Source organism: Amblyomma maculatum, chromosome 6 (assembly GCF_055883805.1).
Source record: "Amblyomma maculatum isolate TAMU_Amacu chromosome 6, ASM5588380v1, whole genome shotgun sequence".
Classification (NCBI taxonomy): Eukaryota; Metazoa; Arthropoda; class Arachnida; order Ixodida; family Ixodidae; genus Amblyomma; species Amblyomma maculatum.
This window is the reverse complement of record NC_139349.1, coordinates 39,212,096-39,273,043: the sequence shown is the minus strand read 5'-3', so window position 1 is coordinate 39,273,043 and position 60,948 is coordinate 39,212,096. Positions and strand designations below refer to the sequence as shown.

At 45.4% G+C, this 60,948-nt stretch overlaps 1 protein-coding gene across 1 annotated transcript; it reads left to right on the top strand.

Moving 5' to 3' along the window:
- Window positions 1-373: 373 nt before the first annotated feature.
- LOC146185584 (acetylcholinesterase-1-like) lies at window positions 374-50,540 on the top strand. Its single transcript, XM_084605560.1, has 3 exons — window positions 374-448; window positions 34,554-36,489; window positions 50,359-50,540. The coding sequence occupies exons 2-3, from the start codon at window positions 34,574-34,576 to the stop codon at window positions 50,504-50,506; spliced, it is 2,064 nt and encodes a 687-aa protein (XP_084461686.1). The 5' UTR covers window positions 374-448; window positions 34,554-34,573; the 3' UTR covers window positions 50,507-50,540.
- The last annotated feature ends 10,408 nt before the right edge of the window (window positions 50,541-60,948 follow it).

The window sequence follows — 60,948 nt, the reverse complement described above, 5'->3', positions numbered from 1 at the left end:
CGTGCTTTCCCGCCGGGCTTGTCGGAAGGAGAAAGGAGTGCGACGCGCCATCCTTCCGCCGCGGCGCTAAGGAAGGAAGGAAGGGACGGAGCAAAGGAGGAAGGCGAAAACGGCTTTGTTCCGTTCGGGCCACGTGCTCCTCTCGGCAGCCACCGTCTCCCGCGAAAGGCCACCGCGCGTTTCTTTGTTTTCTTTACAGACGGCTCACCGCAGCCGAGAACGTTCCCTTTCTTTTGTGCCTACACGCTGCTCTCTCCTCTCTCCCCGGCGAGTAGAGTAGTTGGGGGTCAGCCAATGAACGGCCCGTGCCGGGCATACGTAACGCGAATGTCGCCGGCGCGGATTCCAGCGTGAAAGCCGCCGCCGAGATACGATCCCGCAAATCGCGGCAGCGAGCCTTGCGTCGCCACACACACCGTTCCGTTCTGCACAGTGCCTCAACGCTCCGGTGAGTTTTGCTTTCCGTCTTGAACCCACGTGCTTCGGCACTCGCTTACTAACACTGCACCACGGCAGAGCGGCCGGTGGCTGCTGAAGCGGCGTTCAGACACACAGTATCCGGGTTGGATGATACGGGGATTGTCGCGTATCAGAGAAATGATGTAATCGAAGGAGGAATCTTTTTGTCATCAATATGTAAGAACCTGACGTGGAACCCATAGCATTCGGAGTAGTCCATTCTTAAAATACAGGGATGTTCTGTGCTGGAGCCCTGATATTTCGGTTGTTGCTACCTGTACGTTACGGCGCTTGTCTCTTCTCCCTGCTCGTCAGTTTTCGTTTTTAGCTTATAGGTAATTGCGCCATGTTATTTTGACCGATTTCATTGAGCGTGACAGTTCGGGTCTTGTAAGTTCCAGAATCTGCATCTATATGTTTGTAAGGAGTCAACTACTCAATCTCCCCGTTGAAGTGGAGTGGTGCAGTGTCCTCTTATTTGTCTGTCTTTTTTTTTTTTTTAACCACTTCATCGGCCGCAAAAATCATGCCACATCGTGTCAGACTTGTCCTATCGCCCCCCGTTCTAGATCATTGCACAAAATAAAATACTCACCACCCGCGGTGAAAAGGGACGCGACGCCTGTCTTGTCCTCTTATTCAACCAGGTCGATGCTACGTTAGACGCAGGTCGCGCGTGATCTAGTACTGCTGCCCTAGCTTTACGTATCGCTGAATAAAGGTGGAAAGCAGATAGTAAGAGGAATGGGTTTTAACAGGGTAAGTCACGTGTTGTGCCGAATGGGGCTAGCTAGTCTTGCCTGTGGTGGTAACACGCAGGCACTCTCTTCTCTCGGCAGAGTAAGTGTATGCTGTTAGGGTTTTGCGGGTTAGCACAGAAAACATCCACTTCCTTACATCGGCGATGTTTGTTACAACAACAACAAAAAGATCGCTTTTCTCCTGGTGGTTTCGTAGCACCTGCTTAGCTTTTCATTCCCACGTGCATGTCACTAGCATTATCATTGGTGTTGGAGATTCGCATTCGGAGCTTACTACGACTGAAACTCTGATGCATTTTAATCTTCCTCGGGATCTTCGCCCGCGCTCCTTAGCACTCGTATCTCCTCGGTTACATAAAAGAGTAGCTCCATCGTGCACATGTGTATGAAAATAAAAACAACAGAACAGGAAAATAAAACCCCGTCACAAGTGATATGAAAGTGCGCTTGTCCAGTAATATTTGTTGCCCTTCATTTGCATCCAAATGTCGCCGCAAGATCACTCCGTTCTGGCCGTTCATTGCACATGCATATATATGTTTCTTATTTAACAAACTCTGACTGGCTTCCCAGCAAGACATTCCAGTCATTGATACTTTGACTTGTTACGTCGTGACCAAGAACTTGTGCCAAGTTTTGATAGAGCTTAGTCTAAGTTTTGTACTATATAGCCAGCATGGGCGGCAGTGCTAAAGGTAATGCTGTGAAGCTTACTCTTAGTGAAGAATGACTTACTCTATGAGCTCTGCGAATACGTGCATCTAAATGTCTCGAGATAAAGTACTTTGTCTTGAATAAAAAATAAATACAGTCGTTCTCCTTTTTCGCATTCTTCGATAGATTTACTTCGGTGCTCCGTTTGTTATTTTCATACCATGACGAATCCACGCGATGAGCTAAGCGTATTTTACCCTAGCCATTGCAGCCAATAAGGGAATCGAAATTTTCAAGCTCCTCTAATGCGTAGCGCTGGCGCACGGTCCGTGTAAACTTCGGTACACATTCTTCCTAATCCAAGAAGTAGTCGCAGCCACACCTTTGACTAAGGGCAAAGTAATGGACAGGTCTCTACTGAGGTGGCATTTTATTAAACATGGTGTTACCTAGCACGGAGATACATCGTGGGGAAGGAAGCGAATGCACAATGAGCTTATTTTCTGAAGTAAGCAACAAGCGCCAAGGCTACTTTCCAGCTTGTTGTGTGTCACAAAAGGACTGATTTTTTTTTATGCACAAAACGTTTACTGTTCTTGGCTGTTCACTTTAAATTTTGCGAAGCACTGCTATTATTTAAAGTTTTTTTTTTTTATGATAAGTCAAATTTAGCCGTGTGGACAAAGGAATCAATCCATTGAAAATAGTGATGACGATTTTGAAACCTCCATTGGGTCAATAGCAACGCAATAGAGAGAGAGAGAGAGAGAGAGAGAGAGAGAGAGAGAGAGCTTTTGACAGTTATTTTAGTGTCAAGCCTGCGTATTGAGAATGCCTTGTCCCTTTGGTGGCGGGCAAGATCCTCCTCCTCCTTCAGGTGACTCGGACAGCCCGCACCATCCCAGGTTATCGCGTTTATCATACGATGACGGATAAATATCGCTCGCGTACATTTATCTATGCAGTGGCGTACTTGTCGAGCCTCTTGAGGTCCCGTCCATTCAGAACGTATGAGCTTGCGCCTTGCGACCACAAAAAACGAACGCCGTCTTCAGTCCCTTATCGAACTGCACGCGGCAGTTACCGTGCCCCAAGGTCGTTAAGCAAATTTTACAACGCAACACGGTTTAGACACGTGCTACTAGTGTTTGGTTGAACTTTGACGTTTTATTTGTTTATTAGCTCTGAATGAGGTGGTTTCTAATAAGAAAGGTTGGCGTACAAAATATTCGGGGACATTGACTAATTTCGTTGTTATAGGGATAAAAAAAAAAGTGGGCAAGGGTTAATCCTGCCTGGCAAAACTTTATTCGGCGAGCTTTTTAACGTTCGAGTTGCTGTGTGTTACGCTTGAACAAAACACGATCGGCTACGAAATGCGCGACCAAGACGAGGGGGAAGTGTTGCGTAATGCGTACGGAGGGCCTGGCGAGCAAAGCGGTCAAGGCAAAGGAAGCGCAGTGTACGGGAAGGCTTGTTGGGGCCGTTGCACGCAATAACTTCGGGATTACATGCACGTATGCGCGCGCAAGACAACGAAATAAGCACTGCATACTGATAAATTCTTGCATGGCTGATTCAAGGCAATTATTTTCTGACTTGAACCAGTGATGAAAAACCAAGCAGAAGTAAGTGTTATATGCAGAAAGCAGAGAGATTTCGGAACGATTGAAACGGTTTCAGGTAATACGTCTTTTTTTTTTTTTTTTTTTTTTTTTTTTTACCATCTCATCGACTAGGGGATGGGACATATAATTAGAATTCTCAGAAAGTTGTTCTTATAAACATTTCTGGCTCAGTACAATTATTCGCGGATTTGTTAAATATAAGCGGTGTTGTAAACCGAAACGTAAGCTACATCCAGTTACTGTCTAAAGCGTCAGCGGTAATACTACACAAAAAGACCCCAAGTAAAAGTGTTGGACACTTAAATTAGCCGTTATTCGCACAGTAACAATACTTTTTTCCATTTCCGCGTCTCCTGCCATTTTGAATGTGCTGCTCCTCACAGTTTTTTTATCTTTTTGCCCCTAAATAGAAGCTGCCAGTTAGCGCCAGTGAACTGGGAGCCTAATTCGTAACATATATATTCTCGTTTCGCAACTCTGGTTGATTCTAATTTGACTGACTTATTAGCCTGCACTTTCGCTGATGTAAAGTACTGTTGCGATTTAGAAGTTTCGACAACTCGAGCCGTGAATGGCTGGTGAAAGCAGGCGTTCCCACTCAGGTCCACAAATTGGGAGATGAATCTAAGCAGACCATGAAACTTGAATAACACATTGCAGGATAGTTGGTTGATCGTCACAAGGTAAAACACAGCGCAAAAACCACACACAGGGCGCAGAAAGGGGAGACGAACACAGGCGCCTGGGTTCGTCTCACCTTTCTGCGTTCTGTGTGTGGTTTTTGCGCTGTTTTACCTTGTGATGACCATGATACGTCCGAGCAGGTCTGCCTGCGCCTTCATTATGACGCTTTGAAATTTTTCCTGTGAATTACATCGTTGACGAGGCACATGTCTTATCAGCAATAAGCTACGGCCCCTCTTCCCTCAATCCGCCCACCTCCAGCTTCTTCTCTATGTGCCCCATCCTCTTCATGACTGATGATGCGAGTAGCTGGCACCAAGCGACTCCGCTTTTAGAACGGCATTTTGAGCCTGGCGTAAAGCAGAAGTATCCACTTTCTTTCCGCGTTTCCACAGTAAGCTGTACAAATTATAACAACAACAACAACAACAACAACAACTACAAAAAAAAAACACACATTTACTGCAACGAGTCGTGGAAAAAGGTCGCTCAGCAACGTATGCGACTGGTTGTCTGCACACGTAAATCTTTTATAATGGTGGAGGCCACAATAGGAATATCTGCACAAAACACATCCAATATGCGCTAAGATTTTCTATGAATGTTTTCAGGCAAGGTTTTAACATAGAAGCATTAGTGTGTTTAGAAAAACTTGCTACTACAAAACATTTAGCAAGACTACTGATATTTAAGGTCGACGGGTGAATAGCTAAGGAGAACTTGTCATCCTCATAAGCCCAAACACGGAACTATACGAGGAGAACCGTCCAATTTCCTCATCTCTTCATTGGTGAAATAACGAAACCCCTAATCTGTGAAGTGAATTAGCAGTGACCGCTATAGTACTCCTTCTACCCAATGAGTGCATTTCGAGAGCCTTCAGATGGCACGGTGAGGTGAGGTGATGCTGGGGAACGCCAGAGATTTCAGCTTCGAGGAATCGCACCCAACGAACAACCCTATCAGCGCTTCCTCCCGAATTTTAAAACAGAAGCTCTGATCCCATTTACGTTATGAACCTCCACGCAGCCAATCCCAACAGCACCATGTGACACATTTTTCGGCATTGAAAAACGCTTTTTATTTGTTTTGTTTTGCGGGGCTTAACGTCCCAAAGCGACTCAGGCTATGCGAGACGCCGTAGTGGAGGACTCCGTAAACTTCAGCCACCAGGGGTTCTTTAATGTGTACTGACATCGCACAGCACACGAAACGTCTTGCTTTTCGCCTCCATTGAAAAGCAACCGCCGCGGCCGGGATTCGATCCCGCATCCTTGGACACAGAGGTCGAGTACCTTACCCACTGCACCACCGCGGCGGGTAAATGCTTTTTTAAAGAAACACGACAATTAAGCGTACCAAAACGGCGAGGAAGTGTGGTTGCTATTATGTGCTGGTTAAGGCGAGACACGACTCACTCAGCTCTGTTACCCTGCTATTTCCCGAGAGGAAACGCCGGAATCTTACCGGACAGCGTCGCGAAAACACGTCACGTAGACAAAAGAAACAAAACTTACTGACAACGTGTCACGGATGTAGCTCACGCGCGTCGCCGACTGGAGCTTCAAGAGGTCGAGCACGTGTCTGAAGTCGCTTACCAGTGTATCATAAGCGGAAATTTGCTATTTCTTTTTTCATGCACCGAGGAGAAAGAGCCAGATGCCGCACACAAGCAAGAGATAATGCCCTTTTAGACGCCCACGTCGCGTAACAACGGATGGCTAAACTGTCTCTGCACGGTCTTTCCGCGTGCCGAAACGGAGCAGCACAAGAAAGTAACGGCATGACTCTCACGTGCGACTCATAGTAGTAGCTTGCAAAAGCATACATTCTGACAGAGGATGTTATTTGCTTCTTATGAAGATTTTTTTCAAGGGTAACTAGAGGTGGCATACTATAATTTAACTGGTCTTTCATGACGATGCGTGTTAGCGAACGGCCATACTATTCATAGTGCTTCCGGTTCACATGATACGTGATCACGTGATAAAAGCTGGGGTGACCAGGGAGGTGCGATGTATGCTACATGTGTGTTACTCGACGTTAATGACAACAATACTAACACGAATGAGATTGCTGTCAGTTACCAAAATTGCTCTTTTTTGAGTCGTGCGTGTTGCAATTATCGACATTTAGTAGTCAACTGGGAACCCTTTCTTGAAAATTGTGCCCAATTCATCGTTTTATTGGATATATTCCGCAGAGAAATTCCAACCCTTATTAGGCCATTATTACCAGGTCAATCGATACAAGATCGCCACTAAAACAACTCCGAAACCATTTGATATTCTCAGTTGTTGCATATATTGATGGGCGCGAGATTACAGGCGCTCTTGAAGGTTAAAACCGGGTGCATGGCTCTGGAGGGTGTAGATAATGTGAATTGATAGTGGCGGTGGGTGATGGGGGGGGGGGGGGGGGGGGGGGGATGTGTCACTTACATGAAACGCCCTCCATAAGCCTAAGCAGACTGAAAATTCGTTCGGAATCGACGGGATTGAGCTAAACGGAACCTTTTCGTTTCATTTTTATTTTCTCAAAAGACAGGTATTCAGGTTCATTATATAAGGGGTGAATACAATTTTACACGGAGAACTTAATAGTCATGTGTTATAATGATCATATATAACTGTTGGCTCTGCGCGCGAAATTTACAGCACAAATAACCGTTACAATGAAGTCAGGACATTCCTTTATAATGCAGTTCATGTCACATGCACCAAAAACGCTAGTTAGAGTAAAGCGAACGGTCTGAAATAAGCGCGTTAATATTCACGAGAGCTGAGGCACAACAGTGGTCACAGTGGTTTGTTTGAATTATTAAAAAAAAAAAGAACAAATTATTTTAAGCCTGCCAACTACGCACCAACCAATCACGAAATGCATAAAACAAAAGCTGCTCTTTCAGGACCAATCGGATAGTCGATTGCGCTTCCGTTTCCTGCCCGTCAAATGCACCGAAAGCAAAGCAAATAGTTAAAAGGTATTTAAGCTCCTTTACCAACGTAAGGGTATATGAAAGCCGTTCAGTGTAATCATTCCCTCCCGTATTGTTGCAACGAGGCCGAACTCCATTCATGTTCTTGCGCAATGCCTCGCCTCTGTGTTTGGAGCCCCTATAGGTGCTATTCTTGGCCCATGCGAAGGTCACGGCGAAGGACAGGGTCTAGAAGGGACTCGGGAACGCCGGTGAAGAACGAAAGCAAAGCAAACGGAAAAGCACAACAACGAGCGTTGCTTACAAGCGCACATTTGACTCTCAGCGGCTCGCGCTCCCAGCCCGCGAAGCGGTTGCCGAGTAGATAATGGTACACGCGGTCGGAGACGGCGTCGTAATAGCTCGCGCTCGCCTGAACCAGCGCATGATATTGTGACGTAGGCAGGCGCCTCCGACCCAAAAAGACGCTGGCGCGGAGCAACGGAAACGAATAACAAATGCAGGGAAAAAGAAATAGGAAGGCTTATAGCAGCGCAAGTGAAAGCATACACGGAAAGCGCATAACATGTTTCGGGAGAAAAGAGACCTGTTCGCGTCGGGTCAATTGACCGTGGCAACAACACGCGCGTGCGCGCGCGCTCTGAGCCGTTGAGTGTGTCTCACGGACACGATGCTTTCGAGGCCTCGCCCTCCTACGGCCGGTAATGGATATAACGTCCTCCCCGGGACATGCGCGAGAAGGTGGGGAAGGGAGGCGGCTGAATGCCTGCATGCGGAAGCTACTTCCGGGTGCGGGCCGCGCGTCGCGCTTGAACAGGGATTGTGGAACGCGAACAGGTAAGCGGGCGGCAAACAAACAGACTATGGTTGGCCGGCTGACCGGCTTTTTTACAGCCGCCAAACGGAGAGGGTGTTGAGATCTATCTGTAAGGGTAAAATAGCACGCACATGGTTCACACCAACATAAAAATGCACCTCGGAACTTGAGATGCACGACACAGTAGGACGTGCGCGTATAGCCTACACCCGGTTATGCTTCTGATTTCCAGCTTTCTTTTTTTCCCCCCTTTCTGAACATCTGCGATGGAAAGTTACCCAGTACAGAAGGATACGAAGTCACTCAGTTAGTAGGCAAAATAATTTCTTTTAAGAACACACGAGCTCCTCCTCTGTCATTACCTTCTTTTAAGGGTGTATGCCTGGGAAGCGAGATCCATTGTGGTTTCCGCTGTTGATTAGCGTTAATTACAGAGACATTTGTATGCGCTAATCTTCTGAAGCAAATAGCTTAGCTGCAGTACATGAATGATATGTAGCACACCACAAAGCGATGACAGTGAACAAAGGCAGGAGACGCACTTGCACTATTTACTAGCTTCTTGTACAAAATTAAAAACTGACTGACTGCATTCTTTCAATATTTCTTTCAAATCTTTGAATATCGAAAAATGCAGATTGCTCGCCCGCGTCAGTTATGACTGTTTATGTGCTGCTTTTAAATGCAGTGCTTCACCTTTTTGTTTCATTTTTACTTCCCTCCCGATGATTTTTGTAGTGTTGATGTAGTGAAAGCTACACTACGCTACCCTTGAGGATTTGCCGGTGCCTGAAAGAGCACCAACTCGGGCCTCACCTTTCATGTGGGAGGGTGACATTAGAATCAGCCTGCTATGACTGACTGTTTCTAATTCACGTTACCCCTATGCCACACAGGCACGTTCATATGGCTTAGTTAAAGTGGGGCTTTTATGTGGGCTGGTAGCCTATGCTATCGCGTCTAAGTGAAGTGGAACCATAACTTTGTAGCGAAAGTTGCACTACGCTACCCTTGAGTATTTTGCCAGTACCTGAAAGAGCGCCCCGTTGCCTAGCAACTGGTTTCGACGCTGTTGCAGAGGAACAACAACAAGAAGAAGAATATAAAGAAACCGCTGGTGATAACAACTCGGTAGTTACCACCGCGCTTGCCCGCTTTTGCGAACTTTGATGCGCTCAGCTAAACGCTGGTTGTGTTCGTTAACAACAACAAAATCAAAGCATAGTGTATACGACATAATAGATCACAGATGAAGTGGAGACATTTTTTGCATTGCTCTAAGATCCTATAAAGGACTCCTTAAGGTGGAAGAAGAAAAATACTCTATTTCCTTGTTCAAGGAAAAAAAAAAAAAAAAAAACGGATTCAATGCCCTAACGTTCCTGCTCGGAGCCCTGCTTTGAGCTAGTGACTTTTTTTGTTTATTTGTTTTTCTTTAATACCGACGTTAGCATGGGACAGGTACAAAATGTAATGGTAAAACACTTAAGCAACACATTTACTTAAAAAAATTTAAACTTATCTTGTTTGTTCTCATGATCAAGAGTTAGAAGCGAAAGTAGTAATGAAGTCAATGCAGCCGTGATTCCGTTGTCATTATAAAATCTAGGCTCACCCAGCCTCTGTTGCCATCATGTGGAAGGTTACACTACTTTTCAACCTGTAAATCAGACCGTCACGCAGATCACACTTAAAATTAGACTTACAAAATGCGCAAAGAACACATAGTTCGATCGAACTTGGTTAGCCACGATGTGTATCCAAACAAGGCTGAAGCAGAAAAGCTTTCAAATGTGGTATCCTGGGCAAGTTAGAGCTGAAAACCTAAAATCTCAAAAGGGGTACTCAAGCGGTGATACGCATGTTATCTCACCAGGTTCATGCGCTACATTAATGTGTTACAGTCTCGAATTTTCTACCCTGTTGAAGCGCATTCTGAACTGCAGTTCAATTGGGAAGGTTAATAATGAAACATTGGAAAGTTAGGTCTAAGTGTATGCTCGACCCACTAAGCTTGGAACGTTTTTCTGGAGACAGGGCATGTCCTGAATTGAGCTGCGGCAGTAGCAATCGCACGTAGCCCAACCGTCGCCATAATGTGCGCTTGCCCTCAATGCAATTAATTTTAATCACGCATCAAGTATACTTACGGCCACTGCTTCCTGATTCCCTCTAATGGGGCATTAAAAGAAACCGGGGCGAACTCAGAGCCAATACCAGGTTCGCCCGTGCCGTAAACCATACGAAACAAAGCACACCGTTAAATATGGGGCAGTAAATAAACAAACAAAAAGAACGCGAAGGCCTCTTCGCCTTCTTGGCATAGCGCTGCGCCAAGTGAACCGTCTCCTTCGCGCCGAGACCCCATTGTCTCCATTGTTTAGTGTGGACGGGTAGCGGCACTGTTATATAAAAGCGCTTGATCCCACGCGTAACGGCTGGCACCGCGGGCGGCGTTTGAGGGAGTGGCTCCGGCCAGCCTGTATCACACGGTGTCCCGTCGCACGTATTACACGTGGGTGCGTGCGTGTAGCTGACCGGGTTTGAAGATGAAGGGGAGAGTACCACTAATCCTCAGACCAGGAAGTGTTTTTGTACACTGCGCGTACTGTCTCGCACGCAGAAAAGACGCACGCACAAATACCGCCCGTGAAGCGGGGAAGTACGCTGTGTTGTCGGCCAACGGACGGCCGCGGCAGTGAACGGACGAGGGGACAGTTCACATGGTGTGAACACCGCTGCTGCCCTCTGCTCATATGTCGCCGTGTCGCCATCGAGAGAGAAAGTAGTGTGTTAGGGGCGTATATGTATGTTTGTGTGTGTGTTTGTGTGTATGTGTGGCGGGGGAGGGGGGGGGGGGGTAGCTAGATGACGCGGAGGTGTTTACGGGGTTTCCACTTGTTAAATTTTGTCTTGCGGATTGCATGGCTTCGATGAACGCTAGCCGCCTCGTATTGTGTGACCTTTGAAAGAGAATGAAATTAACGGCTGTGTGAATTATTGCGCAAACGAGCAGATTTTTTTTCGTTCGTCTTACGTTCAGAACGAGAAGACAAACACTCACCCGTGTTTCAGTGCATTTCGTTTAGTTTTAGTTGTGCAATTCCATTAGCGAAAGTCATGAAAGCGTTGTGGGGCTCATCAGCAATAAAACTCGCTACGTTCAAGATAAGCACCCAACAGAAACTTGACGTCCCTGCTACCTGCCCTGACACGCGTGAATTCCATAAGCCGCACAACACATGGAATAAATTAAATAAAACGTGTCATGAAATCCAGATTAAACACCGCCGCATGTCTGAAACGATTTAACTTTAGAAAGCAAATCATTTGCCCAAAGAAATGTTTTCGGTTGCGGGCGGCACTCGAACTCACGACATTTGAATGGCGATCTAGCCATTTCGCCAACTAGGCCTCAAAGTCCCGACTTCTTTTTTTTTTTTTATTGCATGGGAAAACACCGAAAAGGATAAACACGAACAGCACAAAGTACGCTGTACCGCATGCGAATGGGCGTGGGTTTATATTGTGTCGGGTGGAGAATAAACATTACAGCAAAACTAACGGTGACTCGTTAGTGATTTCGCATTCACAGCACGTAAGTAGACCTGTGTGTCCTCCGCAAATTTTGTTTTTCCCACCCCTTTTTTTCTTTCTTTCTTTCTTTTTTTTTTTTTTTGCTGTCTTTTCCTGTTTCAGTGCACTTAGAAAAGTTCAGCTTTTACGGCCAGTAAAATGATTCTCGAGGTCGGAAAGATTAGTACGTGCACAAGCGCATCGCACAGTGGTACAGAAGTGACATAAATCTGATTTTTTTTAACCTCCCTCACGCTTTTTGTTTTTTTATTCAGCACCACTCCTAACTAAAAAGTGTGTCGCATGGTCGTTTTTTTCAGATGAAAAGAAAAATGCGGAGTAGAAAACGTTTGGACTGATTGTATCTCTGAAACCCGAGACAAACTGAAGAAACAAACGCATTTATTTCACTGGAAAATAACAAGCCTAAAAGGCAGTGAGGACGCTGGTGGTATTTAGATGTCCTTAGCGGACGTGCAGATCGATTCATGGACTTTATAAATGCAAATTATGCTGTCATCATGTAAACGCAGCTTTCTAGTGAAACCAGTATCGGTGAAGGAATTTAGTACTGCAGTTGCAGATTGTCGGTATTATTTGTGTTTGAGACTTCAACGACCATTGCAAAACAAGACGCGAAAAACGACACTGATCACAGGATGGGTACCTTCGTCGACGGTGCCTGTCCTGTTTGCAATATTTCATTCTTGGCGTCTTACTTCGTGCCGGTAGCTGAAGTTATAAACTAACTCGGGCAAAGCCGAAATTTCGCTCATTATTTTACTGTAGAGTAATAAAACATCGCAATCAAAGAGCCCTTAGATCTATTCTATACTAATTATTTTCGACCTGCGTCACTGCCTCAAGCTCTCCCATATCCACGCCATTGTTCGGATATGTATATAATACCGCTCAGAATAAAAGGAAATGGACTCGGCGTATTATACTTGCCAGAAAGGGACTTTGGTGCATTTTTTTCTTTATACTTTCTAGCGGCGCGCATTAACCTCCTACAGTGCTAAAATGAGACGTGGCATGTACAGTCTTTGCCAAAAGTGTAGAGCCCAAGGGGGTCTGCTTCTGAGCCGCTTCGTGCGCTTTGTAATGCATGTTCAGTGTTCTGAATCTCTCGATGGTAAGAAGATTTTTTTGTCCTACCCTCTCCAATGGGAAGGACCTCCACTAACGCTAGATTAGCGCCGCTATTTGGCTCAAAAGCAGACCCCCCGGGCTCTACACTTTGATAAAGACTGTACCCTAGTTGTCCCTCCAGCACCGATATAACTGCGGTCCAAAGGTAGGTAACGTATTACTGTACAAAATGTATTATTATGATTTTTATGGGGATATCCTGGCCAGAACTTTACACACGACACCATAGGGCCAGTCTTCCAAACTCGCGGGAACCGGCGGTTACGCAAGACCACAAAAGTGCTAACTTCGGCGCGGTCACGCTTCGTCACGAACCTCGGACGCCTGCAAGTGAAACACTAGTTAGTTTGGGCTTTGTAAAATAAATTACCCAGCCCGCACCGTCTTGCGATACAACTGGCTCAAACTAATAAAAAGAAATAATAAAAAATATATAAAAAAGGGTAATCTCGCTTTGCAGAAAAAATAAGCAGATAAAAAAAAGAGGGGGGGGGGGGGGGGGGGGGGGCGCTACACTATCAGCGAAACCGCAGCCGCACACACGATCGCCGGCGGATTTCAGTTCATCATGCGTGAATTTAACGAACCGAGCAACCCACGGAAGACACTTAACGTTCCGCCATCCTATTTTACCACCGGTACAAGCTGGAGGAGAAAAACGCCAGGCATTTCGTCGTAAATAAAAGCCTTATCTTGATGCGACAGTAGATGCTCCAAGTTTAGAACTCCCTCACAGTTCTCAGTAAAACCACACGCCTATGATACCTATTCCCCACGCTGGAGATGTTTCAACAATACCGGAAGCTCACCGCGGCATTCCTGAATACTCCATCTTAACTCTAAAATCTCTGGCTCTCTCGCAAGTAGTAGATGCTCCACTATGCCTACCTGTACCGTGCATCAGGCGAACAGACAACATGAATTACTTTGCAACTTCTCTTTGTGTCTTCCGTTTCTACTATTGTTGACGAATGAAACTGGTAGTGGTGGAAAATCTGCAGAAAAAGAAAGAGGTGGCGTTGGAGGCTATCAACCGCACCTCAAGCATGAGAAGAGGTAGTAAATGACTTCAGGTCCGTACGCAATGCTCTTCCCTTTTTTTTTCCTTTGTGAGCTATATCTTGTGCACAGGTGTGCGAGGAATATGTGTGAAGAGGTCGAAGAGCCCTGATCTTCTCGGTAGCATGAAAGCACGGTCTTTACATCTTTGTTCTCACGCACACGGCATTTTGCTGCCTCGTTAGAGGCCGATAAAGTACAGGGGGTGGTCATGACACCCGTGACTTCACCGCCTTATCCGCCAACACCACACCTGTGCGTTCAGCGAAGCCCAAGAACTGCAAATTTAGCATCTGGTGATGATCACGGTGCTCTGAAAGCCGAAAGGAAGAATATTGAAATATAATAAAGAAAGTGAAAGCGATGAGCCGCCATAAATCTGCCAGAATCTTTCGCGTTGTTTTCCTTTTTTTTTTTTTGCTTTTCTTTTTTACGAGCTCAAGGTTCACGCCCTCCGACACTTCTCGCTCCTAACCTGAGCAGAATGTCGACTTCCTGTTGCGAACAAAGACGAAGAATGCATCTGCGCAAACACTCATTGCAAAGCGCAACCGGGCCTTTTGCTCCCAGCATCCTTCACACCAAACACGCATACAAATGTGCACGGCGTTACACAACTTCATTCACTTGCACGCACCACGAGACTCCTTGTACCTTGTTCTCAAGAAAGCTCCCACCAAGGGGGAAGAACGGGTCACTTTCGGGCGGTCCCTTTAAGGTCACTGGATCAGGAAGCGAAGCCCAGTTCCGTAGCTCGGCTGAACGGACCGGACACGCCATCCGGCTCGTTCGCCGACGTCACGGGCCACTGTGCACCCGCGGAAACGCTTCACCCGCATGCAAGCCCACTGTTACGAAGACGGCCCTCAGCACCACATTATGGTTATTTGCTTTGCGAGATAAAAAGTTGAACTCGGCATTTTCAAGAGGCGTCGCGCCGTGAAGAAAATAAGCACGCGGCTGTTCTACGGAAAAAAGTCTCTCCGAAGTGGAAGAGGTCTCTATGCGCTAGGAGAGAGGAAGAATAAAGGGAGATAAGTTTCGCGCGCGCTGATTCTCTCTTAAAACGGTCGACCTTTCCTCAACCGATAACCAGATTGGCCGCGGTCGACTTTCGGAAGCAGTGGGCAAACCAACTTCTGAAGTTGGGTCGGATCAGAGAGGGAGGTTTTAAAACTAGACTGCGCATAGAGAGCAGCTTGTGGTCGACGTCGCTACGCTACAAGCGCTTCCTACCGTCGGATAGAAAGGTGCTCTCGGTTTGTGCGACTGCCTTTTGCGAATCTGACGTTTGTGTAGAACACTCCTACAGCCGCAGTAAAGTAGTTGAGTTGAAAGTTGAACTGCACTTATGAGCTGGAGAATCAGCAGGTTTATTTCAGATACCGGCAACGTGCTGTGCCGACTGCAACCGTGCATATTTTTGGTCCTTTATTCGAGCTAACGCAGAGGAGTCGTCGTTTCATGTGCTCGTTCCGCCACTCTTGTTGACATGATCGAGATGGACGAACGTACTGTGGCTCTCAAGGGTAAGTTTAAATAGTTCATGTTTTCTTCTTATGTATTTGTGCACTGAGTAACTCCAGTATTGCGCCATTGCATCACCACTAGCGTCTATGTTGCAGCCAATTTCACTGACGAAAAAGTCCTTGCCCCGTAGTTTTCAGCAGAAGTATTAAGTTTTTGAATGCATCAATGTTATAGCTTTCACACATGACCAATAAAAATATTTCTGCTGGTAAGTGGTCACTATGTTTTTTGTCGCCAATGAAGAGGCTGCGGTGTAGACGATAGTGATGATGCAAGTGATGATGGGGCATCGGATGCTTCAGATGAACAAAACCTGTCCAGAGTGCGGTGTCCCCTAATCATCCATCTGTCACAATTGGCCAGATAGTAAAGTGGAGAGAATGAAATCTTTCAGTTACCTTGTAAGGAAAAGGAGAGAAAGTGAGGTCGGAAGGTGGATGCTACGGCAAGAACCCAGGAGAGGTCGGAGGATGTTATCTGCACTCTGGACGGAGGAGGTGCTGAAACGCGCGGAGGGATGCGCAACCTGACGGTGGTTAGCAAGCGAACAACCCGGAGGACAGCTACCTTGGAAGGGGAAGAGTGATGAGGAAAGTTAACTGAGAAGAAGAGCGAATATATCAAAGCGGCGTGTGCGCGTCAAAGTCACTATTCCATTGAGTGATTGATTATGATCTTCGCTTTATGGTTTACCGACGCTGTGCGGTGCTTGTGAATGGATTTCATGGAGCTGAGGCCTTTAAAGAGCGAGGTAATAAGAGTCAAAGAAGCGAGCTGAGCCGAACAACAACACCCTCAGAGGGCGCATGCACTTCAGACGGGAGATCTTACTTTAAGGAGGGAAGGATGCCAGTGACCACATAGGTGAATAAGTACCAAAGGCTAGGTGTGCGATGAAGGTATGTCGCAATTGGGGTAATAAAGTCTAGTGCTATATCTTGTCTTCGGATCGCTCCGCTCACCACCTGTAAATTATCTTTTTACTCATGCGGCTTCATCAATCAAAGGAACAAATCTGACGTAGATGAAATGAACTCTGCGGTGAGGAAATTGCTCGTGCATTTTCGGAGAACCCATGAAGTCCAGAATGCAGCTGTCCATCAGTTGGCAAGTAGGGCTGTGACACTGAATCAAGCTGTAGTGTGAAGCCAGAACAACTACATGAAAGCCAGGAAGGAATCTAGTAGGATATATTGAGCACTCGTAACGGGTGATGGTGTAAAGTTAGTGCTAAACGTATAAGGGGAGCAGCAGTGAGAAATGAAACTCGCCTTTGATTTGAAAAAAATGCTACTGGTTATAAAGATTATGTGCTGTTAACAGTCTCATACACGAATATAGAACCATGCAACTATGAGAACAAAAACATTGCGAGTATCGTCCCTTATTTAGACAGAAATTTCCGTTATCATATCTCGTCATCTTCGGGGGGTAATCTCTAAACGAAAAAAGCACATCTCATTCACGTGATCACATCACGTGTGATACGGCATGCAGGCAACTCAGAAGCGACAAACTCTGTCTATGATGTTTTTCCCGCTCACGCGCGACCTTTCCTGGTTATATCGAGAGGAACAGCGCATGACACGACCTGCATCCTCCGCCACTTCCACGTTGCCGCGACGCGCATATCCGAAGAGCGCGGCTACTAAGCATACGCCACTTTCTCTCGTCGACGGACACATGCTTCTTCTCTTCGGCGGCGAAAGCACTGGAGTCCGTCGTACTTCCTGATAGCGGGAGGTCAGGTAGCGAGAAACCAGGGGCGGAACGAAAACCGGACGAAGAAAAACGACGACGATCAACGTCCGGTCATCGCCAACCCGGAAGTAGGCGGTGGCGCGAGGGATAGTGGAAACGAGCAGCCCTCTCACCGCGAGCTGCTCCACTTGACGTCTTCGCGATTACGTGAGCGCGATGGCGGCATAACTCGCTCGCGTAACGTCCACGTAATAGCCGCGGCCGGCGTCGATTATGCTGAGAAGGGAAATGGAGGAGCGAGAGTGAATAAGCTGCAGACCCCCCCCCCCCCCCCCCCCTCCCTGTCCTGTTGGCTTCGCAGGTCCACCAGGAAAAGCGTAGCGGTGAGTAGGTTTGTAGAGAGAGAGAGAGAGAGAGAAAGGAGGTCTGGTGCTTTTGGTCGCTGTTGGGAAATGAAAAACAAGAAAGAGAAGCCGGCGGACCCGCGAGTCAAGATCATGGCGAAAGGAAGGAAGTGCGCCGGCAGCACGCGGACAATGAGCGCTACTCCGATGCGGCGGCGCCGGCCCAACACCTTGAACTTGAGCGGCGCCCGGAATGCAGTTGCCGCGCTGGTCGTTGTTGTCCGACTCGGTGTTGCAAGTTGCAATCACAATGATGGATTCCGCCGAAATCACTGCTGCCTCGCAATATTTGTATTGTCCTTTCTGCTATAGAAAGAGCGACACAAAATGATATACGGCTATGACGCGGTTTTATCATAAACGGGTGTTCGCTGTTGCGGTGATTGCCACGAGCTTCCGCAGCAAAGTGAATAAATAAATAAATAGCACGCAATCCATGCTAAACATAAATTAGCTCACTTTAAGAATACACGCATGTTGTTCTAAGTTAAGGTGCTATATGCGCAAGGAATGGCACGAAGACGGCTGTCACTGTTTTTTGCACCTTTGTGCAGTCTTTGGGGACTGTTTTACGACGAAAGCCTTTAATGGCTCGTCATTAACGTGAATCAGACGAGACAGATCCAAAGCCAATGCAACACAGTCAACATAACAAGTCAGATCAGAATCCAGCCCATAATCAAGCAGTCCACAATACTATCCATAATCCATAGTCCATAACACAATCCAGACAAGAGTCAATAACCCAATCCAAAGCCAACCCAGTAAATTCATTAACATATAAGAAAAGAATCGTCCTCCACGCGAGTCGAAGCCCTCCTCCGAGCACCAGCCGAGCGTGCTAACCGACTACGCCACGCCGAGCTTTTCTTTATTGCGCTCAAAATATACAATATTTTATATACAAATATACAAAATATACAATGTCTTTAATGTTTCAACGTGCGGGAGCTAGTAATGCAAGTGAGAAATGCATCTTCCTTCTCCTTGTCTATATTTCCTGCCGTCTCTCAACGTCGGGAGGGTGCCAAATCAACACTACAATAGAACATAGCTCCAAACGCTGTCGCCTTACCGCTCTTGAGGGATTTTAAATGCCTCCCAGAATTTTGCGAAAGCAATACTACGCCAGGTTTCGGCCCGTCGCGTAGTCGGTGGCCGCAGTCACGAATGACCATGAACAGCCGCGAAGAAGACGAAGAAGAAGAAGAAGAAGAACGCTCGGTCTCCCGCAGCTAATGCTTTCGCTCCATATTCCGTTCAGCAGCGTTTAAACTCTTCTCTTTTTTTTTTATGTCACTACGTCACCGGTAAGCACACACTTGACAGCAGCGATGACGTAGGGTGTACCACATAGAACCCTCGCCCTCTAATGGCGACTCGGAAGGATTTGTTTTTATTCCTTTTACTACCCGATTGTGTCAAGTGTTCCAGGTGATATAGGTAAATGCGCCTAATGCAAGCAATGTAGATGCCGTAGCGTTGGCAAAGATCTACTTAGAAACATTTTGTGCGCACGAAGGCCGCCCAGATAAGCAAAACCAATCGCTCACCAAGAAAACAAACGATTTCACAGCAAGCACATGTCAGCGTGGACAGAAACACACGTCAGGCAGGCTCGAATATGTAAGGTCAACCCAGAAGCCAAAATGAAAGAACTTATTACAATATTTTAGAGCTTTTCTGTGAAAGCACTAGGATTAGAAAACGAAAATTCAGCCCCGAGCTAGGTTCGATCCAATATCAGCGCGAAAGAGCAGCTTTGTTTTCCGACGCCTTACCAGATGGCATACTACCCATTGAGCACGGAGAGTTTTCCTTTTAGCATGGAATTGATTACAGTCAAGCGATGGTCTGTATAGACTAATTTTGTACAAACTCTTAGGACTACAATGTCAAATCAACCCGGTACAAAATACGGAACAAATAAGCAACAGCACACTGGAAAAAAGGTAGTGCACGACATAGCAACAATAAAGAGTGCCACTCCGGTTATAACGCCCCTCGCCACATGTACCACAAGAGTACTGCATCTTTGCAATACACTTGAAACAATACTCAGTTGTGTCAGGAACATTGGGGTCAGTAGAAGATTAACTAAACTGAGTTGCAGGAACATACGGGTCAGGAGTGTGTGAAGTGCCACGGAAGAACCCGAATTGTGAAACTAGCTGCCGGACATACAGGACTAAACCAAGGCCGACAGCGGTTGCAGGGCGAAAAGGACATCACACCTCACAATATATATAAAAAAAAAAGTAAATTAGTTTGTAGGAAAGCAAAAGCGCTGTATCTGTAACAAATATTCGTGGTAATTTGAACTGCGTTTTGAAGGAAACAAGATGGAGAGAAAAAGGTGCACACAGCAGAGGGCTCCGATCGCTTTTCATCCAGCCTTTAAACTGCACCCTGTTTTGGGGACTTATCGTGGGACAGCAGAGGTATCAAATGAACATAGCGTTTGTGTTGAGTACAGAAAGATAGCTAGTATTATTTATTTATCTTTTCCTGCTATGCTTATATCAGTGGCATGCCCCAGGTTGTCGCCTACGATGACTGAAGCAAGACACAATAAGTACAATTCTGCGCAGTAAACCTCCTTGTTTTTGTTTTTTCTTTTTTTAGCTCGGAGGCGACCATCCAGAACCAACTTGATTCTTCTCTTTTCTATTGTATTGGGGTGTCCACGCCTCATTTCTGCCAAAGGTACTCGCACTTGTCATCATATGTGTCGAAGGGCTGATAAGTAATGACGCCCCTTATAAGCGCCAGAGCTTCGTTTCGGAGGCCTTCATGGAGGGACATTATCAATCCTACCCGCATCGTCGTTCTAAAATCTTCATATTCCAAAGTTCATAACTCTTCACTCTGCTCACAGTAGCTCTCAAAAATGCGTGTGGTTGAGAGTGCATTCATAACACAAATCCCATCTACGCAGAGCAACGCAAGATCGTCAGAGCAAAGTCACACACATACTTGTGTTGCTTGTAATAGAAGGCTGTCTAGTGCCCTGCGGTTGTTATTTTTCTTAAATTTCTGCACAAAGCTTCCTTCCAACAACAGGGCGAGCAGTAATGCCAGGTCAGTCGTCAGCCAATGCAAGGGTGTCTGGAGCTTCATATTGCAACTGGCTTGTAGTAATTGGAGCAAATATATCGTTATCGTTCATCAGTTAGTTCTTCACTTAAAAATGCCCAGAGGCAGTAGCATTTCAACCAACGTGGTGCTGTGGAACCCGATTAGTCAAAGGTAAAACAGTTCATGTCAATTATGGTAGTCTTATACAGGCGCACACTATAAGGTGAGAAATTGGCCTAGGCGTTCGAACACTTCACTAAGACCACAGAAGAACTGGATAGAATAACAGAAGTGACCGGAGTTCGCGACTTTTCAAACCGTAAAAGCAGCTCGGACGGCCGGGCGCGCGAGCAACCTATATAAACAGAAAGGGGCGAATGCCATCTGTGCGGGCGATTTTGAACATTCGGACACGGACTCAGAAAGTGAAATAGGAAACTTCACTGAAAGGGAGAATCTTCTCTCAAGTTCGCGCACAATGCTCATGCTGGCTCACCCTAATGAAATTGCACCAGCTAGCCTGGAAATATGCCAGTGGGAGAAGGCGCCGGCACGCATAGTATCTTAGGCATAAAGTCGGTTCTAACCACCCCATCCATCGCTGCGGTACTTGTGTACTTGGGAAAACCGGAAGCTGAGTTCGCATGCAGTCAACGCAAGGTATACGCTATCGTTCTAAATTCCGTACCACCCCGCCCACCTCTTCTCCTTGCTTTCTTCTCGCGTGTGTTTGTTTTCTTTCAGATAAGGTCGGACCGGAAATAAGAAATATTTTCAGTGCCGAAATCACCTTGTGCTGGGCTTGCTCCGCGGCTGTTCCCTTATCTGAATTTTTTTCCTGGGCGGTAACTTCGCATATAATCCGCAATCTTTCAAGATTGCTTGTCCTTTCTTTTTTTCTTTTTTTTTTGGCTCGGCGAGTTGAAAATTCCCCAACCTATACGTATTAAAATGCCCCACTTTTCGTTTTGCTATTCACTCTATTATACAGTTTCATTCTACTTCTCATGCTCAGTATTCACACGCCTTGCAACGTCTGCCATGGCAGGCAGCTCCTAAAGATGTCCATACTGAGGAAAGAAAGTTTAAAGAATTTTAAAATAGAGTACGACTGCTTTCGATTTAGCTTGCCTTTCGCTGGAGGCTCCTTATGAAGATGGTCTGGGTATACGGAGGCAGCAAGCCAATAGGAAAAGAAGTTGATGACCTCGGCGTGAAGAGACACGATAAGAAAGCATGTTACCCTGCGAGAACGGCATTTAGTATCCTGCCTTCGTTATTACAAACACTGATACCGAATGTACGAGTCAGATCACGCGAGGGGCTCAAGACGCTAGCGCGTTTTGTATGCGCCGTGAGTATTTCGTCGCGCTCACGAAAAAAAGAGACGCGGAATCTTTTTTTTCGGAGACTCGTATTCTCGGCGGTCGATCTGTGCGGGCTTAGAGAGGATTTCCGCGAGGAGCGGGAAGTGTTCGCACTGTCCTACCAATTTTGTGCTTCTGAGTGCGCGCATATTGTAACATATCGGGTGACCGAAGATGACACTGACGTAGCTTGAATTTTTTGCTGCGTACTCAGCTCCGTCCCATATACCAGTGACGTTTCCTTGATAGTGGAGTAGTAATGGGTTCGTACTTGGGGAAGCGCTGCGTTCGAATACCGCTGCTACGTGAACCCGGTATCTTCGCAGTCATCAGGGGCGTTCCCAGGAAAGACGCGTTTTCCTGAGAGAAACGTTGGAAAATGGTGTCACTTGTTGCTCGCCAAACTGCCCGCTTGCAATGATACGCGTCCATGACGAGCGGGGACACAAGTTCAGGGTCTCCGAGTGGTTCAAATTAATTTGAATCTTCATCTACATATTTATTTATAGTCTACTGCGCTTTGGTTTGCGCGAAAATGCTTAATCAACTACCTCTGCGGATTTTGTCTAACATAAAATCGCACCACTTTTCTATGGCACCGCATGGCAGCTCGCAGATCTGTCGAGGGGTGTAGAGGTCCCATAATGCACGTTTATTTTAACTACCAGAGCAGTCTAGTTTCATTATCAGTGGTAAAACGATGAGACCGAGATGGAGATGAGCAGGGTGAGTTGAAGGGGCTTCACAGGTACAATAGCTCTCGTGTGTGCTCTTCCTCCCTTTTCGCCTTTATCTGTCCACGCTGCATTGTAAAACAATGTCAGATTGTAGCAAAAACTGCTTTGTGATCTGTGTAGCGACTTAGCACGACAAAAGCCGTATGGAAGGAGGACGTCTTTGGAAGGAACAAGCCCAGCGGTATTGCCGAGAATCGGCTCGCCCTTTCTCGGTGTCCACTGTTTCCAACGCCGAGACGTCCAAATAGCAACTGCCGTCAATATATATATTTCCAGCCGTCCGTGAAAGCTCCACGAGCCTTCAAGACAAAAGCCGTGCGAACGTCTCGCGTTTACGACCAGTTTGCAGAGGGTAAAAGAAAACCTGGTAACCTGTCTCCAGCTCGTAACCTGGGACGATCCTTGCTATAGGTTCCGGCAGAGAGAGGCTTCGAAAGAGGATGTGGAGGAGACTGACAAGCGACGAAACAAAGAGCGACGGCAGCTGAAAGCGGCTGGCTGTGCGCGGAGTAAAAGCCGGCGGAAGCCGCCCACTTTGTGTACTCGAAGATCGGATATCTTGCTTCCGGCAGCCGCAATGCACTGCTCGGGGTCAGCCACGCACGTGCGGAGGCTGTCCACCGTTTGTTTTTGTGCTCCCGGAAGCGGAAGTGGTCGTGAACTTTGATGCGGCCACAGAAGGCTGCTCCGATATTGTGCCACTCCCCCGGTCGCTGTCGGACTACGTGGTCCTCGTAGTTTACTCTAGATTTTTTTTTTCTTTAGGCAAAGACGCTGAAATGCGGTTCACAGCTGATGCCAACCTTATATTGTAGAAATGAGAAAGCTATAGACTTCCGAAGAAAGGATGATATTGATTATATAGTGTTACATGAGTGGAGACTTTTTCTGGCCAAGGGACAGTTAACATACTTGCATTGCCTGGTGTATATTTATTTGCCTGTAAGGCCTTTTAGTGTTCTACTAATAGCACAATATGACTCATTTTGCTGCATAACGACATATACCAAGGGTTCCAGGCAAACTCGCCGTAAATTTTTAAAGATAGCTTTTTTGATGTAATAAGATAACATCTCCGATATATATTGCCAATGTTGCCGGTGGACTTCAGAAAACTGACAAATGTTTTTCACTATTTAATCAGTTAACTCAGCTTTGATAATTAACTTTTTAAATATTGCTAACTGTTTAATCAGTTAACTGACTCTGATAAATAACTTTTTAAATATTTCAGATGGGGCTTGGTTGCAGTTAAAGATTTGTTGCTCCTGGCTCGCACGCCAGAGTGACGCGTTTTGATGGACATTGTCAAGCGCGCTCTGGAGACGCGCCGTTTTCGAATTGCGCCAGAAGTGGACAAAACTGGACTCTCCATTGTGAGAAGGGTAACCGCGTTTTAGAAATGGCAAAGGCTGATATGCCTAGCATTATTAATCAGCTATAAATCTCTGATCGATTGCAATTGGACGCCTATCTCTATTAGTTAAGAAAGCAACAATAAAAATTTAGTTAACTGCCAACCTTTTCAAAATTATTCAGCGGTCTTCTGATCTTCGCCAATACCAGTACCTTGTCAAGATTACTCTCCTGCTTTATGATTTTCGCTGATACTGGTATTACTATCAAGAATTATAATCTCAAAAACACTGGACGAGGGACGGGATAGGCGTTCACTATCTAGCGCTAGCACTAGCTCTAGTGAACGTCTTATGTGTTTCCTCTTACACCCTCCGTCCAATTTTTGCGCTGAATTCTACATGCAGCCCCAACTAGCCCAGCAGCATTTTCTCTCGAACTCCTATTCCTATGCCTGTTTAAAAATAGTAAAGGGCTCATCTGAAACACCTGGATATGTAGCTGCGCTAAACAAGCGCTTAGCAATAGGTCAGGTCGGTCGCGAGAAGCTTTATTATGATACGTTCAGTGAGTTCTGCCCCTGTGAGGGGTAAGAGGTAAGCGCACTGGCTTTCAAAAGCCGTATATGTTATTGGTATTAGCTTGGCTTGGCATGACTTACTGCAGCATATCCCACCTCCTGACCTTGTTTCGTGAACATTTCAGGCACAAAGTTTCAGTTATGCTTGTGTCTGCAACATGAAAACGACAGAAAGCAGTCCTGGCCGATGGCTACTTCAGGATATAGACTAAGGTGACTTTTGCGACACAGGGTTTGAATAGCAAATGACCAGCAACGACGAAGCGCTTTTCTACGAGCTCTATTTGAGTTTTCCTCTCCATCGTACGATGCAGAGCGGCATGGACACCGCCTTGCATCGACACAGCACTACAGGGGTACAAATAAATGCTCGCGCGGAAACACTGGCGGTAAATTTAGACACAATTGTGCAACCTTTCTCAGTGCTTCAGATTGCGAGTACCTACTTCCCGTATACTACTCCGACTACATTATTTTTATTTTAATGGTTTTGACGGAGGGTGGGACGTACCAATGCGTGGGTTCCGTGGTGCCTCGACCGCCTGTTTCTTGTCTTTTGTGCGCGCACTGCGGAACCATAGAAAGAGACAGAACAATCGAGCCACGTTAGCTGCACCGGTCAGTTCCACGTGCACCCACGTGCGCAGTCGAGCAAACCGGGAACGGCGCGGCGTGACCGTCCATGAGGAGGCAGCTGCCTGGCTTCGTTTCCTCGTGACCAGGGCGGCTTCTCGAGAGATCACTACACTCTGCGAGTAGAGTGTACGCTCTGGCGCCGGTTGCAGCGACCGTATGGTGGTTTCTCCAGGGCCCAAACACGAAGCGGAATACGCATGCGGTGCTCCGTGCTGTGCCGGTGAGACGTGGTGTGGTGTGACGACTGCGGGACGCGCCTTGAATCCGTGGGAAAGGAAATTGCGAGCAATGAGAACAGAACATGGAGTTTCCTGTGCTACGCGGTTTTTTCTGACAAGTTTATTAGTTAATATCTAGCCCAGTTTTATTTTACTCTGTCAGAGGCCAGTCCGCAACGTCTAATTGTTGACGCGACATCATGCTGACTACCCGGTTTACACAACGTAAGTTTTGTATACTTTCTGTTATTTCCTCTTTCGGTTATTTGAAACAGGAAAAATGGTAGCTCGTAGCAGAAATAACACGACAGCGCTTTGTTTACCAGGGCCGCTAGTTATACGTATTTCCTTCAGCAAGGTTCTCACAGTAATTTGTGGCTCTATTTTGACATCAGTGTTTACGTGCGAGTGGAACGAGACGCAAATTTATCTGGCCGATCTCTCCGGCTACAACGTAAAGAATAGACTAGAGCGTAGATTTAACCATCACTGTAACAGTAAATGTTAACGAAGTTAGGAGCAGTTATACTTATGGAAACAAGTCGACAGCAACCTGGTGGCAGCGAATGGACGAGGTAGTTGTTCTTCAAAAGGCAGGCATTTCAAAATCTAAAAGGTCGCTATTATAATGGGGCCACATCTCGCTTTTGCAGAGGTAGTTTTCTTCTAACACCGCGGGAGTATTTCTTGTGATCTTGAAATGCTCACTTAGATTTTCGTTCTTCAGTAGCATCCCAAAGAGGAACACTACATATGACACTGAAGACATATAGAAGGAGACATGCTTCATTAGCCTCATACGAATGCTGACGCGAATGTTGTCCTCCTGCCGAACGCGATCGAAAAGCCTATGTGCACTGGTTCGTTGGCTCGGTGAGAAGGCAAGGTGGGAGCAGAGTGGAACAAAGAACATAAATCTACCGCGGCTCGATCAAGAGTGAGTGTTTGCGCAGAAGCAGGAGACGCCCGAAGGCGCTTGTCGTGTTTGCCAAGCAGCGACCGCGACGTAAACACTTCGCCAACTGAATCATTTCAGTCCTCGGGCGGCTGGCAGGCTTGCTGTAAACGCGAGGCTATTCACCCGGAAGCAAGTGTATGCGCTAGGCGTCCCCCCGGCGGGCGAGCGCTTCAATTGCCGCACCGATCGCCCCCGCGCCTTGCGATGGCAGCTACGAAGACGATGAGTTAAAGCACATGCGCGACGAGCTGTCAGTCCATTTTTCCATCGATGATTACAGTTTGCAGGTCACAGGATTGGGGTTAGGCGGTGTTTGGAGAGCTACCCATTGTTGTCTCTATGGCGTCTGAGTCTAAATGATCGTGTGCCCCATAGAGAGATGTCTGTTTATGCCTTTACGCACGCACGACATCTCTGTCTGTATGCGTCATCCAGCGGTATGAAAGGTCACATCACTGGAGGCAAGTGCATTTCGTTTTTACTTTTTCGTTAAATCACAGCTGCGTGCCGCATTGGCTGTTCGTCTATAGCTTTAATTTTCCCCGTTTTTTTTCTTGGCTAGACAAAGGAACTACCTTGTTCTCCTGTCAAGAAAGATGTGGGCGTTCTTAAGAAAAACTAGGACAGCGGAAGAAGCAAATTTTGCGCTTGCATTTCCAACGGGGGGTGGTCAATCTATCCAATGCTAAACGTTTCAGCTGTATAAATTAAAGGAATGCTGAAGCCATTCAAGCTGATCTCTCTTGGCTGCTCTTTACTACTTCCGGGTTCAGATAGCTAAGTTGAGAAAGAGTCACGATATATGCATCTCTCGCTGCATGCGCCACTGATTATGACGCGCCGATCATAATTTGTGAAAGAAACAGGCAAGTGACAGCTGAAGGGAGATACGGGAAATGTTCGACAGGAGCTTTCTTGGGTGTCACTTTATTGAGAGGCTACTGACGAATATTGTGAAATATTGTTTTCAACGTAGGGGTATCAACCATCTAATTTTGCGATGCTTAGCAAATTTCTGCTTTTAAAATTAGTACTAAACTAGAACCGAGTAGTTAAGTATTCCGCAGAAAATCAACAAGGTATACTTTTGACAGTAATGAATACAAAACTGTAAACCTCTGAGAAGTATGTGAGGTGGTATTGATTATTAGGCTACTATCTTTTCATATGGGAATAATTTATCATCATAAACAGCTTCTCGTTAAAAACAGGAAATTACCTAAAGTTTCTGAATATTTGTGGTGACTGAAGTGAAATGTGGTTTGATCTCGTTCATAAAAACAGGGTGTTCATATCGCAATGTCTAAACGAGGGTTGAGCTCGTTCTAGAAGAGTGTCATAAACAGTTAGGTAACTAAAATAAATGAACGCTTTAAAAGGCGTCTGTAAATCTTCAATTTATTTATACTATTACGGAGGATTTGGGCTGAAAGTTGTCTAGCGCTACTATTTTTTCCTTCTGTTAACAGGGCCCCACTGAATTAAAACAAGGGTATTCAATGTTATAGGTTGCATGGTGCTGTAGACTGCAAAATGTATACGCCTGCTTAGAACTAAGCGGTAACTTGATCACGGGACTCCCACTAGTCGCGAAACTAAATGATGCAATGCGGTTTGCCGCGCATTGCATTGTTTCTCTTCCCCCTGTTATCTCAGTGATCTTGTGAATTTACTGACACAATCACGCAAGAAGAATGTTCGCGGACGCCTTCTCAGGCGACTTAGTACATCCGTGAGAGGGTCATCTGGCCTTGGACTGGTAACCCTTATTCCAGCGAGAGCCGTAATACAATACACGAGCTCTGGAAAATGAACTGGAAAGCCCAAAGCGGCACGCAGGAAAGGGAGCAGTGGGCTTAGCAGAAGAAGTACAAAGTAAAACGGCATGTGTACTCTTGAAAAGATAGGTTCACTGCTTTGCCGAGTTCCCAAGAGGCTGAAGAGATAGCGGCTCGCGGCCGGTTTCTTCCGCGGACGAGCCTTGACCTCAGCGGGCGAGCTCTTCTCACGTGCATCGCGTTTCGTATCCCACGTCTCAGGACCGGAAGGTGCGGTCGGTTGTTGCTCTGTGAGACACGCTTGCTTGCCTAACAAGCAACCGGTTCGATTTGCCGATTGTTGCCGCCCGGTGTGAACCGTCCGCGTGTCTTCACGGCACCCGTGTATTGGAAGCAGTTGCGGAATAACATGAGGGTACTGCGCTGCTACGAGCTCCCAGCAACCAAGAGAGCCTCGCGGCAAGACTGTCCATGCGGTGCGCATACAAGCGTAAGAGCCCCGCTGCTCATGTTTGCATTTTTGCTAATAAATGACGGGGCGGGGGAAATGTTTCAGGCTGCACAATCGTCATGCGATCCGGTTTATCTTACGTGACGCGCACGCGAAGTTGCAACAGGACCCCTGACTGCCACGGCGTGTCACAACTGCAGGAAAGAAAATGTTACAAGGCCTCTCCTCGAGTGCAAGACAAATTCGCTTGATGAAATGGAACCAAAACGCAGGGGTATGCGAGCTTAGCCTCTGTGGGAAAGTATGCAGGTTACCCACGCGACCCACGCCCGTGGAAGGAAGGTTGATTGCTTTGACAGACAAGAGACGGCGTAAGACAACTCTGTTGCGTGTGCACAAATACGGCTGATGCAAAGGCAATTGTACACGCGAGTGCGTTCATATGTAGCTACGCAATCACATGCACGAAGTACGTTGTATGCTCCTTGCCCCTTCCCTATTAGCATACCTGTACCGCCTGTGCCATAAAGACTGAGAGGTGACCAGGATCTAACTCGAAGCTTAAGTCTCCGCCATCAATCGTTTGCTTGAAGAGTGGATTGAAGGTGAAACAAAAAAAAAAATGAGGGAAAATTGGTACAAAAAATGGGAACTTGCGTTATTTCTCATGTTCGTATCAGTTGCTTTACCTCCATGGTTGAAAGATCCCAGGTCGCTGTGATTGCTCCTGGCTCGTGCACGTGTAGGGTATTTTATCATAAAAGCGCAAATTTTATGAATTTTTACACACAAAACATCGGTCCTCGGAAGTTTTAGCGGGGATTATTTTTTTCTTTTTATCACTCTGCGAGAACAAGCCCCACAAGGTGATCTGCATGCATGCATGCTTGCTAGTTCTCTTTTTGATTCTAAAACAATGTTAAAAGCTTGTTTTCAGAGAAAATCTTTTGCACGCCTAACAAAACTTCTCGCAATTTAAACGTCATAGGGGCAATAATTATTTTCGCCTCTTCCGGAAGTGCGATCACAGTATACAATTAGTTTCCACGCACAGTCTTTGTCAAAAGTGTAGAGCCCAGGGGGTCTGGTTCTGAGCCAATTGGTGCGGCTTGTAATGCATTTCTAATGTTCGAAATATCTTGATAGTAAGAATAATTTTTGTCCTAGCCTCTGCAATGAAAAATACCTCCAGTAGTGCTATATCAGCGCCACTACACGGCTCAGAAGTAGACCCCCCGGGCTCTACACTTTTGACAAAGTCTGTACGTCCTTGCAGCTATTGATGTAATTTAGGTGGTGACAACAATGCTCAGTACCGAGCACATATTTCCCACTTTAGCCCAACGAACACTAGGGACGCGCATTGGCAATTCATTGCAGCACTTCGACCCAATAAAATGGGACCTCTAAAGGAACTCAAACGTGATGTTCCTACTAGCTTGATTGTTAGATCCTTCGTAAACGGCATGAATTCATGTTTTATGCGTAAGATGTACAAAACGAGGCCAAACAGCAATAAATTTTTTTATGTTATTCCTCTACACTATGTTAACATAGCTTGCGCTAGGACACTAGGTTCACTTACATTCCTAAGCATCCTTATAGAAGGGCACTAAGTTCCCTCATATCGGTTTGTAACCACACAAATGCAGCGACGTTGTCTTAGCCGCATTGTCTGCCACTATATGATGTATAGCTTAAGTTCATTCTGTGCACCTTGCTGGGTGTAAGGCAGCCTACAATGTAAACGCTCCATCGCCCGCGTGAGCCTTTCAGACGTTTCGCAAGCACTTTTGCTCGCATCGGCCCACATTCTCTCTATCGCGTCGTCCTCGTGTCCTTGACCAGACCAGATCAGACCTGAGGCACCAAGCTGCCCCCGTTGCCTCTGTTTGCTCCCGACCCTCCATTGCTTAGGGCCGTGCGAGGCAGACGCATCGATTGCGTGTCTTCAACAAGTGGCGCAAGGCCGCAACGCTGTGGTCCGCGGCGGATGCAGTGTAAATTGAAACACCTTATACAACACTAAGCAGGGCAAGCAGTTGCGTTGGGAAACTGCGCGTCGCCTCTCACGAGAGAGTAGAATCAGCATACAAATATCGTTGCTTGCTGCAATTCCCCTTCTGAACCACAGCGGAATGAAACGAATGGCTAATCTAGTGGCGTATTTCTAATCTAGGATTCTGAACGCTTAATGGAAAGGCAGACAAGTGCCGTACAATTAGCTGAGCTCACGGAACTCTAAAGTAGGATTTCTTCAGCGGCGACAATACGCTATTCGAGTTGTGCAGGCGACGATGGACTACTGGCCGAACAGGGAGATGCTCTATGGGCAGGCGACAGCACACAATAGGCGGTTTGAACGTCGCTGGTATAAAAAAGTTAGCGGCAAACAGGTGTTTCTTGTTTGAAAAGGCGACTGCCCCGAAAAATGTCGTGTCTTTTGCGCCCCTGTGTGCGTGTGTGTGCATGAGTATGCGCGCGTACATGCAAGCACATAAATCAGATTAATGTGGTACTTTCCACCTTTCAAATTCTTAACTTCTTTAACTACTGACCTTATATGTCACATTTCCCGCTTCTAATAATACTAGATTCGGGAGCAGTTGGAGCGATGTTTCTTTTTTTTTTTCTCTTAATTTTCTTTTTGTGTGCGTGCAATGCTGAATCGAACTTCAGAATGGTTCTACTTAAAAGAGAGGGCGCGCAATTGTTCCTGCGAATAAGACCATCAATATATCGAAACAAAGTTTCAAGCAATACGCTTGATACGCTTATCATTACCCGCGTTCTTTAACCCAGTTAAAGTTAAGAGGGATATTTAAGTCTGTTTAGACGTTGTTGGTTGGTTTGGTTTGTGGGGTTTAACGTCCCGAAGCGACTCAGGCTATGAGAGACGCCGTAGTGGAGGACTCCGGAAACTTCGACCACCTGGGGTTCTTTAACGTGCACTGACATCGCACAGAACACGGGCGCCTGGCTTTTCGCCTCCGTCGAAAATCGGCCGCCGCGGCCGCGTTTGATCCCTCTTGAGCACAGCAGCCGAGCGCCCTAACCACTGCAACACCGTGGCGGGGGCTCACGTGGTGTGAATGCGAAATATAGCTGAGCTTGATTAGAAAATTAAAAGATGGATTGAGGCGAATTAAGAGGTGTAATAAAAGGTGGATTAGTCTGGCTTAGCAGTAGTTACGTATATAGATCGAATTTTAGAGCCGCCTTCGCGCGCGACCATTTTCAGCATACCGGCGTGCTGCCATCCGATTGTTCCCTTAGGGACCGCGGGGCTGCGGTATCTCCGCTTCCGCACCTGTACGGTGGCCGCGATTTTCTAGCATTATGGCGTTAAATAATTGAAAATGATTGTATACGATATTTTTACCGCGCGGCTGTGTCGCAGCAAGTTTATCTGCGTTGTTACGGAGTTAAAATTGACGCGTTTGTTATCCAATTTAGCTTGGCATTTGCTTTAATAGTGCTGGCGTTCAGCACACAGTCATGGTAATGCGTTTTGGCACCCGTTAGCCGAGAAACGTCTTACAACAATTATACGGATTACTAATGTGTGCGTGCGGATCACTTGGTATCCATTGCAAATTCGCGTTTCAGCCTTCCTGTAGCTGAAGCAAACCTCACAGATTAGCCTGTGTTGCCCTTTGCTTTGTAATGCATCAGTCACTTCAACCACTTATCGCTGTGCGTTCATCTAAGTCGCAGAGCTAACAGAGGCAAGTTTTTTTGCACTATATTTATAAACATGAATGATTTAGGATTGTTTCTTTTTACCCTTGGATAATCTAGCGCCCATGAAAGTGCTGTACCTGCACGTCACCGCATGTCGCCACATTACCGTACAGTACATGCCAAAATAACAGCCACAAACTGGTGCTAGCCGGAGCATTAAGGTTAGTTTTTATACGGTACATGAGGTTTAGCGTCCCAAAGCGACATCGGCTTCGAGATACGCCGTAATGGAGAGACCTAGAAATTCGGACCACCTGGCGTTCTTTAAAATACGCTGAAATCGCACACTGCATGAATACCTCCCGTTTTACCTCCATCGAAACGCGGCCGTCGCGGCATGGATCGAGCCCTCCTCTTCGGGGTTAGCAAACGAGCGCCCTAACAACAAAGTCACCACTGTGGGCATAGAATAGATGCACTAGTTGTGTTAGCTGGAATAAGTATATAACAGAGAATCTACCTTTCCCGACAGTGCGGCCAGAAAACGAGCATATCTTATTTCGAAACATTTTGCGTGTGAAAACGTCGCGTAAGCCGCTTGGGAAAGGTGAACAAGCACCATTGGTGACTGACCGAGAACACGCGTCTCGCTTAAACATCATTCAACCCACAGCCGCCTATACGGCTACATAAATTGAGCAAAAACAAAAAAAAGAAAGAAATTTGCAAAGCAAATGAAAAATATAAACGCCGCACAATGCATTTACTGCACATAAAGAACAGACAAAAAGAGCGCATAAATCTGCTTATGACTGTAATTTTGAATTCCGAACTTGTCTGGTGGACAGAGCAGGGATCTCGCGTCAACTAGGGAAGATTAATGCCCTTCAAAATAGAACTATCTGACATAAGAAAAAATGGAAGCCGTGATGCAAAACACACATCTACATCGATAGGGTGCGGAGTGCGTTAAATACAGAATTAAGGAATACTTGCACACAAACACACAGTTTACGCGCGACGTCCGGGCGACTCGCAGTTCCTGGGAATTGCGCGCCCACCTGTGCCGCCTGGTGCCGAGAGTAGGAGCGCGCCAGCAGCCTGTGCGCGAGGTAAAAAAAAAATCTATATTGCAGTGGCTAACTGCAGGTCCACTGCAACCACGTCCGAGTCTCGTTGATGTCAGGTCAATTTTTCGGTACCAATTTTTATTGACACCGCTGCCTCCGCCGAGTGTTTTACTAACAGGGCGTACGAAGTTTTCGCTTTAATATAAAAACTTGCAAATCTCATGAAGCGCTTGCGTGTTTTGTTTTACACATGTTTCCACCGAATGTGCACCATAATAAAGAACTTATTTGGCAAGGTTCCACAAAGAACTCTTTCTCAGAGATTTTAGGAGCGAAAAAAAAGCTGTATTCGCTTTAATGTTATTAACCGAGTCACAAAAAACATTTACAGTGCAATATAGAATATTCGGCCATTGTTATCGTTGCTCTCGAGACATTATGGAGGGGGGGGGGGAGGGGGCACGTACCAAAGCGGTATTTTCAATGCAGAAGTAAAAGATAATACAGAACTATCTACTATAAATTCAAGGATAGGGATGGTTTAAGGTGCGAAACAGGCCTTTCAAGCGCTCTTAATACTTTCTGGTTGCAACAACTGGCAAAAAATTAAGCAGGAGGCAGAGAAAATTAGGCTGCTATTAACGTCGTGTGAAACACAGTACTTCCACCGTAATGTGAAATACGGGACATTGGGCTCATTGAACATCCAATACGATTTTTTTATGTGTTACACTAAGTGGCATCGTTAGCTGTGACATTTCACTGGCACTTACTCGCATGCCCTCAGAAACAGACCAAGTAAACAAAACTGCGGCCGGTGCCAGAGATGGCTTTTCGATTCCGTTTATAAAGCAGGGGTAGGTCTGCAGCCACATTTAATTCATATGTTCAAATATACTTAGAATAGCCGAAAACCGCATGCAGGAACTACGCAGTCATGTGAATTTTTTCGTGCACGTGGCTACCTTCGCTACAGCGAAATAGGCGGTGAAAATGTTGAAAAAAAAAAAGAGCAGGAAAGGGCGCCGTCGTAGATGGTGCGCTGCTTCAATATAGCGCACACGTAAGTGGAAGGCTGCCATCTGACTCTCAAATCAGGCCCTGTTACATTGGTGACTCTCGTTCTCGCCAGAATTTCGACTTTCGTCCGCCGCACAACCTTCCGGAAGGGGGTCGAGGCCCGCTTCCTTCCCTATCAGCGCCTCCTTCTCCCCTTACACAAATCACGACAACACTAAAGCAAGAAGCGTAACTCTCGCCTTTCCTCCCTGGCGCAGAGTGGAAACCGAAAGGCGAGATGCGGACATGGGTGCTGTGCCTGCTGCTCGGACTAGTGTGCCTAATCGCCATCTCCATCGCCACCCTGGTGCTTCAGCTCCCGCCCGACCTCCTGGCTAGTTCTGGGTCTGAAAAGGATTCGGGCCAGGACAGGCCGCCACCGAAGCCAGAGAAGCGCAAAGGAGACCTAACGATCCTTGGTCCAGGCAATGACGTCGTCGCGGTGGCCGACGAAGCTTCTAGCGACACCGACGGGGATGCTGGGGCACCGCAATCCCTGCTAGCTCCGCCGAATCCTTTACCGGACGCCTATCTTGTTCCGTCGGCGGGCTCTTCACCGGACACACCAAACCGAGGCGGCGGCAATAACGACCTGGAGACGAATATCGGAGTCTTGAGCGTGACAGACATTGGCATTGCAGTTGAAGTTGAAACGACTACATCTCCGCTGGCTACACCTCGACCTCCAGAAATCACTGAGGACGGCCGCCCACTCGTTCATACTACAACCGGTAAGGTGGCTGGCTTCAAAACAGAGGTACTGGGCCGTAAACTAGACGTCTTTCTTGGCATTCCTTTCGCTACGCCGCCACTGGGAGAGCTAAGGTTCAAGAGACCACTTCCAGTGAGACCATGGGAAGACGTCCTGGACGCTACACAGATGGGGCCGCCATGCTACCATATATCCTTCACGTCCACGTGGAGTTGGGCTGCCAGCAGGAGGCCTGAGAGCGAGGATTGCCTTCATCTGAACGTTTGGACTCCGGATGCTGCTCGCCATAACTCGACAAGGGTTCCTGCAAGATTAAAACCCATGATTGTCTTTATCTACGGTGGTGGCTTTAACATCGGGGCTACAGACTGGGAGTTCTACGACGGGGGTGTAATGGCGGCTTACGGCGACGTCGTGGTGGCATCCATGAACTACCGGCTTGGGGCGCTGGGCTTTCTAAACGCGGACAGTGAGGATATCCCCGGAAATATGGGCCTCTACGACCAGCACCTTGCTATACAGTGGCTACACGAGAATGCGCGGTCTTTTGGTGCTGATCCCGAACACCTAGTATTGATGGGTGAGAGCGCCGGTGCTGTGTCAGCTGGGCTACATCTGATTTCTCCGATGAGCCGGTCCATGGTGAAACGCGTTATACTGCAGAGTGGCAGTCCGTTGTGGGATACTCCGGACAACACAGCTGACGGAATCAAGAAGGCGACAGAATTCGCGGAGATCTTCAAATGCGCCAACTCCACGCACAACTTCCAAGACAAAGCCCAAGCCGACGATGTGGTTGGCTGTCTACGCGATATCGACGCTGGTACGTTATTTAGTACTGCAGAGAAGGCTTTGGGCAAACGAGTACTAACCTACCATCCCCGTTACGGTGACGACTTCATGCCAATCAACGCGCACGAGGCTCTTCGCAAAGGACTCTTCAAGGATTCGGATGTCCTCCTGGGCGTAAACAAAGACGAAGGCAGCATCTTCGTTGCCAACACACTCCCTTACATATTTCTCAATGGCCTTGCGCCGAACATCACCAAGGACGAAGCAGCATTTTACCTCATCTTCTTTTTCCAGTACATCATCCGGACTGGTACCAGAGACATCAGAGACCATTACTTCAAGAACATTAAGGATCGAGACTACCCGAGTGTGCGGAATGCGTTTATCGAAGCAATCGGCGATTACCTCCAGATATGCCCCACTATCTATTATGGTGAAGTGTACTCGGAGTTCAACAACAGTGTCTACTTCTATCATTTTACGCACCGGCCAAGCAACAGCTACTGGCCGGAGTGGCTCGGAACGGCGCATTTTGATGAGGTGGAGTTCGTGTTTGGTGTCCCCCTCAGGTTCCCCGAGCAGTTCACGGAAGAGGAGGTAACCTTCTCACGTCAAATTATGGATATATGGCTCACCTTCGCTAAAACTGGGTAAGTAAATCGAGGGTAAGATTTTTAGGCTCTTTTGCGAGTTATATTTGAATTATCATACCAATTGATCTGTCTGTACGTTTCTTTCCACCCGTAAGGTAGCTATATACTGTGTCAGTCGCTAACATTACTTTGCACATGGCAATGGCTTTTATTGTATATTGCAATGCTCGTCAGCTGCTTGCAGTAGTCGGTCTTTAAGCCAGCTTTCATAGGCAATTTATTAGCCGAATTGCTAATTTGTCAAATCTGTAGGCTATTCGGCACGACTAAACGGCCTTAGTGTGGTTATGTAGTAACTATATGAACAAGATTAAAGTGCAAATTGAATGCATAATGCAGCTATTTATTATTGATCGCAATTTATAGGCCGAGCGACTGTAGATATTCAAAAGTAACCAAAAGTGACCAGCGCGCATTACATTTGTTGGCCGCAAAATACATCAAATGCACACTGAAGCAAACAACATGTCTTGTAAATGGAAGACGTGCACCAGACTACCCGAGTGCCTTAAAAGAAAGGAGTCCAGAAACGCAAATAAACGATGACAGAATATTCAAGAAACGGACACTTGTGCAATACGAAGTATCGTGCTTTAATTCAAAAGCAGCGGTATTACCACCTAAATCGTCATTTCTTAAATCCCGACGAAAAAAACGTTATGGGAACAAAAATACTGAGGGAGATTTAAGGTCCGAGTTTAGCGTATGACGCGATAACGTTGGCGGCTACCGTATTTGGCGCCCTTTGCGTTCTTTCCTTTACTTTCTTTTCACCTGATTAACATTCTGTAAATATTGCGCATCTGCTGTCTCACATACTCTTATTAGTATACAGTCCTAAGCTAGCCCGTTAACCTATCGCAAGCGAGCACCAACGTACTGTCTTTTTCAAAAGTATACGGTTAAAGGGTTTCGCTTCTAAGCGCCGTATCTATGCTCGTTGCATGTCTCCGGCGTTCGAAACCTCCTAGATGACAAATCTCGTCCGAATTCTTCTCTAACTTGCCTATTATATTCCAGCATTGCTTCCAAGAGCCTCGCTACAGGGCTTAGAAGCGAACACCTCGGGTCGGAAAATTTTGGCAAAGACTGTACATATTAAGGCCCAGTTTAAAGTCTTACGAGGCCTAGGAGTTTCATGCCTGACTCGGCATCCACGGCCCATGGCAAATTGGTTCATATGTCCTCCTCCTCACCTCAAGAGAGATATCCGATTTGGCAGTTCCTCACAACTTCGTGATGTCATGTGGTCTCGTGAGGTCACACAATCCATCTACGAATTGGTGTTCGGCCGATTCACCCGCCAGCTATGACATGCCACTGCCATTCCCGTCATTTTTCGCTAACAACGCGAACAATGTCGACTGCGGATTTTCTGCAAATAGGGAAGTTATCGCGTTAAAATTTCGAATAGTGAAGTATGTCACTCTTTGGTGAATTGATGCAAATCCGAAAGCATCAAGAGGGCCTGCAACGCCCCCTACAGACACAGAACGAGAGCGCTTCTTGCGTTAAACTAGTGTGATCTCGAAAGAGGAAAGGAACAGGCAAAAAGGGTAGGAATTTGCCGATTATTCCACTGGAACGAGTGTCATGTTCGTCGGTATACAGTCATAGTCGTTTCCTGTCTTCGCCCGAGCGCCGAACTATACGATGCCGGTACGCGCTCGCGGCCAAAAATCGTTTCTCACTAATTATCGATCGAAAACAGAACCGGTATACCCGCAAAAAGTGACGCAGGGCGCGACAAGCTAAATTCCCGCGTGCGTGCGCTTATCTAATCACCCGAATGGTCGGCCGAACAACTGGGCACGAAGTCGAGAGGAGCGCAATCGGGGACACCCAGTGGTTTCTGTGTGTGAAGGATTACTATCAGCGCATTTGTGGCATCTGCGCCTTAGCGGTGCGCAGCTCTTTTTGGTGTATGGCACTTTGTGAATAACCAGCAGGGCATATAAAGCCTGGAAGAACAAATTGAACTTTGCGGCAGAAGAAGGAGCTGCAGCTTTTTCTTTCTCTTTGCAAGGGTAAACGTTTGATACAAGAAAGTGCAGTTGGAGAAAATATGAAACCGCTTTCATTGAGTAGTAAACGTAGTTTGGCGGTGGTGGCGATGATGGTGGGTCATTGGTTTTGTTTTTGAAAGGGGGGTTAGCATTTTTTTCTTACATAGGTTCATTCGGTGCGTTTACCGCGTCCGGCACAAATTATGCATGCGTACCGCTCACATCTAAGTAAAAAATGGCCGCCGAGAGTCATGGCATTTGGAAGCTTGCTGTCATGTGCTATAAAGTATTAGCGTAGTTCCTATTGCAAAAAAGGAAATTTTATGTTAGCACAACAGGAATACAGATACAAAGTAAGAGCCTTTTACTTGCCGTAGCTTTATGCCGATAGACAGTCAAGTCCCCGAAGTGTGTTTTTCTTTTTTTTTTTTTTTTTTTTTTTTGCAAGGCATGAATAGCGCAGCATCGTCAGGCTGACATGCTTTCGGACATAGCTTCCTGTATACGAGGCTATGTTTCAAACTGTGCCCAGTTTACGATGACGTAAAAGAACAGAAGGATATTCCATTCACCTGCTGTGCTTTCATGGGTTCGATTCCAATGATGACGGCTGCATTTCTATGGAGACGAAATACAAAAGCATCCGGTGTGATACCAAGGAACTGGCAACTGGCTGGCATTAAGGCACCCCAGTGCTTAGGTTTGGTTTAGTTGGTTTATAAAGTTTAACGTCCCAAAGCGACTCAGGCTATGAGAGACGCCATAGTGGAGGACTAAGGAAATTTCGACCACCTTGTGCACTGACATCGCACAGCACACGGGCGCCTAGCTTTTCATCTCCACAGAAAAGCGGCCGCCGAAGCCTGAATACGATCTCGCATCCTTGGGCACAGTAGTCGAGCGCCCTAAAAACTGCGCCACCCCGGCGGGGCTCAGGTGGCTTAGATTTGCTGCATCCAACCTGACACCTGAGAGTGCATATTTAACAGAAAAAAGGTCATCGCTTATAAATACTTGTCTTATCCAACGATGCGCTAGCGGTGACCTGGCAGCACGACCGATGCACCCGCCACTGCCCGTGTTGTTGTTCCGCGTGCCAGATCGCTTGCTTAGATGCCACCTTCGGCTTTTCTAAGCGCTCGACTGAACACGCCGATGGAATTGCGGTTACGTAATCTTTCCCTCGCCGGAGCCTGAAGTGCATCGAATCTGCGGAGCGTGTGAAGCGACAGTTTTTTTTTTTTTTTTTCCTGAAAAGAGCGAGTGAAGATAGGCCCCCGTGAACGTACACAGAAAAAAGAAATCACACGAAGAGCCAGAAAACAAGGAAAGGGAAGCTAAAATGCGGGAACCGCTTTTTTTATACCTTATTCTGTATTATACTGCTTGCTTATAAATATATTTCAATCTTTTTTAGTTACCCTGGCATTTTATTAGACTTGAAGCTGACTTTGCGGGAGTTTATTCCCCGATATATTCCAGTAGCTGAAATAGAACAATTCATGTTGATGTCATTCGCAACGTTAGCCATATTTGAAACAGGCTGAACTAAGCACGCAAATTGTAATAGTAATCTTCAAAGTAATGCTTTCCTGATATTACATTAATTTTGGCTCACGAAACTTCCGCTTCATGGTATTTGTTACCAAGCGCTAAAACGTGCATAAATCTTTAAGTTTATATTGTTCAGTATCCCCTGTATTGTGTACCACTTATTTCTGAGCACGCAGGGTAGACAGAAAGTTACAGAAATCACAGCAGCTAATGCTGTTCTTTAACTGCTGACACTGATTTCAAGGCGCGCGTTGCTATAGCAAAGCGCGGCATCCAACTTGTCGTTGAATGAAAGATTGCACGCGGTACAATATTTCATGCCTGTAATTCTTGGAAGGCTGAATTTTTTTCCTTTTGTGCAATGCGTATATTCATCATCAGACAAGGTATGTCCAATTCAACACGAAACCATCTATCATTTATTTTAATTTAACTATGCCCACCGCGACCTGATGAAAACAGCTCAATTACGTTATTGGGCCATTCATTGGTCGTCCTCCATATCTCATGCCCCACCCGGGCGTGCTTCTTCTCCTTCATCTCAGCTTAAGGAATCATCAGCTACTTTTCGCTCCACAATTCACACAGCTCTCTTCAAGCCGCATTCACACTGGCGACTCGAGAGGGTCGCGCGATAGGGTTTCATCGACCTGCGACAAGAGCCGATCGACACCGAATGATTACACCGGCGTGCGACTCGCTTCACAACAACCCTCTCTCCGAACAATATTTCAATGAAAAGCCATCTTTCGCACCTTTTCTGTCCCTTTCATCTGTTATCGGGCTCGGGATATATTAGTTCGCACTCCTTTGAGGTACGAATATATCCACATATTTCATCGAGGAAGATAATATCGTGGTTATGCTCATATGCAGGGCTGTTTCGGAAGCGAAAATCACTATCGTTCGACAAAGACAGACAGGTGGTGTGCGCGCCCTTGTTTGCAGTGTCGCGAAGCAGCAGATATCAAAATCGTCTCATGTCAAAGCGTCGAGCGCATTACACAGAATACAAGAGTTTCCCTGATATGTGCGCCCAACAACTGCGTGCGCAGTAAGTCGTGCACACGCGCGCATGCAATCTTGAATTTTACTCCGCAGAAAGGAGGTGGTGGTGGTAAGAACATTTATAAGCTATACAAGGGCCAGGAGGTATGTTTGGATCAGCCCATAAGAGACCGGCCCTTACAAGCACTAGGTGTAGGTCAATAGTTTGGGACGCCAGTGGCGGTTGCCGCCGCCAGGGCGCGCCCGACTAAGGCTTGTTGGGCCTGTAAGTCGTGGCAGCCGAGCAGGATCGCCTCCCAGTCCTCCCGGGTTAGGCGGAAGCGCCGCGGATTGGCTGAGGAGCTCTGCGGCTTGAAGTCGCGCCGCAAGAAATCGGTCAGTGAGCGACTTCTGCAAACGCGTCGCTGGCGACTTGTTCGGGTCTCAGCGACTCGCCAGTCTCGACTTGACCTCAGCGACTCGCCAGTGTGAATGCGGCTTTAATATTACCTAATTCTGCTTCTCACTTCTTTTTATATATCGTGCGGCGCTTTCCTCAATCTAATTTTAAAACATGTACAGCTTTCAATGGTTTACCTTTGAATTTCGAACGTTGTACAGTTTTGTGCAGCCTTAGTAAGGCATAACTGTGTCACTGGGTGTATACATTTGGGCCGTGCAGGACTTCTGTATTACCACTGAAGTTCCAATCATCCGGAGGGTAGGAACAGCTGTCGTAGTACCTTTCCTGTGCCTTCAGATTTCTATGGATTCCGTAGAATCCCATCGGTGTTTTAGAAAAATGAACCTTGTGACCTGGAATTTTGGACCGGCGCTGTACGCATTGTACGCAACGTATGTACGCATGTGTAGTTCAGTGCTCCGCGTAATACCGTGCACAGCATCCTGAAAACGTGTGGAGGGGCACGAAGTGGAGAAGCGTGCGACGCGTGGCAGCACAAGCGCCTACGAGGAGGAATGGCGCACCTTTCCTCTTCCGTGATTCCGTGCGCGGCTGCGCCAGAGCCTCTTACGTCTCGGCAAATTTACATTTCAACGCAACGAAGGAGCGCAATCCAGGCCCGTGAGCGGGGGATTCCGGTGAGCATTGCGAATGCGCTGTCGCCAGGGGAAGGAAGATCGGGTATAGAAAGAAGAAGAAGAAAGAAGGTGGTGAAGATAACCCAAGAAGCTGCAAGACGGAGGGTGGAGAAAGCAGTGAGACTGCGCAGAAAAAGAAAAGGCAAAGTGCGTCATAGTCGAGTGCTAAGAAATACTGTTCCTGTCGTCTCCTTTCACGACGCGAAGCTTGCTCATCTGCGAGATCTGACTGCAACGACAGCTCGTGGACGTCCTTCCCAATCGTTTTCTTTCGATACTTCATTCCCATCCCAAGTACGATTGAAGAAGCCAAAGCAGGGGTTCGCACAAGACTAACTCCGAATCTCGCTGCGATGCTCGCTCGCTCGCTCCCTGTCTCACTCAAGCACTCACTCACTCACTCACTCACTCACTCACTCACTCACTCACTCACTCACTCACTCACTCACTCACTCACTCACTCACTCACTCACTCACTCACTCACTCACTCACTCACTCACTCACTCACTCACTCGCCCACTCACTCACCCCACTCATTAATTATTTATATAATTATTCAAACCGATCGACCAGTCACTCGCTGTCCCACTCATGCACATGGTGCTTTATGGTTCTTGTCCTACTACGCATAGTCACATTCACACATCATCCCTAACGTAGACTTACGAAGAGGGAGCATGATGAGTAACAGAGTAATTTATGCAGGTACTGGTATTCGGCTTAGTCGTTTGGTTAACTTTTCAACACAAAATCAGCGCGACTGGTGAGCAACATCTGACGTCAGAGCTAAAGCGTTTTTGTGGTATAATCTTCTCGAGATTTGTTATTTAGCACCGACATTAGTGTTGCGTGCTGCCTTTAACGGCAGAGCTCACGAGCAGAGACAATCGTCATACATCAACAAGACATCGTCGTGAAAGGGGGGCGCCGGTGGTTGGCGAAAAAACAGCATATAATGTACTGGAGAAGGAGCAGCCGCAGAAGAAAATAAACAGGACCATGTCTTCAAAAATAAGCGATATCTTGAGTATTTCACGAAGAAGTACTTGCGCGGAATATTAATAATCCTATCGCACGGTCCAGTTGGCTGATCATGACGACAATGCATGCTCTATCTTTAGAAACACTGTCCAATGATGTACATCCTTTTTTCCAAATGTGTCCTCTTCAAAACTAGCTCATACATTCCTAGCACACATTGCAACCAATGCATAGAATGATGCAGCGCACTAAAATAATGCAACTCGTTGGTGATAGTTATGCAAACCGAACATGCCTACCTAAGTGGCGTGCTATCACACTGAACGCTACTGGCAACAGTGGCGGTTGTCTTCTCGTGGCTCTTTTACTTGCTCTGTTTCCGTTTCCCTCCTAACTTTCACAGTACCGTTACTCTATCGTCTAAACTGCAGTCATCTAGTTTGAATGGCATCAGTTACAATTAAAGAAATAGGCATAGGCCGCCCTGCTTGGCTAGAGTAAACGGCGGAAGTTTTCTTCGGAGTCCGTTATTTGTGGCGTTCGGAACCACTCCAATTATACATGCACGGGAGAGGCCGCTGAAAGGCGGGGGACGATCCAGGCCGCTACCGACTCGTCGGCACAATAGGCAGATCAATGGAGATTTTCTTGGTACAGCGACGCGACCGGGTATCACGGCTCAGCCATTTCTTCCGCCTTGTCGGTCCCGGATCAGGCGTTACGTTTTTAGGTCAGGCAAAAGAAGAAGTACCGTACGCGTCACCATCGCCGACCCCAATCAGGGGTAGACGGCCACTGTGCGAGCGAAATGCTGTTTGCGCGGCTTCGTGCAACAGGAAAAGAAGCGAGGAAAAGAAGGAACAAGATGGAAAGAACTCGGACAATATAACGCAGTATACAGACCCCGGTACAAGGGCGGAGGAAGCGTTCTTGTTGCGTAATGGCGGGACTATTGCATCGGCGCATTAAAGGAGAGGTCGATTCTTGCCCTGCTATACGCCTTAAAACTCAGATTTTCTAAGCAGCATTATGACATTATGTGGTTTCGTCGTATTCTAGAGCCCAGAGAATACGTTCAGTCCGGAATTCAGTGTTTCTATGAGACGCTACCTCTTTGTAACGCTACTGCGTTTCCAAGACACACTTGGAAAAGTGTGATTTCTTCCTTTGTGGAACTTATTCAAACTTTAAGGTGCTGCTGCTGTGAAAGGTACACAAGCTGTCAGCAGAGATGGTCATAGCCTTTTAAATTGCAGTTACATATTTATGTGGCATTGTTGTTCTCATAAATGTTCACATACCTAATGCATACTCCTTCGGGCCGCATTTAGACTACAGACTATCTTTTACCTTTTCTGAAGTTTGACATATAAGAGACTCAGTGTTCTGTGGGACTAAGATACCCACAAATTACACGAGTATTTCATTGGAAATTCTTTGTGACTTTTTAAGGTGCTAGTGAAAAGACTCTCATTCAGCGGTGCAGCCGTCGTCCTTCTGGCAGTGTCAGTGCTGTGTGAGAAATCCGCGCCACGCGTAACAGCACGCTGGGACAGCACTCTCACCTTGTTCAGATATCCACAGAACAAGTGTGACTGATACTGCACCTTTCCCTTGATATTATTATTATTATTATTATTATTATTATTATTATTATTATTATTATTATTATTATTATTATTATTATTATTATTATTATTATTATTATTATTATTATTATTATTATTATTATTATTATTAAACACTTCTGAAGAACAAAAAATAAAACAGCTAACGCCTCAAATCACGGGCTGCATAATACTAGCCTGCTATAGACCAGTATTTCCCGCCATAACAGATGTTAAAATTCTGGAATAGGTACACACAAGCTTCGAGATGCGGTAACCAACTAGGCGGCTTTTCCAGGGCAGCATACAGTCTCCGCACCAAAGCGTACTGCTCTCGGAATAAAACCTCCGATGATCGTGGTGTTTCAGCATGACGGTCCATCATTCGGCTTTTCCAAAAGCTAAATTGTGCCATCAACATAAACAAATCATAAGGCACATCACAGTTCTTCTGGATGGGCCAAAAACAAATACTATACGGCGTGATTTCAATGTACTTTAACGTCCGCTGCAATGTATCTCAGAAACAGCATCACAGCAGTGCATAAAGCTGCACTGCATAATAGTCTCTGGCGTGTTACAAATGCGGCAATCACCGGCCTTTGCACAAGCATCTGCTTTGCATGAGGCCATGCCTTAACAGGAAGCGTTGATGTGTGCCGTGCAAATTAAAAAAAAAAAAAAACGTTTCTGCAGCAGGCTGAGTGCATATGCGCTTGACACACTTTAAAACCCTAGTATCAACAAAATCATGATAAGGTTGGCGATACAAAGGTATGGGGAACAAAGACTCAGTAAGAACCTAGGAATTCTGCCTTCTAGATAGATTATGCAGATAATCTAAAGAAAAGCGCACAGTTAGGCTACGTAGGTACAATGACTAAGCAGCGGAACAGAGGGGGAGGTGTCTGTGGCGTTGGCTTGGTTGAAGCCGAGTAGTTTAACGAGTGTGTGAATGCGAAGAAAGAAAACTGCGTTGGTAGGGACACCACTGAAGCTACGAGCCATTAACGTCGTCGCTTCTCAGGGCGGAACTTAGGGGTCCTCCTATGTATTTTCAGGCAATTATAATTGTACAGTGCATAAATCCATTCACACACCACTGCGTTCCAGTATACACCTATAAACTTGTAGAAAATAACACAGATAGAAGTTATACATTAACAGATATAGAGACAAAATAATAGAAGCCATTGATTTTCAGTTCGAAAGATGCAGACTTTAATAAATCTTAGTTTTCACCAGAGAGAGGGTAATTCGGTCATCCCTTTGAAGACTGTCAGGCCGCTGGAATGAAATTTAGGCAGTTGACATCTATTCAACTTTATTTCCGATCGAAAACTCATGGAGTAGAAATAGACAAAAGTGAGGAAGTGCGTGATCGACAACAAATCAGCCGGTCATTCATCGAATGAAAATGCAGGCGAGGAATGGTTATGTATTTCGCCGGAGGCGCTGGTGTCTTCTGGTCAATGAAGCCAGGCCACTGCCTCAACTTCGAGAAATCCCCGAACACGTGTATTCCAAAACGCTCACGCGCTGCATGTAGCCGGATCGCCTCAGCTACCGGGAAGTGGGGGAACGGAAATAAGCAGTCTCGTCTGCATGCCCCGCCAAGGCGCGATTACTTCCGGCTCGGCTTAGTTCGCCCTACTCGTCGGTGGGCTGCCGCTGGAGGTCACGGCAGTCTTCTGTGCCGCGATTGTATGTGCTGCGGTGAGCACGGGCCGTCTTTGTGAACGGTGATGTCCTCGAATCGAGGAGCGGCAGGGGGGAATGTGGAATAACGCCTGGGAGAACTGCGAGAAACAGAGGCTGTAGCAAAAGTTACGACTTCCCGACTCCGCGACAACGGGTGATAAGAAATTCTCGTGATGAGTTTGTTCTGCTTAGGGAAGCGATACAGCGTTATTTAGTCGACGCAACTTTCCCGAACCGGTTTAACTGGGATATGGTGGTGTGACGAATATGCTGCTCCTACGAAAGAAGTCTGCCGTGGTAAATTTTTGATAGCGAACATCAATGCGCCGCTTTCTTGTTCCTGCAATAAAACTCGACCTATAGAACGAACGGTCGAAGACCGCCATCTTGTATTTCCGGAAGTTTTGCACGTGCCAGTGATGCTCAGTATTCAACGCGAATTAAATGATGTATAGGCAGGCAGCCTTTATTCAGATCAGCAGCAATGCCAGTCTAAAATTAGATAACATGTACTATTATGACGCATTTTATCTTCTGAGATTTGCTTTCAACATGCAAAATATCAACACTATAGCCAAACCGGTGAATTGGTGGAACATATTGACTGGAAAACAGCGCAAGAGACAAACACCAAAGCAGAGAACCACAGGATAAAATATACACAAAATATACGTTCATGAAAAAAAAAAAAAAGCAGTCATCTGCAAGTTAGCGCCTTGGCAGCTACGAGCGACGATAGAATTCTGTACATGGCTCCAAGCGGAAATATCTGTGTTTTACAAGCAAATGAAATTTTTGCAGAATAGCATGCGCGCATATTGGGGCCTCTTAACTGATTCCTTTGTGACGTTTCCAAATCATCGCAACTACATGCCGGTAGACGTCTAGACTCATGAAATATGGTTATCATCTCGGTTCCTAAATTCGGAAGTTTCCCAAGCTTCCCCGCCCTTCGAGATGCTGAACACTATTCAAATAGTCCCCACTGACAGTCCACTCACTGCAACGGAATTCCTTACGGGTAAGCAAGGGCTATTCGCTTTAGTTTTCCCTGCTGTGCGTTGCTGTGCCTTTTCAAGAGCAGATTTGGTGATTTGCACTGTGAGCTCTTCTAATCTTTATTTCGGCTACGCCCACACACTCATTTTAAATCTGAGGAAAAAGTTTTTCAAGTTGCCGAACAACGTAGCCCTTATAATTTTTTTGTCTTGTTGCTCATTTTGAGATTTCTCAGACACATTCCTGTAATTCTTATCTTACCAAGAACTACTAGTTTGAACTCCACCTTGTGTTCGGGAGGGGCTGGGTTTGATCTTCGAGGCCGAAGTACACTCTTAATTTTCCAGTAGGTACAACCTCTGCCTCCTCATCCACTTGCTTACATTCGTTGGGAGTAAACTTATTAAGGGATTGGTCTCTGAAGGAACACCTTATCTAGAAACCGTCAAATTAACTGACCACATCATCATGTGATGTAAATTTGCTTAGCAATGTTTCAAATCGTGCAATGGTTCTTTAGTTAGAGCACTACTTCGCCTCCCATATCTGGTGTTAGGCTTGAAGAAAAGTGTAATATCAACATTCTAATGTCTACGTGCGTGCGTGCGTGCGTGCGTGCGTGCGTGCGCATGCGAGTGCATGCGGGTGTGTGCTTTTTCAAATTCCTGAATCGATCATAACAGGAAATGGCAATGGCGGCCGTCAGTCAAGAGGGAATGGGTTTACGAAAACAGGCACATTTTTCCTCCGAGGCTTTATTTTTTAACATACGGCATGTGCAGTTTAAGCATTCATTAAAGAAAGTAGGTTTTATAACAAAGAAATTATAAAAGTTAAATTCTGAAGAAATGACCTCCTGTTTTCAGCGAATGCAGAGTGAATTTTCCACCTCGATTTGTGCTCACGCAGTTCGGAGCGCGGGTCACGCGCTACCGCGTTCCTTTAGCATTGGGCCCTACAGTACGCAAGACAGACTGCGAGGTGAAATAAATGGAAGCTGCAAGAGAGTGGTTTCGGAAGACAAACACGGGGGAAGGCCCGCCGTGGGGCTAACGGCCATCGTCCCCTGTCGACGCCGCCGTAACCAAATCGGGGCTAAGCGGCCGGGCTATCCCCACGCGCGCGTCGCCCCTCCTCGCCACCGGAAGGGCTCGAGGAAATGTCCGGCAACCACCGCCGTCGGTACGTGCTCCACATAGCCAAGTAGGAAGGGCGAGTGTGGGGTGCTGCACGGTTGTCGCTTCACTCTCACTTGGCGTGCTGCAAGGTTACTCGATCGTGCGCTCGAGCCGGCCTTGTTTTCTCGGCGGTTATATAACCGTTCGGCGCCTACTACGTGCTTCGCCGCCGGTAAAGAGGCAAAAGATCGAGGTCGGCTCTCTGGGACCTGCGGTGAAGCGCACCGCTCGGAGCTCGCCTGGCATCGGCACCGGCTGCTGCGCTCCAGCCGCTTGTCGTTTTGAAATTGACAGATATATGAGTGGATAGATTTATTTATTTACCAATTGATTGATTGATTGATTGATTGATTGATTGATTGATTGATTGATTGATTGATTGATTGATTGATTGATTGATCGATCGATCGATCGATCGATTGGCGGCTTCATCGAGATTCAAATTCCGCAGTTTTGCAAAGTACCCTCGAGCGCGTGCATGGTTCCAGCAGGAAAGCCGCTCATCGCCGTTGAGCGTAGAAGGAAATGAACGACCTGCCTTATTGACACAAGCAGCCGATAAAAGCAGCGCCCACAACTACACGGTATAAGTGAGGAAAATGGCCAATAATGGGAAAATACTTGAAGGAGTTTGTTTTGGAAGTCATTATTTACCTGTAGCCTCTGTCAGACATCTACAGATCAATCAGCTTGTGTCTAGCTATGCAGTGCATGTCTAAGTCATGTGCGTCTCTTAAATATTGGAATGTACAAAGCTTCGGAGAAGAGAAAGAAAGAGTTCGTTCTGCTCTTTTTTTTTTAGACTTTTGGCGATGCAGAAGGATTCGTTCTGCGGTGCCAATAACCATTGTAAACCCTGCGATCTGTATACGGTGCACATTTTTATGCAGTATACTGTGCATGAGTGCACTAGTTTACGCGGTATGCACTGTGAATAAACTATAGTTCACATCGTGGAGAAAGTTCGGACACGAGTGCACGTCGATGTAGTTTTTCAAGCTCCAAAAAAGTAGTGCAAGCTTCCCAGAGCCAGGAACGCCGGAAAGCCAAATGGGCAAGGAACACTGCAGAAGTTCTTTTTTTTTTTTTTAATGTTCAGTAGGAAGCGTGTACTGTACTTCGTTAACTTTTTATTTAGCCCACGTGAGACAAACTTCCCGCTCTCTAAAGGATCGATTAATGTAGATTCAGTACAACTTGAAAATCATGTCAGGTCATCTTAGAACCCGCTGCAGAGGTGGCCCCTGTCATACTGTATTTGAAGAGATCATTGTACTGCACAGGCAGGAAAGAGACCTAACTTGGGAACGTGAAATTTTGAAATTTATTGATAACTGTGGGAGCAATCCGTGGGTGTCAGCATTACAAACAAAAACATTATTTTCTTATATAAGTAGAAGTTGACGCCATTGTGTTTGCTTGCTTGTTGCGTGTTGCTAGCGATCTTTATTTTTCATGAGTCCACGCGCGTTCCGCATATGTTTTGCAAGCGATATTCCACTAAGCTATCGGTTCAAAATTGTCGCTGCGTGCCTCGCCTTCGTATTCGTACTTGCATATTGCGCTTTCACATCGCACGAAATAGCTGGCCCAATCACCCAAGCTAACTAAATCATTTCTTGCCATATCTGACGTAGAACGCACTGTATTACATAGACAAGGCTGTAGAAACTCAGAGAACGGGAGAGAGGAGAGAGGGGCTCGGACAGGTGCTGTCCCTCGGTGACACTAACTCCTCTGTCCTCACGCAGCAAGCCACCGGAGATGAACGGAACACAATGGCCCAGATACTCGGAACTCAATCCTGTGCACATGGAATTGAGTCCCAGGCGGTTCAGGCTGGGCAAAGGACTGCACGCGGACCACTGCCGCTTCTGGAAAAAGTTCATCCTCAAGTAACGTAGACTGCAACATCCCCCTAGCATCTCATCAATCAAGGCAAGTACAAAGCGGCCATCGAATCAAAGGTATCACCAGGAAGCTAATGGGCTCAGGTGTCAAGGCAAGCAATCCGCCGCTGTGCAGACAAAAAAAAAATTGAGAATCTTAACGTGCAACAAAAGAAGGCTGTCGTGTAACTAAGTACGACACTTGTCTTTCTTTTTATTTATTTTTTTTATTTTCCGCGAAAAAATCGTCCCGTTACACATCACTATATTTACAATGCCGAAGCATAATAAATACAATTTATATTGAGAATTCAGACATTCTTTTTCTCGCATCTGGTACTGTACATGTGCATCTAATGCGGATATCAAGAAGACAGGTAATGAAGAACTGATACTTATTTTTATTTGTGCATGAAAACTTGAAAGCTTGAAAAGTACTGAAGGGATCATGCATCGAAAAATTAAAAAAAAAACTTAGCACCCTGTCATATTTTTATCAGGATTACTGTCTGTTAATAAACTGATATAATGTTTCATTCCAAGGAGCACAAAATAGCAAAACAAGATAGTGTGTTTGTTATGCAGCTTGCACTAACTTTATATCTATGCTCAATTGTACCGTGATGTTAATATTAAATATCGACAACCTCGCTTAAGTTATAGTTTAATAAATATTTTGTCGTTTACACAAAACGCATATTTCAAAATTATGCTTGAAATACTTTATTTGTCACGGAAGGCGTGCAGACTGTCTTGCAATAAGCAGCGTTTCAGAAGCAGGAGCCTTCATATGCCCCCTTGGAACATCATATGACAATATAAATCAATATAGTACGATAACGGAGCTAATGTAATTCACTTGATCGATTCGTGTTTCGTGCCACTGTTCGCTGATATGGTACTCGCCTACTCTAAGAAATCTCAAGTTAGATCACCTTAGTTATGCGGTTCACAAAATAATTATGACTAAAGATACACGGTCGTACCACCATACAGATTGAAAAAATTATATATGGGAACTTTGTTCCTTAACAACTGAAAGACGATAATTACGTCGTTTTCATCGCAGTCAGTTATAGTGTTCAAAATGCGGCTTACCCATTTTTAAATAAAGGCAGTTAGGGGTTAACAAAATCACTTTCTTCATTTAGGTTGTAAGACCAGGTTGACGCATAATGAGGAATAATTCTCGCTGGCAGTCTCCCTACAAAAGTTATTGAATAACCATCTCAGCAACTGCATTTACAGTGCTTGTTTGCATTTAAATCTTAGGGATGCTCATATTCCTGAAATGGTTCACTTTTCACAACGACCATAGCATACTTGTGGTCAAAGATATCCGCATGCAAATATAAAACTTTATCCGTGTAATTGTGCGCGGTTGATTGTGGCGATCGATGTAGCATTTGTCCTCTTGTGTGCCACGGCTGCTGCGTGTGCCGTTTTGTCTCCTAGTAGCAACAGGTGGAAACAATTGTTCGCCTTTTAGTTTAGGTAAAGTAAATGGAACAGACGCCATACAAGAGAATTTGAGCTCAGTGTAGAGGGGATTCGCACAAATATTTTGCCATTTTGCATGTGTGATCGCTGGGGTTCAGTTAAATATATGAATTAGAATACCTCAAAACAAGCGTATGCGCCGAAAACCTTACTGAATAGATTATAATTACAACCACCGTCAATGAGGCGTACACCTACTTATTCCGGATAGCCAGACTACTGATTAACTTCAAGCCCCTCTGTGCTTATCTGAAATGGTTTCCGGTCCTTAAACTTGTTACAGATGATTTTTCCTGTAATTAATTTTTATGTACACCATTGTACTTGTCTCCTCTGGTAATGAGTCATTCGCTGCAGTTTCCTCTCTAGCACTGATATATAATCCGCTAATGACATGGTGTAGCATTGTTCTCGAACTGTACCAAACTCTTCCTGTTCTTGCACTCTGATAGTTTTCAATAGACATGCAGTACGATAAAGGTTGCGCTCCCTACAACACGGCCTTTTTTAGTCGCATTTTTCTAGTTTTATGTAAATAATAGCGCACCTTTAGGGCTATTTTCTAAATGTTTTGGGGAATGTGTTCTTTACATCTAGACTACAAATGACTGCGTCGCTTCTCGTGGGTCCATCCGTAGTGTTCAACTTACATAAGATCTGCTTAAGTACTCATTGCATTCTGCACAATTTTGTGTAACAGTGGCCAATGCATTGAATGAGAACCTTTGCAGAATACTATTCTCGAAAACCAGTTTGTTTTCCCACGTGTGTTTCTGTCTCATACCCTACCTTTATATACCGTAATAAGCCTATTGTAAGCGACGCGCAGCGCGCTAATCGGCTTTTAATTTTTCAGATTTTTGATGCCCCCGTTGTGATAAACTAGAGCCATCTTATAATTCCGTGTATCTGATATTATTGACATTATCAGACATTATGATTTAATGATTATATTTTCTGCATGGTGCATCTGCTGTTGTCCAGGTGATGTTACAGACGATTAATCTTTGTCTGGCTCATTATCGCTTTTAATATCGTACTTGCTTACCTGCTTTAGTGGCCGTCTATAGGGTCATTCCCTTGGCACGAATAATGTTGAAACTGCTGTCTGGTTGTCTTCGTTTTGTGCAATTCTTTGCAGTATTCTAGCACTACCTGACTTACGTTAATGACTTTGCCATCTTTCCTATTTACAACATGCTACCATGAGCATAAATAGAAGACCTCCGCGAACGCGAGACGTGATTATGCCGAATGGCATGAGGGTGCCATCTGACGAAGCACACTCGGTGGGAAGGTCTGCTCTGGCCGCCGTTTGACAAAGCCTTTCGGCGTAGTGCGCCGGCCTCGATACGAGGCGCGCTTCGACAGATGGGGCCCGCGTTCAGTTTGGCATCAGTGGCTTCAGCGGCTTTAGTGCGGCATGGTGCCAGCTCACGCTTGCAAGGGTCTCTCTTAATTTTTGTCGTGGCAGAACAACCTTTGTCAGAAATATATATCCCACCGGGCTTGCTTCGAGGCCCTATCAGAATCAGTGAGTTTTCAGCGCTCAAGAAATGCAGTGTCCGCCTCCTACTGCCCCGCACCATCTTAAAAGAAATTGCACAGTGGTGCGTGTTTAACACAAGTAACTGTCGTACGATTGAGTGTTGCAAAAAAATAAACAAACGGCATCGGACAGCGTTTGTATCAAAGTAGCCGCGGCAAAAATGTGTTCTGCGGTATGCATTTTTACAATACAGCTACAAAGGTGGAAACTAACTCGAACCCACCTGTGACTGATTACGACAATTGCAGGTAGAGAGGCCCCCTCCATATCAAGTTTCACTGCTTCAGGATCTGCGCCGTCATGATGCGGAGCGGTGGACGGAGGTCATCAACAAGAGGAAGGCTACGCGCAGCGCAGTGTTCGTGTGTGTGCGAGTACGTGAGTATAGCGACGCAACCAGGCGACTGAACATGTGCATTGGAGAGACAGCAAACTGTCGGGCATGGCTCATCGAACCGGATACCAGCGTGTTGGTGTCGCTGAGATCGCCCCGTCACAGCTAGACCATCTCACCCCACCACATACCGTGTTCTCCAGCGCTCGTGTGAGCGAGCACTTGTAGAATAGCGACGCCATCGTGTCATCATTTCATCTCTGATCTTCGCCTGTCGTGTACCTGGGCTGGCACTCTTGAATGGCGCCCGTGCGTTCGTGCCAACGCAAATAACATCCAAAATATAACAATTACTGCCGTTTTAAATTTTGACCAGAAGAGTTACCGGTACCTGGTATTCCCACCCAGTTAGATGGCACTCGCGGTTTAGAAAATATTTATAATAAATTTGTGCCCTTTATAGCTAAAGAAAGTCTGGTGTTGTGCAGCTTTATGCTATGCTAGGCTGATGTTCCGCCTTAGCTCGAACAGCTCGTGTGTTATCCAGCATCGTGTCTTAAGTTCGGGAAACCAGGCGCACGGCACATGAAAGTTAATTTATATATCAGCAGGTCCAAAATCTCGGTGGCGTAGCTAAATATAGGATGTTTTAACATCCACATTACTAAGGTAAATTAATCAATCTCCAAATTATTGCTTGTTTTGACACTTCCTGTTCACCAGTTTCATAGTAGTCGTGAACAAGCAGAAGGTCAAGCGACTTTCAGGAATTATGCCTGTGTAGAGGATGGTCACTGGGACTATTCCTGACTTTACGTCTTATAATATTCAAAAACCATAGGATTCTTCATCGAAAGTATTGTAAAACAAGAAAAAGGGAGGTCGTCACACCATACGAGTCAGTGAATGACAAATATAAAGTTGCCTTTATATATTTGTGGCGCAGGCCACGAACTTGCAGAATAAGTTGACGTACGTAAGCAAAATGTTCACACATAAGAGCAGTCACTGCAGCCTAATGAATTACTCTGAGGGCAACCGAAAATCCGGCGATATTACCGAAAGAAGCATATGTTAGATATGGCGAGGACGGCGTCAGAGACACCTCCCTCCAGGTCATAAAAGCGAATAATGGAGTGAGGCGATAATACGGTGAATCGGAGTGATTGCAGTTACGCATGGTTCTATTTGAGACGTGTTTCTGGCACATTCGATTGCTGCTTGCTCTACATTGCGCAGTTTATTGCATGTAAAAGGTGTTAGTGTTTCCACAATCGCAAAAAGACCTGGTAGGTGTGCTACCATAGGCAGGGTTACTTCTGCAGCATGATTTGAAGTGTGTGATATTGAGGAAGTGATTTGAGTCTATTGGTGAATACACCAAGCGGCTAATTTATTTAGAAAGAGTTGAAAGAACGCACGGGTGTTTTAAAGAGCGCACAAAGCCACAGGACGACATGATGAGGTGAAGGTATCTTTTGTACATAGGCATCTTTTCTTTAACGAGAGAAGTGCGTTACATGATTCATCCTTGTTGTTTGACAGAGTGACTTGTATAAAACAGACGTGACTTGTTAATGCATAAGTTAGTTCTTTTCCTGTCGTTGTTAAGTGTGGGAATATTTTAATAGCGCCAGGTATTATTCACTGTGTTCAGTTAAGAATGAATTGGAATCAGCTATTAACAGAACAGTTTACAAAGCTTCTTTTTTTTTTTTATTGCAACTTAAGACGGAGCCCCCAAATGTATTATACCAATGACAATGTGTTTTTTTTTTTTTCAGAAACGGCAAATAAGAGTATTAGGTTACGATTGCTATTAATAGGTGTGACCATCGCAATGCTCAGATTTTGAGCGAACAAGCTGAGGCGAAAATGAAACGAATCACAGGCTAAAAATTACAATAAATAACCTACTTATTTTTTTCAGCTGTCAATTGTGCAGAAGCAGGAGCTAAAAAAAAATCATTTCTCTGATAGGCTCAATTTAAGGCAGTGGAATCTCGCCGGGGTGGTGCAGTCGATAGGAAAATCGATTTCTGTGCTTAAGGATGCGGGATCGAATCCCAATCATGGCGGCCGCTTTTCGATGAAGGCGAAAAGCCAGGCGTCTGTATACTGCACCATGTCAGTGCACGTTGAAGAACACCTGGTCGCCTAAATTTCAGGGGCCCTCCACTACGGCGTCTCTGAGTCGCTTTGGGACGTTAAACCTTATAAACTAAACTAAACTGAACTTAACTAAATGCAGTGGAAAATTTACTAATGCATGAAAATGTATGGTTGAGCGAAAAGCACCTGTCGATTTTTAAACTTTTCTGTTATAACGGTACAAAGCAATTGGAGAACTTAACCTAAAACTAGATTCAAACACACCATGAGTGCGCTTGTCTACTTTAATAATCCACAGCATTTCCAAGCCTACACATTGCACGTCATATATCTTGTTTCTCTTGTAAATATGTTGTGGTCGCGCCGCAAGGTGCTTTTGCTTCGCACACGTCACTTTCCCTAAGCGCAATGAATCGTACGCCACAAATAACGTAAATAAATTTGCCGAGAGAAAAAAAAACAAGCCTTTCGGAAGCAGGCTGTGCCTTTTAGCGATGACACGAATGATGTGACTGTTGAATATCTGATTTTACAAGCGTGTTCCTGAATGCTCCCACGAAATAAATCAATAAGCACTGGTGACAGCAGGTATACTGGACTGGCAAACATGAGATTTTAGGTAAATCAAAATTTTGTTTATGTGCCCGAAATGCGTTTTACATTAATATCAACAAATATCAAACTAAAGAATTAAAATAGACTGACACTATTTTGACGCGAGTCGCTATGTAACATAGCGATATCACTATATTTCGAGAACTAGGAGAGAAATGGCTGCACATGCGCACTGATCAGTATTTTTGATTTCACTGCCTGCTCTTCAGCTCATCATCGCAATATTTCTCTCGTTTTCTGTAGAGTATTTTACCGAAGAGTGACTTATCTAATATTCTATCTAACTAGATCGCGTTCTTTCTTCTCAAATTTGATAGCTTTATACAAACGTGCAGCAACTTATTGTGGTCATTATTCCAGTGACTAAGAGAAGATAATTTGTTTTTGAGGATCATGGTCCAATAAATTAAATTTCACCACTCTTGTCGACTGTAAAGCCTTACATAAACCAGCATAGTACATCTTGTACCTGCTTTTACTTATAGCTGTAAGCTGTTCGTAAGATACTAGCATGAGAGTATCATGCAGTGCCAAAGAAATGCTTCCAACGATTTCAGGAAGCGTTGCGTGCTAAAATATCAAGCAGCCAACATCTACAGATGGTTATGAAAGCTGTATATAAATGCCAATATTTTTTTTTTATGACATAAGTTTCACGTTTCGGGAAATTACCTGAAATATGCCAATAAATTTCTTTACTGCCCTGTGCGTGCTTAGACACCTAAGTAGACACTTGATGCTCTTTTTATTATGTGTGCGATATTTGTGATCCTATATGTGTCCATTGAGTGCGAATCATTTTTTTATTTATTATCAGATGCTCTAACTCCATTCCAAAGATTCGTGTTGCTCCTTTCAAGCAAAAAAACAGTGCGTTGTAAAATTTTCCGTTCTGGTGAAAAGTGTAAACATTGTAATCCCAATAAATTTACTAGATGATCTAAATGGCTTTACGTTACTAAATATGCATATTCACGGAGCAAGTATGCTCTGACGGCGTTCTTTATATTTTATGCCATACATGGTGACCTGAGCAGTGATTTATTGTACTCGACCTCATATGGTACACCAGCTTTTTAATTAAACCATATAGTCTCTTGAAATTCAGCGTCGGCACTGCAAGAATGATAGGCTTTTTCGACCAGTGGCACATATCCACATGAGCATCTCTGGACTGCCCCAGCTGCGTCGCTAGCTCGATGTCCCTGGTTCTCGATGTCTCTGGTTGCTACGGCACAGTGCGTCAGCTTTAAAGGTACCGTTCTGTGGAAAACCAGGCGTCGTTCAGGCGGCGCTGTTGTGTCGAGACACTCACGTGATGTCACACATATATGTCTGAAAAGGAAACAATTGTAAGATTATTTGTAACGTGGATTAAATGTAGGCGCAGGCCTCAAACTATTTAGCTTTGAAAAGTAACTGGTTTAAACTAAATAAAACCTTGTGAAGCTTGAGTCATAATTTCAACCCACGATCCATAGGTTCACAGGAGGACAGGTTACTGTCTAGACCACATAGGCATGCTGTTTTGGCTGAAGGACAAGTGGGTGTGGTGTGCATATGTTCTTGGCGTAGTCTGAAGCTTACAAATGCGGCAATGTGGAGAGAAAACAGAGAGTGAGCGAAGAGAAACCTCTGAAGGGAGTCATAAAGCTATTCGTCATAACCTTAATGCAGGACGTAAGTCTCCCCGCAATTTTTCGATTGGTGGTCAAGTTGGCTAAAGCCGAGGGTTCAGATGTAAAGCTTATTCAAAATGCGTCGAAAGCAAGCATGTGCAGAGAAAGAGTAAAAGGTCCCAAATTCCAAAGGTGAGCACTGTAGTGACACATCTTAAAATAAAACGCAAAAGGTAGCAACACGAAATATGTTATATACACACACCAGGTGTCTCGGCTAAATAAAAACAAGCGTTTAAAACCGACCGCCTGTTCTAGCTCATTGAAAAGAACTGAAGTTTTGCTGAGAGACCCATGGAAATTGGCTGTCTTTTTAATTGTTGGCTTAGGGAGTTAAAATGCAATGTAGAAGTTGTAGATTATTTTGAAAACAGCTGGCTGCAGTGTTTGCGCCACGGTGCCATTTTTTTTTCAGTTTTAATTATTGGTCTTAAAAAAATGCATAGCCCAAGATTAGTTGCTAGCACTTATCTCTCACCCAGTGAACATTCAAAGCCTGATGGGGAAATGGCACTATAGAAAAAACATTTTGTTCTCCGAGACGTTTCCTGCGTCTTTCAAGTAGCAGCGTGGCACATAAAAGCTTGCTTTTCTGTTTTATTGCACGAGTTATATCTTGAGGTCACTAAAAACCTATCACAGAAAACCGGAAGCTCGTCGCAAATGTGTCAGTCAGCTGTCTTTAAAGAGAGTCTATAACTTCTGCACTGAAGCTTAGTTCTTTATGCCACTAATAAAAAGATAGGTAATTATATTTATTATTATTCGAAAGCGAAAACAATTACGCTGAACTAGGCTGTGCGAGTTTCAATAGTCCTGATTTTGTTGCAAAAAGCTAGTAGACTCCGTCTCTTTAAAACCATATTACATTTAGCTCGGGCATCCGGCAAGCGTGCAAAGGCATGTCAGTGATATTTTAAACAATCCAGTAATACTACGTTTGACCAATATATACTAATTCTTGACGGTTCTAATGAAAAAGCGAGCAGCAAGTAGATATAGAGCTCCAATACAGCATCATAATAAATCAAGAGTAAAAAACTAACCTTTATGTGAGATCTCAGACGCTGCGGTTCTTAAACCACAACTGCAAAAAAAAAAAAAAAAAAAAAAAACATCCATGGTAAGCCACTGTCTGAATTTCATTGTTAGCCGAACTTTGATCGCAGAAAATAATGGTTAAGTAGCTCTTTTATGCATAGGTACCGAATAATTTACTGCAATTCACACATGATAAGCAAATATTCTCAGACTGAGTCTATTAAATAAATAGATTAATTACTCAGTTGTTCTAATGAAAACCGTATGATGACATTATGGCAATTTATTGATTGTAGAATGGTCCTTTTCTGAAAATAGGTGGGGCCTGACTTTTCTTTAGCTTTTAAAGAAAAAACCCCGACTCAGAAATTAAGTTAATTATACGCATGGGGACATCAGCAATGGCATCTTCAAACATATTTATGTATATTATTTTAACTTCTGAAATATAAAACTGGTATGACTATTACTAATAACACCAACAAGTATCCACTTGAAACCGGTGGTTTAGTGGTATTGCTAAGAACCTAACTATTAGAATTTATCTGCGCAGGTCACTCATTAACAACTGTTTTAGATGCCATCTGACGCTGCAATTCCGACTATGCCAAAAAAACTGTCTTCATATCCTGAATTCTTTTTATACCTCTAACGAAACGTCGCTGAATGACCGGGTGCAATATTCAACCGTTTATAATTCTGGCGAGACATAATTTTATGCTTTTGACATCGACAACCAATCACTGCTGGTAATGTTTATCACTGCCTGCTGTGCCATTCCGGAGGTATTTTGGGCAGGCTCTTTTTATGCATTCACTTCCTCCGCTTAGCCCGCCCGTCCCACTGTCGGTGGTGACAAAAACGACTGCGCACAAAAGACAATTGGCCGCGATTGCTAGCTTCCATCCGCATAGAAATACTTCACATTGGGACTTCAGAGTTCATCACTGCGTCTCAGATATTATTCATTCTGTGGATCAATAGTCTTGGCTTACTGGTGCAACACCAGAGGACTGGCATCCGAAAAGCCAGTCCTCTGGTGTTGTTCGCGGCAATATAACAGCGGAAGTTGGTGTATCTGCCCGCATAAGCTTAAGGTTCCATTAAAATTACAGCTTAAAAATAATTTCAAGTAAAGCATCACTACGGACTTCACGATCAAATCCTTAGCTTTTTGTCCGAAAAGTCAATGCAAAAGTAATGTAAGAATCTGATATACCGGTAAGGTCCTGCAATTTTCCTGAAAGACTTAAAAGACAGGTCGAACATTGATAATCAACTCATTACTGAGCTGCTTACACGTCTGTAAAGAGACGCAAAGCTTTAACTATCAGAGGTAATTGTTACGCGGTGAGTTTTAGCTGTTAGTATCGCATTCATGTATGTACATAGAAAAACTCTTGAAACATAAAACTGGCAAGGCAGCTGTAAGCATCTAGGCTAATAAGTAGTCCAAGCACTTGTCTGCTGAAAGTGCTGAGCATGCTAGTAGCGAAAATACGTTTTCTGGCACTCTGCGGCGGTTTCGAGTGTTTATAGATACACTGAAGTACATCACAATGGATGCATTTTGGTTTTGGCTCTTCCTACTTTAGGTTAAGTTCTTGTATTTTCATGATTGT

Coding starts and splice junctions, on each gene's coding strand:
- LOC146185584 (XM_084605560.1), top strand. CDS start 34,574: ATGCGGACATGGGTGCTGTGCCTGCTGCTCGGACTAGTGTGCCTAATC. Junction 36,490..50,358: donor CTCACCTTCGCTAAAACTGG/GTAAGTAAATCG, acceptor GTCCTCACGCAG/CAAGCCACCGGAGATGAACG.